This window comes from Ruditapes philippinarum, unplaced genomic scaffold, assembly GCF_026571515.1.
Source record: "Ruditapes philippinarum isolate M1 unplaced genomic scaffold, ASM2657151v2 ctg283_1_1_1_1, whole genome shotgun sequence".
Taxonomy (NCBI): domain Eukaryota; kingdom Metazoa; phylum Mollusca; class Bivalvia; order Venerida; family Veneridae; genus Ruditapes; species Ruditapes philippinarum.
The window spans coordinates 1-72,089 of NW_026855710.1; the positions used below are offsets into that span (position 1 = coordinate 1).

The 72,089-nt window shown below is 33.5% G+C and overlaps 2 protein-coding genes across 3 annotated transcripts; one reads left to right on the plus strand and one right to left on the minus strand.

Moving 5' to 3' along the window:
* Positions 1–1,735: 1,735 nt before the first annotated feature.
* Positions 1,736–50,244, plus strand: LOC132744155 (uncharacterized; the record flags this gene model as incomplete). The annotated part of the gene is given in 10 exon segments (XM_060732774.1): positions 1,736–1,894; positions 5,581–5,742; positions 10,308–10,460; positions 14,751–14,921; positions 25,100–25,252; positions 32,234–32,383; positions 42,024–42,155; positions 43,176–43,322; positions 44,014–44,160; positions 47,071–50,244. Coding segments are annotated over 10 exon segments (1,505 nt in total), but the record flags the coding sequence as incomplete, so codon positions are not given.
* On the minus strand, positions 18,395–23,977 carry LOC132744156 (uncharacterized). Of its 2 annotated transcripts, XR_009627660.1 has the most exons (5): positions 23,339–23,977; positions 22,119–22,357; positions 21,347–21,555; positions 20,467–20,627; positions 18,395–19,975 (listed from the first exon to the last, which is right to left on the minus strand). XR_009627660.1 is itself a non-coding variant. In XM_060732775.1 (4 exons), coding segments are annotated over exons 1-4 (708 nt in total). In that variant the 5' UTR covers positions 22,456–22,926; the 3' UTR covers positions 18,395–19,974. The 2 variants fall into 2 exon arrangements, 1 of the variants encoding a protein (XP_060588758.1); XM_060732775.1 differs by lacking the exon at positions 23,339–23,977 and having other exon boundaries at positions 22,119–22,926.
* Positions 50,245–72,089: the final 21,845 nt, after the last annotated feature.

Consider the following 72,089-nt stretch of genomic DNA (forward strand, 5'->3'; position numbering starts at 1 on the left):
TAACTTAAATAGAAACTGCATAAAATAAACTGAATTAGACCAATTGTTACTTTATTTATGAAAATAGAATGTGTACAGTGTATACGCTCATTTCATCATTATATACCTAGTTTGTTTCTTCATTATTTTGATTGTGTGTTGAAATATAAAAGATTTATAGAATTATTTGTCTAATAAGAATATGTTATGTGATATAAATTGTAAATTGTCACCTGTGTCACAGTACATTGTCACGCCACAAACTTCTGAGATTTGCCGTAAAATGAAGATAAATTTTGCATGCTCAAAATATGTTAGTATTATACTATAATTGAAAATATTTTCATGTCGCAAAATTAACTTCTTGTGAAGCAATTATATAAAGAATGTACATGTATATTATGCCACTGGAAGCATTTAAGCCTGATTTCAGAGAAAAGCATTGCAACGCTTTTCAATTTTGGATTATTTTTCGATATAAGAATATTCTGGAAAAAAAATAGAGTGAGCTAATGATCTGTAATTTTGCACAGAAGATAATGGTCTAGGTCTACATCAAATGTAACATAAATCTCAAAAAATTATTTCTAGTCCTGTCATGTCAAAAAACCTCAGTGGAGTCCCTTTAAAGCTGGATTATATGAAGATTATTCCAATTTTAAAGATTCTATATTATTAAGGATTCTAGTTTGACAGGATTTAAAAGAAAATATATGTTATTTTACAAGAATATTACCTTGAAGAATTTTCCAGAAAACTGTGTTTTGAAATGTTGTTATGACAATTTTGAGAATGTAACTTGAATGTTCAAAGAATCTTGGTGACTTTTTTCTTCGTTTATAATTGTTTTTACTTTTAATTTATGTGAGCATTGATATTTTGCTGTATCAAATTATTTTGCTAATGAAAGTTGTCAGGTATAAGATTTAATAGAAAAAAGTAAATCCCTTTAAAGTGCAATAATTATATTGCAGTCTGCAGTACATTAAGTTGAGAAATTAAATATAAGAGATTAGATTCTCTAATCAATCTACTGCATGTAATTTGATAAAACAGAGAAAATTTTGTTCCTTAGATTTGATTTATATATCATTTATGGTTACCAATAGAGAAAGTACATCATGCTCAAATCTAATTATATATAGGTGTATCTTTAGATTTCTTGGAAAACAAAACAGGATTTTATTTCTAAGTTTCAGTTTTATGAATACTAAAATGTTAGTGCATGTAACAAGATGTTTTTTCTTCTTATTTTGGAGTGTGGTAAGAGAATGAGAGTTTTGTACAGAGCCCCTAAGGTGACATTTTCCACACTTTTTCCTGGTTTTTATGAAATAATAATTCGTAATAACGAAATGTTAATTCGTAATTATGAAATATTAATTCATTTTTACAAAATATTATAATTATTTTTTTACGAAATATTAATTCGTAATTACAAAATATTAATTCATTTTTACGAAATATTATTTTGTTATTACGAAATATTATTTCGTAATTACGAAATATTAATTCGTAAAAACGAAATGTTATTTCATAATTACAAAATAATAATTTGTAAATACGAAATATTTCGTAAAAACAAATTAAATTTTTTCTAGGGTTTCAAAGAGTTTTGGTAATATTTATAAAGAAGGCCTTGAAACTAAGTTCCTGACTACATATAAGGCATGTAAATGCAATATAAATAGTGTTTTTTTCACCTTAAGGGCTCCGTAGTTTGTATTTATAAATTTTTTTTTTTTGTGTTTTTTAGGTACAGAGTGTAAATATAGTCGTGGAGGAAGCTGGAGCGACTGTGACCCTGCAACAAATGTTAAAACACGAGAACAAAAACTTAAAAGAGGAGATCCTAGTATATGTGAACCAGTTAAAACTGTAGAAAAATTGTGCAGACGGAAAAGACAAAGCACTGGTAACAGCCATTTATAGATACTTTCACATAGCAATTATTATCTCCCCAGGCCGCCATTTTTAGGTCATTCCTGATATATCGTTTACTCAAGATAAGATCGATAAAAAAATCTATCATAATTCTATCATCTTTATAAAATATGATAAAATTCTTTTACATATTGGTCCTATAATAATATTTTGCTGCATATATATAAAAGAATCTGACAAATCACATATTTTTAATCAGCTGTTTATATTGATATATCTATATTTTGTCATTTTTGTTGTCTAGAATATTGACTCCCAAAATGGCTGCCTTTTGGCAAGGGAGATAAATATTGTAAAAATTGATCACTATAGTGACATAGTGGCTATTATCCATGTACAATGTACAAGGCTCTGGCTCCTTTGTAATGTATCAGTTATCAGTGACACTTTTAAACAAATTTTTCAACTTAATACTGCACTGGTTTCATTTCTCTAGAGGGTCTTGGATCTCCTTATTTCAGAACGGATTTTGTTTGTGTTGGTCCGACAGATTGTGTGTTTATTAACCAGGTTTTCAACGAAAACCGGGTTATTGTAATGCCGAAGTCGGCGGGCGGGCGGGCGGGCGGGCGGGCGGGCAGGCGTCAACTTTTGGTTTCCGCTCAATAACTTGAGTTTGCTTTGACCTATTGACACCAAACTTGGTGTGTAGGTAGCTTATATCAAGAGGCAGCTTGGGATTGCTATCCAGGTGTCTGTGATCAAAGGTCAAGGTCACTGTTACTAAAAATAGAAATTCAGTTTCCGCTCAATAACTTGAGTTTGCTTTGGCCTATTGACACCAAACTTGGTGTATGGATAGCTTATATCAAGAGGCAGCTTGGGATTGCTACCCAGGTGTCTGTGATCAAGGTCAAGGTCACTGTTACTAAAAATAGAAATTCAGTTTCCGCTCAATAACTTGAGTTTGTCTTTGACCTATTGACACCAAACTTGGTGTGTAGGTAGCTTATATCAAGAGGCAGCTTGGGATCGCTATCCAGGTGTCTGTGATCAAGGTCAAGGTCACTGTTACTAAAAATAGAAATTCAGTTTCCGCTCAATAACTTGAGTTTGCTTTGGCCTATTGACACCAAACTTGGTGTATGGATAGCTTATATCAAGAGGCAGCTTGGGATTGCTTACCCAGGTGTCTGTGATCAAGGTCAAGGTCACTGTTACTAAAAAATAGAAATTCAGGTTCCGCTCAATAACTTGAGTTTGCTTTGACCTATTGACACCAAACTTGGTGTATGGATAGCCTATATCAAGACGCAGCTTGGAATTGCTACCCAGATGTCTGTGATCAAGGTCAAGGTCACTGTTACTAAAAATAGAAATTCAGTTTCCGCTCCATAACTTGAGTTTGCTTTGGCCTATTGACACCAAACTTGATGTATGGATAGCTTATATCAAGAGGCAGCTTGGGATTGCTACCCAGGTGTCTGTGACCAAGGTCAAGGTCACTGTTACTAAAAATAGAAATTCAGTTTCCGCTCCATAACTTGAGTTTGCTTTGACCTATTGACACCAAACTTGGTGTATGGATACCTTATATCAAGAGGCAGCTTGGGATTGCTACCCAGGTGTCTGTGACCAAGGTCAAGGTCACTGTTACTAAAAATAGAAATTCAGTTTCCGCTCAATAACTTGAGTTTGCTTTGGCCTATTGACACCAAACTTTATGAATGGGTAGCTCATATCAAGAGGCAGCTTGGGATTGCTACCCAGGTGTCTGTGATCAAGGTCAAGGTCACTGTTACTAAAAATAGAAATTCAATATCCGCTCAATAACTTGAGTTTGCTTTGGCCTATTGACACCAAACTTTATGAATGGGTAGCTTATATCAAGAGGCAGCTTGGGATTGCTACCCAGGTGTCTGTGATCAAGGTTAATGTATTTAGTTTTCATGTTATAACTTGAGTTTGCTTTGACCTTTTGACACCAAAATTGCTGAGTGGCAGCTTTGGATTGCCACTTAGATATCTGGGAGCAAGTTCAAGGTCATTTGCTTACAATAGAATTTTCAGCTTCTACTCAATAACTTCAGTGCACTTTGACCTATTGATTTCTGTCACATCAAAACTTGGTCGTTGAAAACCTGGTTTTCGTCGCATTGCGGCGCTTCTTGTATACATTTGTATTTTAATGAGTTTTAAATTTTAAAGTAAAATTATATAAAAATGTAAAATTTCTTGCCTCAAAGTTGATTATTTTAGATTTTTTTTTTACCGGGACATAAATCATCTCCGGGACAGACACCTTATTTCCGGGACTGTCCCGGACATCGGGGACGTTATGGCATGTATGTTTAAAAGAAAGAAATAAGTTCTTAATCGAAAACATGGTAGAGAATGTGCCAAACAATTTCAAAGAAGAACTTCAAGCAAAGAATATCCACAAAAATGTTATAGGGGTTGCAACAATCATCACTCTTACATATTTTTATTTGAGAGAGAGAATGAGCGCTGCTTTAAAATTTTATTTTCTCTCATTTTATCTGTTGTACATAATTCATAATACAAGTTTCCATTATTTTAAGTGTACAATAGTTTATTATATACACTGTAAAGCAAAATTTATAAGATAAAAGACATAGCTTTTCTTAAATAATTATTTTTAAAAATAAGAAGAAAAAGGTTCAAGCTACCTTTAGTTTCAATTAATTCTGATGTTTTTATGTAAATATTATGATTATTATAACATTATAATTGGTAATAACTCAGGATAAAAAGACTTGGAGAAATTAGAATAACAAATGATCTAATTAACAGTAAAAATACACTATATTACATTTCATAATTGGCTAAGATGAAAACCAAATTGATCATTTTTTTACAATTTTCATTATTTCTTGGAGAAATTATTATAAAAGAGAGGGGACATCAAAGTAACGAGGCGTTGTAAGAGATAATCAGCTCCGTCTCTCACTACAACTACCCTCCAGGACAATGTACTTTTATATCTTTTGTGGAAAACAGATTGATGAAGAATTATGTCATAATTGTGGATACCCTTCCCTCAGATTGGAAAACAATATCATTAATTATAAGATTATATGGCTTTAAAAGCAATTTTTGAATTTTTATTATCTTGTCAAAGGGCTTCTTTAAAGAAGAATATTAATAATGCCTTTGTACATAAGCTACAGGATAAGAAAAGTAGTGAGTAATATGATAAAAGCCCACATTTTATGATTTATTATTTCAGAGGGAAGATGTACTTCTAAATTTTGTAAATCTTTAAGAACTCTTCATATTGGTGATGCCACAATGTTAACTTAAGTTCGCTATCACTTTCTCTAGTTGTTATAGGGTTTGTAAGCGAACAGCATGGATCCTGATCAGACTGCACGGATGCGCAGGCTGGTCTGGATTCATGCTGGTCGTAAACGCACCATGTTGGTTTTGTCATGACGCGGCTCATATCAATCTATTTCATTTGATGATAAAAAATGTTCAATTTAAATTCCATGTAACAATACAGATGTAAACATCTTCAGTTAGGAGGAGACATGGCAGGTAATTATATGTGCAGTGATATAAACTGTTAGAAAAGCTTTTGCAGGAAATTGAATTTACGTTGTAGGGAAACTTTAATTTAAACATTTCCGTTTTAAACTTTTAAAATGATTGATTATAAAATAAAACTTTTTTAAAACCTTTTTGTGTTTGTAGGTACAGAGTGTAAATATAGTCGTGGAGGAAGCTGGAGTGACTGCGACCCTGTAACAAATGTTAAAACACGAGAACAAAAACTTAAACGGGGAGATCCTAGTATATGTGAACCAGTTAAAACTGTAGAAAAATTGTGCAAAAGGAAAAATCAGAGACCAAATGGTAATAATTTTTTTCCTTGATAATACATTTTTATGCCCCCACAAAGTGGGAGCATATAGCGTCCGTCCGTCTGTCCGTCCGTACGTCTGTCCGTACGTCCCGAAATCTTGTGAACGCAACTCCTCTTAAACCGGATGGCAGATTTTGCTGAAACTTACAGGGAAGAACAACCTTAATGTGTAGATGGTAGTAAAGGAAGGAATTTTTGCTGCGACCAAATTTAACAGAATTATGGCCCTTTGTTGATTTTTTCACTATAAACTATTTAGAAATTTTTTGAACGCAGCTCCTCTTAAACCGGATGGCAGATTTTGCTTAAACTTCCAGGGATGAACAACCTTAATGTGTAGATGGTAGTAAAGGAAGGAATTTTTGCTGCAACCAAATTTAACAGAATTATGGCCCTTTGTTGATTTTTAGTTTTCAACTTGTAGCACATGTAGTCCAAAAAATATTTGACCTAGAGTCATAAGATTGACAGAACAGTGGCTTGTGGGGGCATCCGTGTCCTATGGACACATTTCTAGTTTACATAATTCTCTGTAACAGGAAGAATATATTTGAATGAAAAGAAAATGTTACTTCATGCCAGATTTTCATATTGTTATGCCCCCACAAAGTGGGAGCATATAGCATTGCACTTGTCCGTACGTCTGTCTGTCCGTACGTCCCGAAATCTTGTGAACGCAACTCCTCTTAAACCGGATGGCAGATTTTGCTTAAACTTCCAGGGATGAACAACCCTAATGTGTAGATGGTAGTAAAGGAAGAAATTTTCGCTGCGACCAAATTTAAGAGAAATATGGCCCTTTGTTGATTTTTTCACTATATACTATGTAGAAATTTTGTGAACGCAACTCCTCTTAAACCGGTAGGCAGATTTTGCTTAAACTTCCAGGGATGAACAACCTTAATGTGTAGATGGTAGTAAAGGAAGGAATTTTTGCTGCGACCAAATTAAGCAGAATTATGGCCCTTTGTTGATTTTTTCACTATATACTATGTAGAAATTTTGTGAACACAACTCCTCTTAAACCAGATGGCAGATTTTGCTTAAACTTCCAGGGATGAACAACCTTAATGTGTAGATGGAAAAGTGAAGGAAGGAATTTTCGCTGCAACCAAATTTAACAGAATTATGGCCCTTTGTTGATTTTTTCACTATATACCATATATATGTTGTCAGTGGGGGCATCCGTGTCCTTTGAACACAGATTTAGTTTAATCTGGAGTTCCTATCTTATTCATAATGGCATAATGATTTTTTTTTTTTGATTAACTGCAAACAATTACATCCCCTCTTTGTGTCTAGAATAATGCATTAAAGGGAACCCGATGTCTTCCTTTTTACCAGTAAAGCTGGAAAGTTGCCATATGACCTACACTGTGTTGGTAATGTACCCCCCCCCCCCCCCCCCCCCCCCCATAGAATTTAATTAGAAAAAAAAATGAAAAAAAAAAATTCCAAGCTATAATTCACTTGTCCTGGCTTGAATTCGGAACTGCTACTGTAAGTTTAAGGTTAAGCAGCAAGCAGTATAGAACCTAGTCAGATTGTACGGATAGCAAGACTGGCTGGACTCAATCCTGGAATCGTGGACATGTCATAATTGCTACTTGGTCTCTCCTGATGTGCACTACAAAACAATTTCATTTGTTTAGTTGTCTGTAAGTTCAAGTTAATGTAAGAATTGTTATCTGTTGATGATTTTGGAATAATCAATGATGTTGGCACTCTCTTGGCACTAACATAGAACAACAGTGAATTATATTTACACATAAATGGAACATTTTCTATGGCCCTGTCATAATTCTGGTATATATCTTGATATACTAAACCTGGGTTAATGGCAACTTTCGCATGATCAGCTGGTATAAATATGGTAATTTGTGTATGATGTACTGTCTGAAATATGTTAATAAGATTCTTATATTATCTCTCATAGAATATTGTATTGTCTGCATACTTTTATTACTCTAGTGGGCAGGGAGATAACTCTTAATGTTTATAAATGTTTTCAGAACAGAAAATTGACATTATGATGGTCACTTGTGTCTATTGCTTGGGAATATTCAGCTGTTTTACTAAAATATCCTAATAATAGTTGGATAATTCCCAGTTTACCTTTGCAATAGTAATGCTATTCATGGTATTTGGAAAGAACTTTTTGTATTAGTTCTTCAAGTTTTAGTTTGCCAATAAATATCAACTCAATGTGTTGTGTATTGTGTTTCTATAACAAACATAAATTATGTAAAAAAAATTAAGACAACATATTCTACTGATTTGGAATTTAAATGGGTATTTCCGCAGAATGTTGTAATCTCAATTACAGACTTGAAATAAAGAAAATCTATACAAATCACATTATTGACTTTGTTTTAATGTTAGCGGAAACATATTTAGATAGATACATGATGCTGTCCGCGCATAATTGTAATCCAAATTTTCATTTAACAAATACAAATCGGGCACGGACAAATAATTTTGTCATTACCAAGACGTAATTTGATTGTTTTGTTATATATGTCTCAAATCAGAAATGAAGATAACAAACACTGAAACATAAATACTGTGTTAACATATCATGGTGCATTTTCTGATTTCTTAAATGTATTCAGTAGAGACTGCCGAGCATTTACTGTTTCACTGAAACAAATATATTCAAAAGTTTTTTAGCTCGACTTTTCTATGAAAAGGGGAGCTATCCTACTCGCCCCGGCGTCGGCGTCGGCGTCACACCTTGGTTAAGTTTTTCGTACCACCCCACTTTATTTCAGAAGTATTACAAGTATGGCTTTGAAACTTACCATACTTGTTCACCATCATAACCTCCATCTACAGACAAGAGTACATAACTCTGTCAAGGTTTTTGACAGAATTATGGCCCTTTTTTGACTTAGAAAGTGTATTGAGCTTGGTTAAGTTTTTTGTACCACCTCACTTTATTTTCAAAACCATTGGAGGTATTGCTTTGAAAACTGACCATACTTGTTTACCATCACGACCTTCATCAACAGACAAGAGACATAACTCTGTCAAGGTTTTTGACAGAATTATGCCCTTTTTTGACTTAGAAAATACATTGAATATGGGTAAAATCCACTTATTGCCTTAACCCTTTGAGATATTGCTTTTGAAACTTTTAATGCTATTTCACATCATTACCCCCATCTGTACGCAAGAGAAGGTAACTCTGTCAAGGATTTGTTTTAAAAAAATTAAGGCCTTTTATCGACTTAGAATCTTGGTTAAGTTTTTCGTACCACCCCACTTTATTTCAGAAGTATTACAAGTATGGCTTTGAAACTTACCATACTTGTTCACCATCATAACCTCCATCTACAGACAAGAGTACATAACTCTGTCAAGGTTTTTGACAGAATTATGGCCCTTTTTTGACTTAGAAAGTGTATTGAGCTTGGTTAAGTTTTTTGTACCACCTCACTTTATTTCAAAACCATTGGAGGTATTGCTTTGAAACTGACCATACTTGTTTACCATCACGACCTTCATCAACAGACAAGAGGACATAACTCTGTCAAGGTTTTTGACAGAATTATGCCCCTTTTTGACTTAGAAAATACATTGAATATGGGTAAAATCCACTTATTGCCTTAACCCTTTGAGATATTGCTTTGAAACTTTTAATGCTATTTCACATCATTTACCCCATCTGTACGCAGAGAAGGTAACTCTGTCAAGGATTTGTTTTAAAAATTAAGGCCTTTTATCGACTTAGAATCTTGGTTAAGTTTTTTAGTACCAGTCCACTTTTTGACTGAACTGTTTGAGATATTAATTTGAAAGTTGGAATACTTGTTTACAATCATGATTCCCAAACATGTCCAGGAGAAGGTAATTCTGTCAAAGATTTTATTTGAATTATGGCCCTTAACTGTCAATGTTTTGTATTATAGGCAAGCACTAAAAAACTTAAAAAATCTAAAAAAAATTCATTCCTATCCACTGAACCTGCAGTGTTCAAGGGTATCACACAATTCAGTAAAATAATTCTTCACTAAATATCTTAATGCTCATGGCCATTGTTCACTTTAAAAATACAGAGATTCTTGTATTGCCTTTTACTGCAAAAACTTTTTTTATTGGCAAGCAATAAAAAAGTCGAGCGCGCTGTCTTACGGACAGCTCTTGTGTTAGCTATTTTGTAATAATTAACAATTCATTTGGCCATCTGCAGAACAGTTGAATTTTTCTTAAGAGTTTTGTAGTATAGTAGTCATTTGGATATATATTCAGACTTTGATTATCTAACTTTAACACAGAAGTGTAACTATATGCACATCAAAATATGAAACAGACAGATGTGTTTATATAAGATTGTTGTTTTGATTTTACTGTAATTAAAGGGACAGAAAAATCTTTTACAGTCACATACAGAATGTGATTGTAAGTGATCAACATCATTTTCCTTGATAGAGAGAAGTTTATCTCCTTGTAATGTGGGAGGTTAAATATTTTGTGCAATAAACAGTTCATAAGAATTTGTTTTCAGGGTGTTTTTTTTTATAAATATGATACCTTTTTCGTGCTAACTTTTCAGGTTGTAAATATAAAAGGGGCCAATGGAGTGAATGTGATGGAACTACAAATATTAAAACTATGGTGAAAACTTTAAAACGAGGTGACAAAAATACCTGCCCACCTACACAAGTATTAGAAAAAATTTGTAAGAGGCAACATAAAGGTTTAAAAAGTAAGTTAAATGTTTGACAGCTAGTATTGATAACTGCTTGACTCTGTGACTGGTTTAAGACCAGAATATCCGGCATATTGTGTAGTCTAACCAGAATATATTATCATAATCTTGCGAGTTTGTATAGAAATAGAATTGATAAAACTAGTAAATTGAGAAATGGAATTGATAAACTCAACAAATAGAGGAATGGAATTGATAAACTCAACAAATAGAGGAATGGAATTGATAAACTCAGAAAGAAGGAGAATAGAATTGATTAACCCAGTAAGTAGAGGAATAGAATTGATAGACTGAGCAAGGAGAGGAATAGAATTGATAAATCCAGCAAGGAGAGGAATAGAATTGATAAACCCAGCAAGGATAGGAATAGAATCGATAAACTGAGCAAGGAGAGGAATAGTATCGATAAACTGAGCAAGGAGAGGAATAGTATCGATAAACTGAGCAAGGAGAGGAATGGAATCGATAAACCCAGCAAGGAGAGGAATAGAATTGATAAACTGAGCAAGGAGAGGAATAGAATCGATAAACCCAGCAAGGAGAGGAATAGAATCGATAAACCCAGCAGGAGAGAAATAGAATTGATAAACTGAGCAAGGAGAGGAATAGAATCGATAAACCCAGCAAGAAGGAGATTAGAATCGATAAACCCAGCAAGGAGAGGAATAGAATTGATAAACTGAGCCAGGAGAAGAATAGAATTGATGAACTGAGCAATGAGAGGAATAGAATCAATAAATCCAGCAAGGAGAGGAATAGAATTGATAAACTGAGCAAGGAGAGGAATAGAATTGATAAACTGAGCAGGGAGAGGAATAGAATTGATAAATCCAGCAAGGAGAGGAATAGAATTGATAAACCCAGTAAAGAGAGGAATAGAATTAAAAGACCCAGGAAGGAGAGGAATACCGTATGGTGACTTTATTTCTGTGTATTCTGCGGTCAGTTTAAGCACCGCAGAAATTAAAACAGAATATTTCACAATGTTTTGGTTTTTAACCTGTTGCAATATGTGTCCTATGTTATGACCTCTGTTATGTAAATTAATAATAACGACTAACGGATTATAAAGTTGCGGGTCATCGAGTTTATAAAATTACTGTTGGCTAAGTATATAATCTATATTTGTAAGGATGTACTTATTGTAATTGTGTCAATTTATGATTAAACATACTTAAACATCATATAATTATAGTGTTTGCCAGTACGCATAAAGGTTTGTTTCCCACCAAATCATTCAAACCATTTTAACCCTTGTACTGCTAGATAATCGTCGTATACTTTAATTGTCGTATGCTTTACTTTAAATATCTATCAATTTTGTAGAGTTAAAGATACTACTAGGGTATATTTTTCACACTTTAATTCACGGTGATTAAAAGATGCATACTTTTCTATTGATGCACATTATATTTTGATTTCATGCGAGTATTAATTACTGGACATTTTTGCAGTGATGAAAAATAAACACATGCAAATGTTATAAGTAGTGTAATGTGACTTAGACCTTTTTTAGATCAGTCGAAGAATTTAAATCACATTTTGTCCAAAGAATGTGCCGCAGAAATAAAGTGCGCAGAAATAAAGACATGCCAAAATTTGGAAAAAAATCGCAGAATTTGGAGCCCACAGAAAAAACCAATTATAAGGTATAATAGATAAAACCCAGGAAGGAGTGGAATAGAATTGATAAACCCAGCAAGACCATAGGCACAGGACCGCATATTGCGGCGCATAAATCCGAATCTGTACCAGCTTTACATATTGTTTGTCCGACCTTTGAATATCTTTTATATTATACGAGAGGATGGTCTTTAATTATCTTATCTCAATTTAGTATAATCTGCTAATTAAAAAATCAGTCAAATTTACGGTATATTGAAAAAAGAAAAGGAGTGACATCCGCCATTTGCCGCAACGTTCGGCGTAAGTTATCCCCCTTGATATGCTTGATTTTTGTTTTAATTTTTCTAGTACTCTCTTTATGTCACTCAACACATGGGAAACTTTCACATTTCCTAATAAGGAATACCAGATGAGTGCCTTGAATATTTATCTATGGATCATGTTTTAATATTCCTTTTTTTCAGTTACGCAAAATCTATTAGACCATATTACTAAAGTGTCTGTTTTCTCCATGTAAACAAATCATAACACGAGTACGCCCGTTATAATGCCGACTATACATGTCAAACACTAGTGCATGTCAACACGTGTAAACAATAAACCGTTACGATACCTGATAGTTGACAACGATAAGGGGAACAAAATTCTGAAAAAATAGTAATCAAGTGTAGCCAAAGGGGGAAAACTCATACCTAACGTTGCGGCAAATGGCGGATGTCACTCCTTGTCTTTTTTTATAATACTGTAAAATTTGACCAGTTTTAAAAGTAACAGATTGGGTTCAAGTGATAATATATTGTTTGAGGCCATATGCTCGGATAATACTTAAAGATATTTAGATGTAGCAGAAACGTTTTTAAAAACCGTTACACGATCGAAAATATGCGCCGCAATCTGCGGTCCCGTTCTCGAGTTCCTATGAGCAAGACCTCAGATCTTTGAGTTTGAGACTTTAGCAACGTGCATGTTTATCATAACAATGTGTTTGATTATAGTTTCTCTAATGCCGTTTGCCCTTGGCAGTTGTTTCTGGTGGTTTAAGTGGAGAGGTTTGAAGTAACTGGCAGAAAAATAACAGTCCAGTACTGGTACAGGCTATAGGAACACTAGCTAGACTGGTACAGGCTATAGGAACACTAGCTAGACTGGTACAGGCTATAGGAACACTAGCTAGACTGGTACATGCTATAGGAACACTAAGCTAGACTGGTACAGGCTATAGGAACACTAGCTAGACTGGTACAGGCTATAGGAACACTAGCTAGACTGGTACAGGCTATAGGAACACTAGCTAGACTGGTACAGGCTATAGGAACACTAGCTAGACTGGTTCAGGGCTATAGGAACATTAGCTAGACTGGTACAGGCTATAGGAACATTAGCTAGACTGGTACAGGCTATAGGAACACTAGCTAGACTGGTACAGGCTATAGGATCACTAGCTAGACTGGTACAGGCTATAGGAAACACTAGCTAGACTGGTACAGGCTATAGGAACACTGGCTAGTCTGGTACAGGCTATAGGAACATAAGCTAGACTGGTGCAGGCTATAGGAACACTAGCTAGACTGGAACAGGCTATAGGAACACTGGCTAGACTGGTACAGGCTATAGGAACACTAGCTAGACTGGTACAGGCTATAGGAACACTAGCTAGACTGGTACAGGCTATAGGAACATTAGGCTAGACTGGTACAGGCTAAAGGAACACTAGCTAGACTGGTACAGGCTATAGGAACACTAGCTAGTCTGGTACAGGCTATAGGAACACTAGCTAGACTGGTACAGGCTATAGGAACACTAGCTAGACTGGTACAGGCTATAGGAACACTAGCTAGGTATAACTGTCAGCATTGCTGCCTGAATGAAGTATTGTAAAAAAGCTTTGCATTTGATTTAATGCAAGAAAATTGAACTGCAGTTCCAAATTTAAAGTAGAACAGATCTGTAATATTAATTCAGTGAGGAGAGGGTAAAACATTCAGTCAGTAATAATGTCATCCTTTATCATCCTTTATCATCACATTATTTGCCTTTATTTGCATTTGTGAATAAGTTAAAGGCAGGAAGATGAGAATGTGAATCTTACATTGAAATTTAAAGTATGATACTTCATAAGCAGATAGGCTGTTTAAAATAAGTACCAATATAATCTAAATGATTTTAACTGCATAAAATCAATACAAAATGTATTTAAATTGTCAAAATGAAACAAGAGTTGCAAGATTGAGACACATTTGTAATGTTTATATGTTTATGCTTTATTGTCAGTCAAATATTTTTTCCTTTTGTCTGTGTGTTAGAGTTATATTTACATGTATATCAAATGCTGGAAGTTATTGTTGTTAACTTGAAACCACTTGCCCATCACAGCTGTGGGTTCCACTTTAGAGTCTTTCTTATGAGGAAGCTCTCAAGCCAGCTTACATAATGTTGGTTGCTCTACTCAGGTGCCAGCTTTGCCTGAAATAATGCACAGAGGGTCACCTGAAGTCTTCCTTCACAGTAAAGCTAAAATGTCACCATATGATCATTAAAGTTGTTGTATGACTTAAAATCTGGCAACAACAACAACAACATTTCAGCAAATATCATTTACCTTGTAACTTATTTAGTATATATGCAAAATGCATCTCTACAGTTTTGATTTGCTTTTTGCAGCTAACTGTAAATATAAGAAGGTTGGAAAGTGGAGTGACTGTGACCTTACAACAGGGGTCAGGTCAAGGGAGGTAACCTTGAAGAAAGGTGATCCTGAAATATGTCCTTTAAAGAAAACAGCAACAAAATCTTGTGTAAAGAAGACAAACAAAAAGAAAGGGAAAGGAAAAGGTAAGTTTAATACATAGTTGATATATAATTTGATTGTAATTAAAATATTCTGATACATATTGATTTTTGGTTTTATCACATAAATTATAAAATCAAGATTGTTTTCTATAATGCATTAAAACATTCATTTTTGGCCTCATGCCAAGTCCTCTTGACAACCATATATGATACATCCAGATACATTAAGTCAAATGATGTATATAATGTTTTTTTGTGTTATTTGCAATACTGCCTTACTTTCAATACAATGTTGTTGTTTTTGCATCACTTGCAATACAATGCCTTTGTCTTATTTGCTGTTTAAGGATTACGTTTTTATTTAAAATACAATGTTGTGATCAAATTCTACCTTTAACTTGCTGAATTTCTAAAATGGACTTTTCCAGCTTTCTTTTTGGAACTGTCCATTACCATTTTTGGTGATATCCATATTAAATTAAATTAGTGTACAATTTAATACTCTGTAGAGTTTTCTGGAAACATTACACTGTACAACTAGTGATGCTATTGTTTCTAGAGCTATACTGTGTAGATGTTGTGCTGTAGTTGTTTTTTCTACTGAAAGTCAATAAATGTGGATATAGAAATTTTATTGTTGCCAAACAATTGTTTTTGCAAGCAATACCAAGCTTAAGTAGCATTTGGTGCAAATCCTGCCATATGGTTAATCTTTAATTGAAAAATGGTAAAGATAACATAAAATTCAGTGAAAATGTTTGATTATTTCACTTACAAATGTTTGCTTCTAGTATATCTTTTAAGTATTTCTAAGAATGGAAAAGCAAGTAGATGTCTGAAAAAACACAGATTAATAATATCTTGGAGGTTTTTTCTTAGGAGAAAATCCTCTTATAGTCTTTCTATATGAGATTTATGTTATCAGTGGGAGACTAAGTACATGTACACACTTAGTGATGGAAGGGAACAGTGATTCAATTATAATCCCTCTGTGAAAGGAGAGCAAAACAAGTTTTTAACAGACATAGTTAACACCATGAGACATTTTAGATGTTCTTTTAAAGGGGTTGACTGTTTGAGATAATAAATTGTGATCTTTTAAGGGGTTGAATTTATATAAAAAATCATACATTTATAAAATTTTAAATATTTCCATCTCATACTTTTACAAAATAAAGAAGATCTATCATTAAGGAAGCTGACATTTTGATTTGATGACCATTTGTCAATCATAGTGTTACTACACTATTATCCTAAAGATTTCAACAATATTTTACATTATGAAAATTCTGGATTGGACAGCTGGAAGATATTTAAAGAAAATTGACAATGGATCTACTTTTTTTTTTCTATTTTTTTTAACTTTTGTTTGTCAAGTTGATTGTCACATTCCATACATGCCTGGACATCGGGACTGTCCCGGAAATAGGATGACTGTCATGAAGATGTCCCGGAGATTTATGTCCCGGATAAAATAGAAATCAGAAATAATTTCCTTTTGCAGCAAGGGTTCATTCATAAAACTATATTATCTGAATTGATACATAAGATACTACCCAGATAGCATTCTATATGGGACCCATGTGGGGCCCATATGGGCACCTATATGGGTCCCATTTGGGCTGCCCATATGGGCCCCATATAGGAAGTGCAACCGGGTTCCAAATGGGTCCCATCTGGGCAGCCCTTATACTCAATATGGGATTCACATGGGCCCCATCTGGGCAGCCCATGTACACAATATGGGCCCCACATGGGCCCCATATGGGCAGCCCTTGTACTAAATATGGGTTTCAAATGGGCAGCCCAGATACTTCCATTATGGGTAGATTTTGAATTCCGGGGTAGATCTATTTTCAATTACTTCAATTATAAGTTTTGCTGAGCGTTTAGATAGCAACCGCTTGCTACAGAGCATGATTCTTGTACTTGCGTTAAATATTCAAGTGATGTTTTAACTCATTCTGTTTCCTGGAACAGACAGATTATGGCACAAAGCCTTTATGATCATGCAAGAAAACAATACACAATGTATATGCTTTAACAATGTAACTTTATTTAGTAATCTCACTTATGGTAAGTGTATATCATATATATACAGATTCTCAATACATTCTGTGGACGCCTGATGTCAACAAAGAAACCTTTACTTATGTAAATAAACTTAGAAAAGTGTACAATATAAAAATCCAAGTAAACTGTACATATTTGTGAATCCACAGAATTTCATTTTGACTACATAGTTTTAAATTCAAAAATACAGAAATATTAATTATTATTCAAAAAGTCCCAGGTAGTAAATATTACTTTGGTACACTAAATAAGCAACATGTAATGGAAAACTGTTTATAATGTACGAACAAAATAATTAAAAATGCAGTTTTATAACATTAGATACCTTACAGATCACTATAAGGAAAAATGAAACTTATGCTAGACACTGGTAAAACTTTACAGAAGGTCTTTGGAACTCCAAGAAATATATGTGTATAATGTTTAAATTTCAGTAAATCAACAGTAAGACCCTAAATGTCTTTTTAACTTTCTACATAATTCATAGAAAAAGTATTATACATTTACTGTAATTCATTACAAATTTCTATCTACCAATTACTTTCATTTTCAAATGATACAGATCTACATCAATTAATATAAAAAGTTGTTCATAACAACCATGTATTACACTTTGGTATGATAGTGCTGAAGAAAAAAATGTTATGCAGCTCGTGAAAAGTAACAAATATAATAAAACAAAACCTTGGCACAGTTGTAATACTGTTCATAGATGTGTAAACAAAATATTATGCAGCTGATGAAAAAAAATTAATATAATTAACAAAACCTTGGCACGGTTGTAATACTGTTCATAGATGTGTAAACAAAATATTATGCAGCTGATGAAAAAAAAAATTAATATAATTAACAAAACCTTGGCACGGTTGTAATACTGTTTATAGACGTGTGGCCAAAATATGCAGCTAATGAAAAGTAACAAATATAATACACAAAAGGTTGGCACTGTTGTAATTGTCAACAAAATATGCAGCTAATGAAAAGTAACAAAAAGTAATACAAAAAAGGTTGGCACGGTTGTAATACTGTTTATATAGACGTGTTAACAAAATATGCAGCTAAAGTAACAAATATGATACACAAAAGGTTGGCACGGTTGTTACAAATTCTGTAATAGACGTGTAAACAAAATATGCAGCTAATGAAAAGTAACAAATATAATACACAAAATCTTGGCACATTGAAATACTGTTTATAGACATGTAAACAAAATATGCAGCTGATGAAAAATAAAAAATAGTTTGTACAAGTTTGTAAAAATCAATAATAATTAAAATGTGATATTACACAAAGATCAAATTTGTTGTGAAAAAATTCATTAAAAAAATTGTCAGTAAAAATAGTTGGTTTCAGTAATTTCTCCGATATTATCAAAGTTTCAACAATAACAACAATAAAGATTACAAGAATCATCATTGTAAAGTATTCCAACTTTATTTTAAAGGTTAATACCATATATCAATACATGTGTTCCCTGTTAGTGTCAAGTTTTGACAAGATGTTATAATTGTATTGATCAGTATCAAAAACATTCCCCAAGCATTTAATGTCTTGATTTAAATAGTAACAATGTTTTTTGTTTGTTTGTTTCATTTTACGCCTTTTACGTCATATAGGCGGGTAGTTTCCTAACCATCGTTTCTGGAGAGTTACACCAGTACTAGACTACCTTCCTCCGTGCAGTAACAATGTTTAATGGAAAAAAAACAACAGCATATAGACAACAGAAAAACAGCATATAATGTCAACAACAAACATAAAATAGCAGCAGAATATACTGACTAGAAGGCAAAATTTGACTAGACAAGAATTTTGCATTTACAAGAAAGACATGCTATGCTGATGACCTCAAACATTAAAATTAGCAACAAAAAGTATAACAAGATAAACAAATGAGCCGCTTACTGTAGTTCTGACCCTTATCACATTTTAAAAATACCTTGATACATATTGACTTTCAATCAGTGGAATAACTTATATGCAGATGAAGTAAAGGTTTGAAAATGTAAAATAAAAGTCATTTATTTTATGCTTTTGAGTGTATTACTGATGTATCCGTGAAAAATATATTTGATAATTTCACAGTAAAATGATTAAAATTTCAAACTTTTCTATGACGAGACTACTTTTTAAAGATTTTATCATCATTCAAATTTTTTGAATTCAATAAATAATATCATGGCTATTCAACGTTGATTGTCAAACATATGAGATAAACAAATGAGCCGCTTACTGTAGTTCTGACCCTTATCCCATTTTAAAAATACCTTGATACATATTGACTTTCAATCAGTGGAATAACTTATATGCAGATGAAGTAAAGGTTTGAAAATGTAAAATAAAAGTCATTTATTTTATGCTTTTGAGTGTATTACTGATGTATCCGTGAAAAATATATTTGATAATTTCACAGTAAAATGATTAAAATTTCAAACTTTTCTATGACGAGACTACTTTTTAAAGATTTTATCATCTATCAAATTTTTTGAATTCAATAAATAATATCATGGCTATTCAACGTTGATTGTCAAACTTATTTTTCAACCCAAGACTTCCTGTATTTATGAGAAATGGGACTTAAATTTAACTAAAATTGATGTTAACAGTGGGGAAAACAGATTTAATATTAACGTTAATATTGAGGAAATTTCATTAGCATAAAATAAAAAGACACTTTATTGTTTGTTGTGTAAGATGTAATTTTATATCATTGAAGGAACTTTAAAAAACAGTGTTCTCACAAGCGCATAGCCACTCATGAGAATACTGTTTTTAAAGCTCTCTTGATGATATAAAATTTCATCTTACACACAAACAAACAAATATCCTCTATAAATTTGCATTTTTAGATTAAAAACATGTCTAGTCACTTCCTTCATTTTCTTCAGGTAAGGTCTCTGACACTTTGTTTCTTGCTTTTCTTCCCCCATCGCGGTCCCGCGCGCCAGCCAGCCACTTTGAAACCTCTATTTCAACATCCTTCCTCGTTGCAGCCTTTGTCGGCAAGTTCCTTTGGACACATTCTACAAAACAAGCATTCTTATCCTTAAAGAATGAAATGAAGTGAAATGAAGGTATTGAAACCATTCAAAGGTCATAAGCCACCTTGTAGCATTTTGAGCAGTATAAATTGGAATATAAACTAATTCTGGTATGTTTTACCAAATATAGATGTTTGTTTCCTGGTTTTACATAGCTTTTAACAATATTTTTGTGATATCGCTGCAGTCAGTTGTAAGCTGAGATCATCTTATCGGTGTATCAGTAAAGAATGTTAAGGTAAGCAAATAACTTGCTTTACAGGAAGGTGATTTCTGTTTATATTATGCATCACAACACAATGCATGGGATCAAAACCACACAGCATGTAAAATATTCTCTCTTATTAATTTCCATAAAAGCTAGTCAAGCATTTTCCTTCATTAAAGCAATACCCGAAGACACAATAACAAGATCTTGGATAATATATCTATTTTGAAGACACCACTTTGCAAATTTGTAAAATATCACTTACTATACAATACATTCAGTATCTAGAGGCCCACAAACTTTTCCTTCCCCTTCAGCCCACTTCATATTGTACATTCTTGCCAGTTCATTTGACATGGTTTCTTTCATCAAGCGGTCAACAGTTTCCCGTACATCTGCCATACCAAACATTGAGAGGAACCGCACCTTAAATAAAGCAGAACATAAACTTTTTTTAACGTTAATTTTAACACTACTAAGTGATGGGCTGCAAGTCACCAAATGACAAATAATTGTCAACTGGACCTCAAAAACATAATCTGCCGAGAAAACTGTTTGGATTGACAAATTAAAAGATCTTCCCTCATATATTTACAGCCTAGGACAACACCTTAGTGACTTGTGCCTTTATGTTTGTCCCCTCCACCGAGTAATATGGGGCACATTATCATTGTTTTTTTTATACAAGAGTTTATTCAATATCAACAGAATAATTGTTGATAATAAAATAACAGCTCAATTCCTGGATTTTGTGGGTACTAGTCATTTTCCTGGTATTTTGAAAGCTGCCAGCATTTTTGATTAATGAATTGACTGTCTTGTCCTAATTAATAATTAATGTTGAAAACGAGGCCAACTGCCCATGTCTTGTGCTCATGGCTATTATAGCATATATAAATAACAAAACTGTGTCAATATGAATCAAAAAATTAAAACATGCCAGTTTTTTAATTCTGAAATTAATGCAGCAAAGTGTTTGTCCACTGTGCAATATTTTCCAACATAAATATAGCAGAATGATTAGACATTATCATCAAGTGCTCACCACAGACCATTATGTTATTTCGCTTTTTAGGCCAGTGGATATGGGGTATACTTTTTCCAGTTACTAATGGAGCAACATACATGACTAACACTATGCTTACCACAGATGAGAGTATTGTCTGATCTCCCAGAAGCTTATCAAATGCTTCCATCTGCTCAGGATAACGAATAGGGAATGAGATATCTTTCGGAAGTTGCAGCGGTTGGTCATCTGCTGCTGACCTTAACAGCATTCGCTGCACCATCCTCTTAATTTCATGATTCTTCTCTCGCATTGTCTCAAAGACTCGGAGAATCTGTGTAACAGCAGCTGAAAAAAAGGATTCATAATTCTAGGCCATATACTTTTAGAGCTATGTGTGGTCTGGATCCATGCTGGTCGCAAACCCATTATGTTGGTTTTGTCATGACCCGGCTCAAATGAAAAAAATCCAGTATTTTAAATTTTTCCTTGGCTTTAACAGTAATTAACGCTAAAATCTCAAAAGGATTGTTGAGTGTGCAAGGTCACAAAATGTGAAAATGATATGAAATCATGAATTAAACTTAACATATTTTTGAGCCTAGGCATGTCATTTGGTGAAAATAAACATTCTTGACTCTTCCAGGGACCGTAACTTTGGATAACAGTAGTGGGGTCAGGCAAGAATATGCGCACAAATTCACATCATGATAAAGACTAACACAAGTAATCATCAATTTCTTTTGAATATTTTTTGAACTAGGGGCGTCACAAGGTGAAACTTTCCATTTTTGGCTGTGTCACTCAATCCCGCTTGTTATTACATTTGTTGACTTGTTTTGAGAATATAACATTTAATAAGTATGTACTGTAATAATAAATATATTTATAGCTCCGAAGTTTATACTTACTGGGCCCAATAATCTGCCCACGGAAGGGTGTATCAGAAGCACCTTGTATTGGAGAAGCACTTTGCACATCACTGCTGGCCTCTCGCAATGCCTGTGCAGATAAGCGAGGCGGAGATGAAAGTAGGCTTTGTGACTCTTTGAGCGTTGTTGCTTGGTCAATAACTTGTGGTGGCCTACTCTCTGTGTCTGTCTCATTCTCATCAGTGCCACTATCCGATTCATACAGCCTTTTTGATGGCCTATTTACAATAAAATGAAAATACATTAATAAGTAATTATAAAATACATATACATTAAGTGAGTTATTGCGCCAAGTGACAATATGATTATGACCCATAATCAGCTGGCAAACATGTACTAGTCTATGTTTACGTACCGAATTGTTGTGCCGCAATTTTGTCTACCAAGGATTTTTAGCATGAATGCGTTTGTTTCCCCGATAGATATTTCATGAACGGGAAGGGCTAAAGACTTGGTCCCATTTGGAAGCTTAATACAAACGTGAAAGTGATAAAAGATTTTTTTAATTGTCTGGACAATTGTTTTCACAACAGCCCCGGAAGTGAATCACTTGCTTGCAGGCTCGAATCTGGAGTTTCTAGCCTTCTCTTAACTTAAAGTATGTTTTTAAAGGGGGGTATAATTTACAATTTTTTTCGGTTTTTGACCTTTTAAAGATGAACACAGGTTTAATTATCTTTCGAGTCATATTTTTGTCATATCATATTTGTCCGATACTCGTGCCTGTGCAACATATGGCTTGGTTGGTACTTGGAAAAAATACTTGAATACACCCATAAACACTTTTCATATGAACTACGTAAATAACCGAGGTATATCGAGTGAAAAAATACGAGTTGTTTCCCTTATCTTCGAGTGAAATCGATATCTCTTACGCTAAAACAATACAAATTAAGCCATTTTTAAACCGCTAAGGGACTTCTAAGGCTAGGAGGGGTCACTGGATTTCAAATGATGGTGTCCCTTAAAAAAGGATCTCTTAAAATTTAGTCTAGATAGAAACAATATTATTAAAATGTTAGTGTCGACTCCGTCACAGTTAATTTATTCAACAATAACAACTATACACATTCATAGGTCAGTTAAAGTGTCTAAATTGGGCGTAAATTCTAGAAAATGTCGCAAATTAAACTGACAAAAACTATCGCGAAATTACATGGCAAAGGCAAAAACAAAAAATAAATGACGTTTACACTTACCTACACACACAATAAATCTGTAAGGATATAATATGAAAGGTCGTTATACGAAATCGTCGTTAAATGTTCCGAATTGAAATGAAATATTGTTTTCGTGTACAATTTTACAATTTAACGTTTCAATACACAATTTGATTTTAAGCGGCAGCGGAAATCACGTCTGCGCATGCTCGAAATAAATTTTTCATCAAATGCTGATTTTTATAAATTATTTCTGAATTAATAGTCTAAAAAACACATTTTTATATTTAGATTATAAAAATTAAAACCAATATAAAAACTAAACAAATTAATTTCTCGCACCTGCTCAGGCATGCTAATATTTATTGGGTTGCCCGAATGGGACCCATATGGGTCCCTCATGGCTTGTATATATGTTAATGCTACGATTTTTATAAAAGATAATAGCAATTTATGCCAAGGTGGTCACACTATAGCTCAAAGTAAACAAGTTCTAAAGACATAAATAAACGAAAAATCGTTTTTTCTTATAGTGCTGTAATATGGGACCCATATGGGTCCAATATGGGCGTACCCAAATGGACTTGCCCATATTGGTCCCATATAGGTCCAATATGGGCATACCCATATGGGCTTGCCTAGATATAGCCCATATGGGTCCCATATATGCATGTTTGCTGGGTATAAGTGTGTAGTAACAGCAGTAAAATAGTCTCTATATTCCCATAATACACTTTTCATGATGTCATAAACTACATCATGTTTCCTACAGTGGGGCTCATTTTATGGGGAAAAAATAGCACAAAATGAGATTTTGTGGTAATAAAATAATTTTGATTGTACGGTAAAGATTTGTTAAGAGCACATAATTCACTGTTAGCATGCAATGAATAATAACATATTGTGGTATTTGTCGTAGCCGAAATGTGTTTATGATGTACCAGTAATGTTCTGTGAATTATGACTTGCATTATTCCTTTTTATTCTTAAGAAATGTTGTGAATCTGCATTTTATGAATATGCAGTATTGATAGAGGATATGTATGAATTGTTAATACATACAGACTAATAGAAAACAAGTGGTACCTGGAAAGTAATACAAAGTGAGTCTGAGGCAATGTATCATTGTCATACTTTAAATTAACCTTACTAGACTGTTTGTTCAATTTTACATATAATATATCTGAAACAAGATTAATATTAGTGTATATATGAAATAACAATGATTGTAAGATTCGTTTTCTCACATCTTAGTATGCCATTTAAAGCCAGAAACAAGTCACACAGATTTTGATGTACCATTATAGCTGCAGTTTTTGGAAGAATTGGTTTACATTTTTCCTCAAGTTTTTTTTTGTAAATGGGCATTAACTTCAATACTAACAAAGCTATAACATTGAAACTTAAAATAAGGGGATTTGTCCAGATAAGTTCTGCCTGGCAAGCCTTTTTATTGTATTGATCCAAAGGTCAAGGTCAATCAGAAATTCAAATATGTTTTAATTTAGAACATTTGTAGATTTCTATCTAGCCTTGAGAAGTGTGCTGCATCTTGGACAGCTCTTGTGAAAATTAAAGTCATCTATTGATACCCATTACACAGCATCAATGATGTCCAATGTTGTGTATAAAATATGTGTTGTGTTAAGGAATATATAAACTAAATAGCTATAATTAATTGAAAATGGGTAATTTCATGAGACAAAAAGAAAAGCAAAATGGTGACTTATTATTGAAAATAAGTAATATTAGGTTATAGATAATTGTATATATTAACAATAAGATAACTATATATTACAGCATGTCAGTATGAGAAACAACCATGGAGCCCTTGTGATGCTGCCACCAATACTGTAAGTCGAACATTAACACTAAAAGAAGGGGACTCAACTAAATGTAATTCTACAAAGGTACAGGTGAAGAAATGTAAAAATAAACATCTCAGACCACATGGTATGTATCATAATTATCTATGTTTAAAAAAAAACTGCAGTACAGATAGTGTACAATATAGAAAATATACTTAAACAAGATATGTTTGTAAAACATGTATGCCCCCTATCAGCAGCCAATTAGTCATGTGATAAGGTTATTATGCATGACTTCTGACCCAGTGATCAAACAATTAATAAGGGTTATCAAGTATCTACTGGTCATGACCTTAACCTTTGACCCCTTGACCCAAAACTCAATAGGGGTCATCTGCTGGTCACAACCAATCATCATACAAAGTTTGAAGGTCCTAGGCCTAAGCGTTTTTAGTTAATTGATTGGAAACCGTTTTTACCTACAAGGTCAATGTGACCTTGACCTTTGACCCCTTGACCCCAAAATCAATAGGTCATCTGCTGGTCATGACCAATCACCATACCAAGTTTGAAGTTCCTAGGCCTAAGGGTTCTTTAGTTATTGGTCGGAAACCGTTTTAACATACAAGGTCAATGTGACCTTGACCTTTGACCCCAAAATCAATAGGGGTCATCTGCTGGTCATGACCAATCACCATGCCAAGTTTGAAGTTCCTAGGCCGAAGCGTTCTTATTGATGAGAAACCGTTTTTACTTACAATGTCAATGTGACCTTGACCTTTGACCCCTTGATCCCAAAATCAATAGGGGTAATCTGCTGGTCATGACAAATCACCATACCAAGTTTGAAGTTCCTAGGCCTAAGCGTTCTTAAGTTAGTGATCAGAAACCGTTTTTACTTACAAGGTCAATATGACCTTTGACCCCTTGACCCAAAACTCAATAGGGGTCATCTGCTGGTCACGACCAATCATCATACAAAGTTTGAAGTTCCTAGGCCTAAGCGTTTTTAGTTAATTGATCGGAAACCGTTTTTACCTACAAGGTCAATGTGACCTTGACCTTTGACCCCTTGACCCCAAAATCAATAGGTCATCTGCTGGTCATGACCAATTACCATACCAAGTTTGAAGTTCCTAGGCCAAAGGGTTCTTAAGTTATTGATTGGAAAGCATTTTTACCTACAAGGTCAATGTGACCTTGCCCTTTGACCCCTTAACCCCAATATAAATAGGGGTCATCTGCTGGTCATGACCAATCACCATACCAAGTTTGAAGTTCCTAGGCCTAAGGGTTCTTTAGTTATTGATCGGAAACCGTTTTTACCTAAGAGGTCAATGTGACCTTGACCTTTGACCCCAAAATCAATAGGGGTCATCTGCTGGTCATGACCAATCACCATGCCAAGTTTGAAGTTCCTAGGCCGAAGCGTTCTTTAGTTATTGATGAGAAACCGTTTTTACTTACAATGTCAATGTGACCTTGACCTTTGACCCCTTGATCCCAAAATCAATAGGGGTAATCTGCTGGTCATGACAAATCACCATACCAAGTTTGAAGTTCCTAGGCCTAAGCGTTCTTAAGTTAGTGATCAGAAACCGTTTTTACTTACAAGGTCAATATGACCTTTGACCCCTTGACCCAAAACTCAATAGGGGTCATCTGCTGGTCACGACCAATCATCATACAAAGTTTGAAGTTCATAGGCCTAAGCGTTTTTAGTTAATTGATCGGAAACCGTTTTTACCTACAAGGTCAATGTGACCTTGACCTTTGACCCCTTGACCCCAAAATCAATAGGTCATCTGCTGGTCATGACCAATCACCATACCAAGTTTGAAGTTCATAGGCCTAAGGGTTCTTAAGTTATTGATTGGAAAGCATTTTTACCTACAAGGTCAATGTGACCTTGCCCTTTGACCCCTTAACCCCAATATCAATAGGGGTCATCTGCTGGTCATGACCAATCACCATACCAAGTTTGAAGTTCCTAGGCCTAAGGGTTCTTTAGTTATTGATCGGAAACCGTTTTTACCTAAGAGGTCAATGTGACCTTGACCTTTGACCCCTTGACCCCAAAATCAATAGGGGTCATCTACTGATCATGACCAATCACCATTTCAAGTTTGAAGTCCCTAGGCCTAAGGGTTCTTTCGTTATTGATCGGAAACCGTTTTTACCTACAAGGTCAATGTGACCTTGACCTTTGACCCCTTAACCCAAAAATCAATAGGGGTCATCTGCTGGTCATGACCAATCTCCATACCAAGTTTGAAGTTCCTAGGCCTAAGGGTTCTTTTGTTATTGATCAGAAACCGTTTTTACCCAAGAGGTCAATGTGACCTTGACCTTTGACCCCTTGACCCCAAAATCAATAGGGGTCATCTACTGGTCATGACCAATCACCATACCAAGTTTGAAGTTCCTAGGCCTAAGGGTTCTTTAGTTATCACTCGGAAACCATTTGGTCTACGGACCGACAAGTGCAAAGCAATATACCCCCTTTTCGAAATGGGGGCATAATAAAAATAAATAAGTAAAAAGTAAATTATTAGAAAATGGAAATATTACAAGAATATTACATGAATGCTGCTCAGAAAGCCTCAGTTGTTTAAAGCAGCTTTTTCCCCCCATGTAAAACATTTTTATGCCCCTTCTTATTTGGGTTATGAGTTGGGGTCATGTAGATCTACCATCGACGATTCATGCTTACATTTGGATTTTATGTGGCAATAAGTAATACTGTAGCAGCAACTTTGTTTTGATGCCATCATACAATAAAAGTTTTATGTGGATAATATGGTTTTATGTGGCTTAAAAGAACAATGGAATAGCTACTTAAAACTATCATGTTAGAATTTCATCCATCCATCCTGCCAGTCCTCTGTAGACTGGTTTGTGTCCATTGTGTCCTTATAAATGCCTCTTCACAATTTGAAGAAAGCCCGTTCATAATTCCAAAATGGCAACTTCACAACCATATGAAATGCCATTATCACAATAAAATATTTCTTTGATTGCTGCCTCAAAAAAGTATTATAACAAAATTTCATTATGTATGTAGCAATGTCAGATTTAAATACCTTGAGAATTTCAAGATATTTACAATTTGATGAATTGAGAGCTTTTTAAATGTTTTAAGTTGAAATATTCCAAGTGATGTTTTTCTTTTATAAATTGTGTATTGTAAATTTATTTTTACAAAATGTGTAAATACGGGGTTTCGTCTTCACAATTTTAGGGAAATAACACTAAAACTTTACAATTTCAAGTAAAATTGCACTTTGACTTTCACTGATCGAAAAGGCCCAGATACACAAAAGCTTGTCCGGACTACTCCTCATAAACTACTGGTGCAATTTTATCCAAACTTTACAGGAATGATCAGTACCAAGTCTAGTGGTGCACTGTCCGTCTGTCTATCCGTCTGTCACAAAACTTGTCCCAACATGAAATTGGCCATCATGAGGCGACACATGTGATCACTGATCGCTCTTGTATTGATCCAAAGGTCAATCAGAAATTCAAAGTATGTTTTAATTTAGAACATTTGTAGAATTCTATCTAGCCTTGAGAAAAGTGTGCTCCCAACGCAGCATTAATGATGTCCAATGTTGTATATAAAATTCCAAGTGATGTTTTTCTTTTATAAATTGTATATTGTCAATTTATTTTTACAAAAATGTGTAAATATGGGGTTTCGTCTTCACAATTTTAGGGAAATAACACTAAAACTTTACAATTTCAAGTAAAATTGCACTTTGTCTTTCATTGATCGAAAAGGCCCAGACACTTTTAAATTATTTTTAAATATATATATTTGGTCACTTGTAACTCCAAAAGTATAATTTTTAGTGTCATAAAACTTGAAGAATAGTTGTCAGCATGTGAATATTTGTCATATTGTGGTAATTTGTCGCAAATTTGTTGGAGAGTTAATGTTTAAAATTTGCCTTTGATTTAGCGAAAATTAGCATACTTAGAGTAATGTCACTTGTCACAAAAGTCATGAAATTTTATGAGACTGTTTGATTTACACATCTCAATAATTTGGCTCAAATTCATTGGAAATTAGCAGAATAATTTATTCGCCCCTGATGAAGCAACAATGGGCATAATTTGACTGAATATTTGTCATTTGTAACTCCAAGGGTATAACTGCTAAGTACAAGATTTTTTTTGGTAACAATACAGCAAAATGTGGAGGCATTAATGATGTCTGGACACATATTTTTATTCACATTAGTAGTTCAACTTGATGACATATGTGCAGATCATTTTTTACAGGCCTATCAATTATTTATTGTTTTAGAAATGACCTTTGATTTTAGTTTTAAAAGCAGAAAAACATCAACATATTATAGCAAGTTTGGAAATTTTTTATGAAGTAGCAAACCTAATTTCTTTTGTCTATAAAATGTCTGTAATTTTAAGTGCTTAGAATGAGAAATGATGTTTTAAACTACATTTCTAGCACTGTCATAAATAACATTTGTCTGAACTGTCACATTCAGTAGCAAACATTAGAATATGTACATAGTTTGTTAATGCATTTAGACACCAAAGTTGGCTAATCATATTCATATTAATATTTTCATATTTAATTAACCCTAAATATAATAAATGGGTGGCAGCAACTGAGTCTACCCATGTGACAAATACAAATCAAGATCAACCAACACATCTGTGCAACTGAAATACATGTACCTTTAAACACTAACATAGCATAATAAACATTGTATAGTTAAATATAAAGTATGATGAACATATCTATGCTGCCTTTGTGACTCAGTAAAAATGGTACTACACAGTATATATTTTGATGTGCGACATTTGTGTTATACAAACATAGCGTTAAGACGCGCTAAATGTAAGCGATACTTATAGGCGTGTCAACGAAAAAAAATATTCTTTTTCACTTGAAACAGTCTTTATTTTGGGTATGTCATAAATAGAATATTTTATTTGTGTTGGGTCAATACTAAATTTATTGAGCTTGTTGAATAAAATAATATCACCAGAGGCTCGCATAATATAATTTTATTATACCCCCAAAAACGAAGTTGGGGGGGTATATAGGAGTCACCCTGTGGTCGGTCGGTCGGTCGGTCGGTTGGTCGGTCGGGCGGTCGGTCGGTCGGTCCAGACGTCCGTTGCATTTTCCTTGTCCGGAGCATAACTTGAAAACTTATGGTTGGAATTAAATATAACTACATACAATGGTCAAGCACATTGAGAGGAAGTGCAGTGCACAAGAACCATAACTCTATCTTGACTAATTACAGAGTTATTGCCCTTTGTTACTTTTCCTTGTCCGGGGCATAACTTGAAAACTACTGGTTGGAATTCAAAACAACTTCATACAATTGTCAAACACAATAAGGGGAAGTGCAGTGCACAAGAACCATAACTCTATCTAAAGTAATTACAGAGTTATTGCCCTTTGTTGCTTTTTCATTGCTTTTTTTTTTGTCCGTTGCATTTTCCTTGTCTGGAGCATAACTTGAAGACTAATGGTTGGAATTCAATATAACTACATACAATGGTCAAGCACATTGAGAGGAAGTGCAGTGCATAAGAAACATAACTCTATCTTGACTAATTACAGAGTTATTGCCCTTTGTTACTTTTCCTTGTCCGTGGCATAACTTGAAAACTACTGGTTGGAATTCAAAACAACTTCATACAATTGTCAAACACAATAAGGGGAAGTGCATTGCACAAGAACCATAACTCTATCTAAAGTAATTACAGAGTTATTGCCCTTTGTTGCTTTTCCATTGCCTTCTTTTTTTGTCTGGACCATAACTTGAAGACTAATGGTTGGAATTCAATATAACTACATACAATGGTCAAGCACATTGAGAGGAAGTGCAGTGCATAAGAACCATAACTCTATCTAAAGTAATTACAGAGTTATTGCCCTTTATTACTTTTCCATTGCTTTCTTTTGTCCGGACCATAACTGAAGACTAATTGTTGCAATTCATTATAACTTCATACAATGGTCCAGCACATTGAGAGGAAGTGCAGTGCACAAGAACCATAACTCCATTTTGACTTATTACAGAGTTACTGCCCTTTGTTTCTTTTCCTTGTCCAGAGCATGACTTTAAAACTACTGGTTGGAATTCAAAACAACTTCATACAATGGCCAAGCACAATAAAGGGAAGTGCAGTGCACAAGAACCATAACTCCATCTTGACTAATTACAGAGTTATTGCCCTTTGTTACTTTTCCATTGCTTTCTTTTGTCCGGACCATAACTTGAAGAGTTATTGTTGGAATTCATTATAACTTCATACAATGGTCAAGCACATTGAGAGGAAGTGCAGTGCATAAGAACCATAACTCCATCTTGACTAATTACAGAGTTACTGCCCTTTGTTACTTTTCCTTGTCCAGAGCATGACTTGAAAACTACTGGTTGGAATTCAAAACAACTTCATACAATGGTCAAGCACAATAAGGGGAAGTGCAGTGCACAAGAATCATAACTCCATTTTGACTAATTACAGAGTTATTGCCCTTTGTTACTTTTCCTTGTCCAGAGCATAACTTGAAAACTACTGTTTGGAATTCAGTACAACTTCATACAGTTGTCGAGGACATTAAAAGGAAGTGCAGTGCACAAGAGTCATAACTCAATTTTGACAAAATACAGAGTTACTGCCCTTTGATACTTTTCCTTGTCCGGAGCATAACTTAAAACGTACTGGTTGGAATTCAAAACAACTTCATACAATGGTCAAGCACAATAAGAGGAAGTGCAGTGCACAATAACTATAACTCTATCTTCAGTATTTATAGAGTTATTGCCCTTTGTTCTTTTTCTTTGTCTTTCTGGACTTATTACAGAGTAATTCAATTAAACTTCATCAATGGCCAACCATTGAAAGGAAATGCAACATACATGAACCACAATTATCTTTAATTGCCCACAACCATAACTCTATGTTTCAATTCTATTACAAGGTATTCTGTTACTAGTAACATCCTCATTTCCGAAGCAGACTTGTGGGGGTATTAATCACATTTAGTGATAGTTCTAGTTCAACTTGTTTAATAAATTTAGTATTGAATCTACACTCATTTAATATCCTTTATTGTTTAAAATTATTTCAGTATGTAAGTATAGACGTACAAGTTGGGAGGAATGTGACGCCACATCAAACATGCGTGTAATGATAAAAACTTTAAAACGTGGAGATCCTGCGCAATGTGAACCTACACAGACTGTCGAGAGAAAATGTAAAGGGAAAAAGAAAACTAATGGTAAAATTTTAAAATGACTATTTGAGACCTTCCTTGCTTTGAAGGAAGTAAAAAAAAACTTTCATAGTACTCATACCATGTTTTTATGTCTGTTTTCATTAGGAGCTTAGAAAACAAACACTGACTTATATCTTGAAATCTGTATATTTCGTTATCAAACTTAAAAAAAGCAATTACAGCACTGGGATAGTGTTTCTTAAATGAAAATGAAGAATTTTAGGTGAAAACAATACAACTGTATCAACTTCTGGCAAATATTAACATTGTATAGTCATCCTGTCTACAATAATTGATTGAATTGGACTGTTTACTAATATTAGTTATGTACATATATATATGTATATTTTGAACAGATGATAGTGCACAATGTAAACAACTGTAATCATATATATCCCAAGGTGCTACATGTAGGTGGAGGTTATATGGTAAACCATTTACCATATTGTTACACAACCACGGAACCTGTCAAAAAGTCTTTGTAATGAACTTATTATACTGCAAAGTTGCTTTCTTTGATTTAATAAATAATTTGATAATTTCTGTATAAACAGAAAAAAAAATAGATTAATTTGTGGCAGCAGTGTATATGAATAATTTTAACATCATGATCATCCAATAAAATTGTTGTTACAAATATGAAGTATTACAATACTTTGTATGTATTACTAAATAAGATGAGAAGGTCACATATACAATGCTTTTTGTTTTTGGAATATCCGATAATACCCTAAATATCTACTTGCCAATCTTCTGTAGTTTAGAAGTTAACAACGTTCATTCAGAATAAAAATGAAAAATATCCTAACAAAACAAACAGTTGAATGATACAATCACATTAGGCTGCAGTATTATATTGCAGGAATGAGTTGATGGTGAACAATTCTATTCACAGTTATTTGATATTTTTATGTAATAAATGGTTTGTTTGATCATGTAATTTGTCAAACTGTCGCTTGTTTTATCATGTAATTTGTCAGCCTGTTACTTGTTTAATCATGTGATTTGTCAGTCTGTTACTTGTTTGATCATGTGATTTGTCAGTCTGTTACTTGTTTAATCATGTGATTTGTCAGTCTGTTACTTGTTTAATCATGTGATTGGCAGTTTGTTTAATACTTGTTTGTCAGCCTGCTACTTGTTTAATACTTGTTTGTCAGCCTGTTACTTGTTTGATCATGTAATTTGTCGGTCTGTTACTTGTTTAATCAGTCTGTTACTTGTTTATAATCATGCAGTGTTTGTTCACCTTCATCATAGGAACCCATAGGAACTGATCCCCCTTACTATATTATGTTTATACATAGCAAGTACCCCTGGCTTACTGAGGAGTGTAGCACTTACAACTTATCATGGATATTACCAATATGGTACTAAAGCAACTTATAATTCTATACAATAATGTATCCTGGTATATTTTGTTAGTCTCTTAAATGGACTCATCGTCGGATACCCACGATTGATAAACATGTCACATAACATGCAATCAAAATGATGAATGTTAATGGTTCGGCCATGGGTATCCGATGATGAAATGGACTCCACTGAGGTATTTTGACATAGCGTTAATAGAAATAGTTTTTCTATTTGATGTAGGTCTAGAGTAATAACTTGTGTGCGAAATTTCAGATCATTTGCTCAATACAATGTGTTTTTCCAGAATAATTATTCTAATGGTAAAAAGTAAAACAAAGTTAAAAAACATTGCAGCACTTTTCAACCAAATCAGACTATACAGGCTGGTCTGGCAAAGGTCAATTACTTGTGGTGTTAGCATTGTAGGTTTTAATTATTGATCATAAAAATTGTACAACTAATTGACTACTTTCTCCACATTTAAAAGCGTTGGCCCGAATTTAAAATGCTGTGATTGTTTACTTTGTTGTTAAGAATTATAAATAGTCAAACTTTAATCTATTCCCTTTTAGAACTGAAGCAGGATAGAGAAAACAGAAAAAAAGAACATTTTTTTTATTCATTGCTCAGTCATAATAATGTTTCCTGAAAATTATGAGAAAATGATTGTTATTTGTTGACACATGAAGAGTTCTCGTGATATTGAAAGTGGCAAATTACAACTGTTGAAACCTTTAAATCTCTCAGTAATTCTCCAGAAAGAGAGGATATTCCAGATCATTGTGATATAGAAATTCAGATTTTATAAACATTTTGGTATAATAGGAGATCCCTTGAGAGGAATGAAAACAAGAATAAAACAGGTAAAAATTGCTGAGTGAGATTGATTTAGTCTATGCATGCAAGATAATAAAAAGTACAATCTCTCATAATATTATAGCACAAAGTCTAAACTGTGTGCAGCTAAGAAAAAAGATTCACATTGAAATGTTTACTTACAATAATCTCAGCCGATTTAAACAATGACCTGCTAAACATGATTAGTTTATAAATAATTTACAAAGTATTTTAGTTTGATTTGTGAAGGAAGTTATAAAATTATAAACATACTCATGAAACTGTTCCTGGAATCAACTAGTGCTGTGCAATGAGTGTAAAGTTTCTTGCTCAAGGATACAGCTGCTTGCTCCTTACGGGGTTTAAACCCATACTGCTAGAGATACTGAGATAATACTAGTGTGATGTGCTCACCAATCAACCATGTTGCCTCAGTGTAGAGCTAGGACAATTTATTTGTCATCCATTCACTCTGACCAGGCTATACTGTTTTTCTCAATTCATGTATTTTATATTGATATCCCTTAAACTTTAAAATTAATAGACTGCTCCAAAATCAAATAAGGGCAAATCCATTATACAAATTCAGCAAGGTGAGAGTTAAACATGTCTGATTTGATGGCTGCTCAATTTTAGTAAAACTTTTTAAATAACCACAGGATAGGAAAAGCAGGGGACATCTGTTACACTAAGTCAGCAAAGTAAAGGTTAATACTCAATTGTAGACTTTATCCCTTAATTATAATCTGCCCACATTAAACTGAAATAGAAAGAAAAGAAAATCATTCATTCTGTATTGATCAGTTAAAAATTCAAAAGCAATAGATTTTTTTTCAATAAAAGTGGAAGGTTAAATACAAGTCTAAATGGCATGCAATAATACTTCAAAATGGAGTTTCTAAATCTTAGTGACACAGGAATTGAGATTTATAGAAATGTTTTAGAAGCCTTCTATTTATGAACAATTGTTGTTTCAGACATGAATAGAAACATTGAAAATTAGAACACAGTGACTCAATAAAATGCCCTTGATACTTAGTATGTCAATAATACACTTTTGTTAAGTGGTTTAAGAGCTGACAAAGTACAATCATATATAGCATTCTGGTGTAGACAAGACAAATCTGGATTTGTTACATGTGTATAAATCTCTGTATATTACCAACACTAAAGTAAGGTCTATACCACCAGTATAAAGTCTGGCAAACCAACACACACATGCAGTCTATAGGTCATCTGGTTAGCTCAATAGATAGAGCGTCGGACTGTGAATCAGGGGACCCGGGTTCGATCCTGGACAGTACAGGTCATTTTTGTTGTGATTGATCAAGAAATCCTTTCTACAGTCATTTGCACTGTAACTCTGCTCTGGCATGTACAGAGGTTATCAGTTCCTTGTGAAAATAAAGGCAACTAGTACTGGTAAACTGCTTGACAGTCTGCCAAGGAAGGATGCGGTGGCTGAACTGTGCTCTGATAAATTCAGTGTGGCTTACTGCTATGATCCGGAGTGAAAACTACCAACGACACCACACCACATCACACATGCAGTTTGACCTAAACCATCTATAGAGTCAGACCAACCATAAATATAATATCAATTATACAATGCAATAACAATACCTGAAATAACAACAATATGGTTGGTTGGTGAAAGTATCATACATATGATGTGATGCTGACACTGGGGCCGTTTTGTAAAAAATTGTTCATGTGTTGACCAAAATTTGGTAAAAGTGGCGTTCCCTCTGTAATCTTTACAGAAGTTTTTACATTAAATGGCAAAGAATTGTGCTGTGTATGTGTATGGAGGTGAAAGAGTATGTATATGGGCTTCAGTCTCACTTTGTGATTCCATTAAAACAAAAAGTAAAACTTGATATCAAAGTTATCTATTACCATGAAAGATGAACTAGAAGTATATTTATCCACTGCTTCTGCAACAAATGCTTCATGGACCCAGCAATGGACCTATTGCTTCTATGGAAGCTCTGTCCAGTATAATAACACTTAAAATTTCAATGATATGATATTGAAATCCCTTAAAATATCAAAGGACATCTAAGCAAGTTCAATAAACAAATTTAGCATAGAACCACAGGAACACTAACATCAGCTGAATATATTAATGTCATGATTGAGAAATTTTACATTTGATATCTGTCGGACAGAGTTCAGCAATTCACATAAAGTTGCCATATTGTCCCTTCACAATCATTGTTTAAGATAAATTACTCTACAAGGTAATGTTTATAGATTGAAATGTCAATTCAGTTCAAGTTTATGTGTCTCTTACATCTTAGGTTATGTCTGTTGGTCTTTACTCATTTGTATTCACTTTTTAGAGATTATTATTTGAAAATATTTGACGTTATTGGAGGTTTCTATAAGGTATTGAGTTCTGCTATTCTGATTGCCCTACTGTGTTAATATATTACTATTACTATTATTGGTTAACACATGAAGAGTGTCATTGCTGATGTAAAGAGGTGAAACCAATCTGACTAAAGTTTAGATCTACTTATTTCTTCACTGTAGATTTGATGATGATCGTATATGTTTCTCCTTCTTTATTATTCTGACTACCCGAGAAAGCTATTTAGCCATACAATCAAACCGCATTTTCCAGAAAGGCATAAGAAGAAGTATCAAAATACTGTTATCTGTGTAAGTTTAACAAATTGTTGATCTTTGTTAGAAGTATTTTTTAACAAATTAACTTAATATATTAATGAAGTCAATTTTTAATGGGCAAGATTGTTTTGCCAGTTTACCTATATGGACAACATCATGCTTGCTCTAGAAAGTAAAACTTGGATCTGCAGAATTTATTGATGTCTTGATTGTTTGAGAAACTCAACATATATGTCTGTCACATGCAGGGATCATTCTAGGGGGGCGATTTCCGCGATTTCTCGCAAAAAATCACCAAAATCTCAGAGAAATTTGTGAAATGAGAGAAAATCTCGCACGGCAATTTGAGCCGGAAAATGTCTATACACAATCTAAGGAATGCTGAAATTACACAAAAAATATGATGAAAAATCACGATTCCCATCAAGAATTTAATTTAAAATTGTTTATTAATGAAATCGGTGTAAAAAACTCCAAAAAGTAGTCCAACACTTTGAATTATTTAACCTAAAATAATTGCCGATCGGAGAATCGCTAATTCACCGTACAGAAATACGGTATGATGGCTAACCTTTATCTATCTTTAAGTCGAGAATTTACACAAAACACTTTTAATTGATTTTAATAAAAATTGTTAGACACAGACTAACATAAAAATGGACATGTCAAAAATAAATCTACCAGTAAAATTTGTCTTCTAATGTCACATCAACCACGGGTAATTTTGCCTTAAAGAACAAATTTAAAAATTTTGTTTTACGATTCCTGATGAAATAGCCGATAATAAATGTTCTTTTATTGAACAAAATATTTAATTTTATATAATTTGCAATCAGCAACAGCTAGAATTGTGAATGTTTCAGCGGAAAACAGACAAATATTCATTTGTCACATATTTTCGCGATGTCGTGATTAAAAAAAATTCTAAAAGGAAGCCGAGTGTTATTCAAAGGTGATTTATAACACTATAAATGATGTTTATGAATAAAAATTACTTTAGTTATTGTTTATATTTTTGGATATGGAGATATTTGTCATTATGTGTTCAGGTCACATATTCAATGGATATTTTTTAATGGAGGGAGGTGTGTGAAGAGAATCATAAAGAAAAAAAAATGAAAGGTTATATAAATATTCTTCAAATCTCAACAATCACTTATGTACAGTACAGTGTTGTCCATTAGGAACATTGGCTGCAAATAATAGTTGTAGTAGATATCCATGTATAATTCTTTTATATTTCAGAATAAAGGTGTTATATTTATTTTCACAATTAGAATTTTATTATGTTTAAAAAATCACAAAAGAAAAGGCATAGGATGTGTTAAAAAAGTGAAAACAAAAATCACTGTAATAAACAGAGCTACATCTTCTTATATCCTCATTAGATAAACAATGTTTATATGTACAGTGATTTTTAAAAAGTTAGAAATTTCAATATTTTTAACCTCGCCCATCATGAAAATTAAATCTCTCAAGAAAATCTAATTTCTCTCATTAAAATTTCTCAAATGAGAGAAAATCTCTCACTAAAAATCCTGACCAGAATAATCCCTGCACATGATATAAAGAGTTCAGCAATTTACATAATGGGGCCCTACTATCCCATTACAATGTCATGGTTCTATTATATTTCTCTAAAGTCTGACATTAATGGATTTAACATCAATACAGTTGAGGATAAAGTGTGTCTTACATTTTAGGTCTCATTGTATTTGTATACTCTCTAGAACAGGAGCTCTGTATTGAATTTAACTTTATTTAGTTGAAATGGAGTGTCTGAAATACATTGTGCCTAGCTGACTGAAATACATTGTACATAATGAATTGTGCAAGCGTTTGAAATACTGGTACATTGTTTATAGGTGTCTGAAGTATATATTTTACAGTAAATAGGTGTCTGAAAAACATTTTGCATTGGTACATGTAGGTATCAGGAATACATTGTACTTAGACATACATGGTGCAAAGATGTCGGAAATAAGTTATGCATTCATGTCTAAAATCTCTTTTACAAGAAATATATAGCTATATTACAACATATATTTGTGGTGATTTACAATAATGTAACTTACTTAAATTGATAAAGTTTTGAAACATTTTGTTAATATCATTTCGGTACAATAGAAGGTATGCATAAAAACATGTTTGATGTGTCATATGTCATATTTTATAGATACAGAAAATTATACATAGATTGTCAATCAATCTATTGTGAATGACAAGGATGTAGAATAATACAGCATAAAATATCTAGATTGAACATTTGCATCTAATTTTACCCATGAGACAATGTAGAAATTGACTTTTATATCAACATTTTATGATATGTTTCAAGGGAACTGCTGACATTAATACCTCATGACTACAAGTGCCTAATAACAATAATTGGTTGCATCTAATCAGAAATATTAATTTTATCAAATCTATGTATGTCTTGTTTGGCATATATTGTATATATAGATTCTACTGTTCATATTAGGATGAAACTTCTGGACAAATTCATGATATTAAACACAACATCATAACTTTTTTGTGCAGCTTGTTTAGAATTAAGGATGAAATGATTATATAATTGCTAGTATACTGTCCTCTTTGCATTACATCATATCAGATATACCATCAATAATGCATTATATCAGATATATTGTCCACTTAACATTATATCTAATAGTAGAAATATTCTTTATTTTGCATTATATCATAATTCAGTTCACTTTGCATGAGTGCATTTTATCAGATCAAAGGCAGTACATGTAAAGTACATTTTAAGGGTTATTTTAACAAAGCAGTTGCATAAAATTGTACATCTTGGGATTTTAGAGTAGTCTTTTTAGTTAAGTTCCAAGTCTTTAGATCTAAATAAATCAAAGGATTTGTATTCAATGATTCCTTTATTTTATTTACATGTACTCTATTTCAGTATATAAGTACAAGTATGAACCATGGTCAGCCAGTTATATCTAGTTATGTGTACTCTATTTCAGTATGTAAGTACAAGTATGAACTATGGTCAGTCACTTATATCTAGTTATGTGTACTCTATTTCAGTATGTAAGTACAAGTATGAACCATGGTCAGCCAGTTATATCTAGTTATGTGTACTCTATTTCAGTATGTAAGTACAAGTATGAACTATGGTCAGCCAGTTATATCTACATCTAGTTATGTGTACTCTATTTCAGTATGTAAGTACAAGTATGAACTATGGTCAGCCAGTTATATCTAGTTATGTGTTCTCTATTTCAGTTTGTAAGTACAAGTATGAACTATGGTCAGCCAGTTATATCTAGTTATGTGTACTCTATTTCAGTATGTAAGTACAAGTATGAACTATGGTCAGCCAGTTATATCTAGTTATGTGTACTCTATTTCAGTATATAAGTACAAGTATGAACTATGGTCAGCCAGTTATATCTAGTTATGTGTACTCTATTTCAGTATGTAAGTACAAGTATGAACTATGGTCAGTCAGTTATATCTAGTTATGTGTACTCTATTTCAGTTTGAAAGTACAAGTATGAACTATGGTCAGCCAGTTATATCTAGTTATGTGTACTCTATTTCAGTATGTAAGTACAAGTATGAACTATGGTCAGCCAGTTATATCTAGTTATGTGTACTCTTTTTCAGTATGTAAGTACAAGTATGAACTATGGTCAGTCACTTATATCTAGTTATGTGTACTCTATTTCAGTATGTAAGTACAAGTATGAACTATGGTCAGCCAGTTATATCTACATCTAGTTATGTGTACTCTATTTCAGTATGTAAGTACAAGTATGAACTATGGTCAGCCAGTTATATCTACATCTAGTTATGTGTACTCTATTTCAGTATGTAAGTACAAGTATGAACTATGGTCAGCCAGTTATATCTACATCTAGTTATGTGTACTCTATTTCAGTATGTAAGTACAAGTATGAACCATGGTGAGCCAGTTATATCTAGTTATGTGTACTCTATTTCAGTATGTAAGTACAAGTATGAACCATGGTGAGCCAGTTTATCTAGTTATGTGTACTCTATTTCAGTATGTAAGTACAAGTATGAACCATGGTCAGCCAGTTATATCTAGTTATGTGTACTCTATTTCAGTATGTAAGTACAAGTATGAACCATGGTCAGCCAGTTATATCTAGTTATGTGTACTCTATTTCAGTATGTAAGTACAAGTATGAACTATGGTCAGCCAGTTATATCTAGTTATGTGTACTCTTTTTCAGTATGTAAGTACAAGTATGAACTATGGTCAGCCAGTTATATCTAGTTATGTGTACTCTATTTCAGTATGTAAGTACAAGTATGAACCATGGTCAGCCAGTTATATCTAGTTATGTGTACTCTATTTCAGTATTTCAGTATGTAAGTACAAGTATGAACCATGGTGAGTCAGTTATATCTAGTTATGTGTACTCTATTTCAGTTTGTAAGTACAAGTATGAACCATGGTCAGCCAGTTATATCTAGTTATGTGTACTCTATTTCAGTTTGAAAGTACAAGTATGAACTATGGTCAGCCAGTTATATCTAGTTATGTGTACTCTATTTCAGTTTGTAAGTACAAGTATGAACTATGGTCAGCCAGTTATATCTAGTTATGTGCACTCTATTTCAGTTTGTAAGTACAAGTATGAACCATGGTCAGCCAGTTATATCTACATCTAGTTATGTGTACTCTATTTCAGTATGTAAGTACAAGTATGAACCATGGTCAGCCAGTTATATCTAGTTATGTGTACTCTATTTCAGTTTGTAAGTACAAGTATGAACCATGGTCAGCCAGTTATATCTAGTTATGTGTACTCTATTTCAGTATGTAAGTACAAGTATGAACCGTGGTCAGAATGTAATATTACAACTAATACGATGACTAGACAACAAGTTCTAAAGAGTGGACCAGCATCTTGTCAACAGGTTAAAGAATACTCAAAAAAATGTAAAAAACGTAAGTGTCTTCATGATTTGATTTGTTTAAATGAATACATGAATAATAGAATCTATCATTGGATTAGATAGAGGATAGAGAAATCCCAACCCGAAGGTGATAAGTTCCATTGGGAAACAAAAACTTAATATGTCACAATATTTAATGGTATTCCCTTTAATTGATGGGATTTTGATAGTCACATTTTATGTTTGTCATAACCCAGCACAAACATCTATTGACTTTGTTAAAATGTGAGTTTCTGCATGTTTCAAATTTTAGAACTTGTAAAAAAAACTTCCATTTGTTAATAAGAACAATTTCTTTGCAAAAACATGATTAAAGACTTATTATTTTGTTGTTATCCTTTTGAATAAAGAATTCCTGATTTTGTATGATAATTATGGGACAAATAAGATATAATATCAGGTAGACTGGATTGAGATATTTAAATGAATACATGCTGCAATTTTATTCACAAGTTTTTTAAATCAGAAACGTCTCAATGAAGAGCTCAATCTACTGTAAATACAGTGTAATTCAAGGTCAGATCAAATAAATTGCCTGTGCGCAGTTTTCTGTTCATATCTGTAGCACAGCTAGGAACTTTACGATTCTCAATTTTATTACCAATGTAGAAAGTTGTTGTCAATAAAAACTGATTGACCAATTTTACTTCAATGATTTGCGTGTGCAAATTGTGAATTCGCTCAAGCATAAAACAGCCAGTGGGTACTCGGCCTTGTAATTAGTAAATGCATTTTGTTGTTAAAAATGAAATTAATTACTTTGTATAATATGTAACATTTTCTAAAATTTTCATTTGTATTGAGTCATTATTGGAGAAGAATTATTGAAGTTATTAAAGAAGTGAGTTACAAGTTTTGTCAAGTATAATTACTTAGTACAAAATTTACATATATTTTCATATTCCAAAATCATTTTCAAACATGGGTAACAATTGTTTTTCTTATTGTTGTACAATTTTTGGAGTATGATTCAGGGTTTTACAAATTCTTACAGTGACCTTTGTATTTTCAGCATGTAAATTTGAGACAGGTGATTGGTCAGAATGTAATACAGAGACCAATCAGATGACCAGAATAGATACATTGAAGAAAGCGGCACAGTCTTCTTGTCCACAAACTAGGGTGCTGACAAAAAAATGTGGAAATGGAAAAGATAAAAGTATTTAATTTGCTAAATATATAAATATAAACTGATGATCGTAGTATTACCTTAGAAAGCAAAATCAAAGGAACACATTCTTGAGTTCTTTTTTTAAAAACATATTTTTCAGTTTAAGTTTTGAATATCTAAATTGCTTAATATCTTAAATGGTTTCATCCATCTTTCAATATGGACAATCAATTTATCATTTTTTAGGGAAAAATTTCAAGATATGTACTGACTAAAAAGCGAACATTGCATATAATGGTCAGATGATATACATATTACAAAGCTTGGTCTGAACTGTTTACATTGGTAACATCAGTTGCTGCGTTTTATTCTTAATTGACTAAAATTTGTTCCGATTTGTTTTAATACTCAAATAATGTGTTAATATTCATGTTGAGTTAATATTTATAGAATCATTACACACTGTTTATATACCTGACATTCATGAATGTTCTATGTATAAGCTATAACATTTATTTTTGGTATATAATTATCATTTATCAATAATAGAAGTGAATAAATATAAATGATAATTAATTTTTTTATTGTTTAAGTATTGACATATCTACGATACTTCAACAATCAATAATTTACAAAAAAAGATTTTATTAAAAGTTCATGATAAATAATACATGATGCTCAGTGTTTAATAATTTATATTCTATGATATAATGTTATATTGTAAACTTGGTATTTTCAGAGTGTGTATATGACCGAGGTGAATGGACACAATGTGATACATCTGATAATCCCACACGTACACGGACACAAAAACTTATCTCTGGTGGACCAACTTGTGAACAAGAAAAAGTTACAACAAAATCTTGTACTAAAAAGAATGGCGAAGGTGATTATAATAGAGAGTTGATAAATTATTACCTTTAACCCTTAATCTATTGATTTGCCAGATTTTGATTTAGATTAATTTTATTGCAAGTTGAAGGGATTTCAATATCTAACAAGTAGTTTTCAAGTTATGCTCTGGACAAAAAAAAACAATGGAAAAGTAACAAAGGGCAATAACTCTATAATTACTCTGGGCAGAGTTACGGTTCTTGTGCACTGCACTTCCTCTTATTGTGCTTGACCATATTATGAAGGTGTTTTGAATTTCAACCAGTACTTTTCAAGTTATGCTCCGGACAAGGAAAAGGGTCAAAGGGCAATAACTCTGTAATTTGTCAAAATGGAGTTATGATTCGTTTGCACTGCACTTCCTCTCATAGTGCTTGACCATTGTATGAAGTTATATTGAATTCCAACCATTAGCCTTCAAGTTATGGTCCGGACAAAAAAAGCAATGGAAAGTAACAATGGGCAATAACTCTGTAATTACTTTAGATAGAGTTATAGTTCTTGTTCACTGCACTTCTTCTTATTGTGCCTGACCATTGTATGAAATTGTTTTGAATTCCAACCAGTAGTTTTCAAGTTATGCTCCGGACAAGGAAAAGTAGCAAATGGCAATTACTCTGTAATTAGTGAAGATGGAGTTATGGTTCTTGTGCACTGCACTTCCTCTCAATATGCTTGACCATTGTATCAAGTTATATTGAATTCCAACCATTAGTCTTCAAGTTATGGTCCGGACAAAAAAAGCAATGGAAAAGTAACAAAGGGCAATAACTCTGTAATTACTTTAGATAGAGTTATGGTTCTTGTGCACTGCATTTCCCCTTGTTGTGCTTGACCATTGACTGACATTGTTTTGAATTCCAACCAGTACTTTTCAAGTTATGCTTCGAACGAGGAAAAGTAACAAATGGCAATAACTCTGTTATTAGTGAAGATGGAGTTATGATTCTTGTGCACTGCACTTCCTCTCAATGCGCTTGACCATTGTATGAAGTTGTATTGTATTCCAATCATTAGTATTCAAGTTATGCTCTGGACAAGGAAAATGCAACGGAACACTGGACCGACCATCGGGTGACTCCTTTACCGACTGACCATCAGGTGACTCCTTTATACCCCTCCAAACTTCGTTTCGGGGGTATACATATAAAACACCTGATTTACAAACAGTAAGCTTAATATACTAGGTGCCTAGTTATACTGCCTGAAGTGCAGGCTGGCCTGGCTCATTATAATTGGGTCAAAAGATTATCACTTTCAGTCCTTAGATGGTAATGGGTTAATATACTATATCAAGTCCAGTAGTATGACAGTTTCCTCTTGTTACAAGAGCAATGATTGTCAATGTAGTATTCAATTTTATCTTATGACTACCCTTGTTTTCCATGTATTGTAAACATTACGTGTTTCTGTATATAATTATATTACACCTGTGTTATATAACATTGGAGCTCATAAAACATTTCATTAATTTCAATGTGTTTAGTCATAAGATAAAAAGAATCTTACATTTGTTGTAACCGGTATATAATATAGAATTTAAGTAAACGTGTCCAAGGAAATGTTGTGGGTATACTTTACAACAATGTCTTGAACTTGTTTAATTAAACTTCATATCATACGGCAACTCAATCATGTAACATCCAGTACTATCTGGTTTTGTATGTAATTATACAAGATTCTCTGTATTCAAACGACATGTGTTCCTATTTATGTGAAGGCTTACATATTTTATTGTATAAAATTTAGAAAATATTTCCTCTGAATTTGTCATTCATCATTGATATTTCAGAAGCGTAAATGAAATGAAATCAATGAAACCAAAGAAGTGTGATATGCTTGTGTGTATAGAAATGATATTGTAATTTGTTTGTTTAGAATGGCAAGCTCTTTCAGAAGTGACATTTCAAGGTTGTAGTTCTAATAAATGATTTTGTTTACAAAGTTTAAAATAATACTGTTACTTGTACTGGAGAATATGTTTTGTAGTGTAATGTTCTTTGTCTTTTAAGATAATTAAAGCCCTAGAGACTGAAGGAACATTGTCAGACAAGAATACAGTCTTGTTTATTCAGACTTACCTCTTAAAATAAAGTAAAGGGAGTAAATGAAACAAAACAAACAACAACATAACAATAAATCAATTAAAGTTACATCCCCTGCACAGCAAATACTGGAGTCAACATTAATGTTTTATTGTCAGGGGCTTAACCTGGAACTTTATTGTCTGGGGCAAAACTTGAAACTTAATTGTAAGAGGCATTACTTGAAATTTCATTGTCAGGGGCATAACTTGAAACATTTACGTCAGGGGCAAAACTAGAAACATTATTGTCTGGGGGCTTAACTTGAAACTTTATTGTCAGGGGCATAACTTGAAACTTTATTGTCAGGGGCATTACTTGAAACTTTATTGTCAGGGGCATAACTTGAAACTTTATTGTCAGGAGCAAAACTTGAAACTTTATTGTCAGGGGCTTAACTTGAAACTTTATTGTCAGGGGCAAAACTTGAAACTTTATTGTCAGGGGTATAACTTGAAAACTATAGGAGGTACATGTATCAACATAGAAAGATTTATAGCTGGAAAGATCTCATTGTGTTGTAGTATAGTGTTCCATAATCTTAACTTTCTTTTGTATAATTTTAGAGCTTTTGCACTTAAAAAACATTCATACAGAAAGCTTTTCTGACTATAAATTTTGTGAGCTACAATATATATCTTAGAATTCTCATATGCAAATGCATGGTTTTTCTTGTGATACTTTTCCATCTTGATTTTAAATATTCATGAATTAGTTTCCTTGGAGGTTTCTTTACATTTTGATTGAAATACAGGTGGTAGTCTGCAATTGTAACTGCTTGTAGTCAAACGTTTTAACAGGTATGTTATATTTTACAGTACGATGCTTTTTTGGACCATGGTCAGAGTATGACTCCTGTATGAATGGTGTACAGAAGAAACGTAGACAAGTAATACAAGGTGGACAGGAGTGTGAGCGAAAGAGCATTAAAATGAAGGCTTGCTCGTAACTATGGTTACGGTTTTATACTGAAATACTGAAGGAGAAAGAACTGATGGTCGTGAGAAACAGAAATCCACAAAAATTATGTGATAATGAAAAGTGTTGCTGCCTTTTTATTCAGTATTCAAGTGTAGAATAGGAACTAATTTTGTAATAGTTATTTATGTTTATTTACAATCTGACAAAACCTGTGAGTAATGATGATCTACTGTGTGAAAAAAACGATCTTGTAATAAGTGATTTCTAATACCAGGTGTCTTAATTAAGTTATTAGTAAATTTGAATGAGTAGAGATGTACATAGGAAAATAATTTCCTTAAAAGTGGTCTTTATAAAGAGGCTGGTTAGACTGTTTTTCTGCAATTTTATCAGTCTGACATGTTTTTGATATTGTTAAATATTCAGCCCCAACCTTTTATAAAGACAACCACCACTTTAGAAAACTTGTCACTTTCACAAAACTTTTTTTAAATAATAGTTTTAATGATTGGTGTACAAATTATTTTTTTTAGAATAATAGTGTAGATTTTTTTTCCTATATCACAAGATTGTTTACATACAGGTTTCATTATGTCAGTATACTTTTATCAGATGTCTTTATGAATGGTCAAACATAAATTTGCTTGAATGTTTTGGGTATGTGAGACCTAAGTAAAAGGAAAGTGAAAAAGATGGAAAGAGGGAACAATTAGTTTGTATCTGGGATAGTGGAAATGTTTATATATGTTTTTGTTGTTAGTATAAGATTGTTGTTTACATATATAATCCCACATTGTGTCAATATTTTGATCTCATTTGGCCAAGTGTCTAAATCTTCCATCTTTTAATTTTACTTAGACATTAATTGGCCAGGAAGTTCCTTACAAACAGAACAAAGACAGTTACTTTTTTAGCTGATCGGCATATTGTTTGTTACATGTCTATTATTTTAGGTAAGCACTGATAGCTAGGTATACAATTATAATGCTATAATGTAACCAATTAAAGCAGCTCACCTCCAGATTCATGCTATTTTTCTTGAAAATTTTGAAAATGTAGTAAAAAGTAACATATTGTAAGATGAACAAAGAAAATAATTTACACATACAACCTATGTAAATTACCAAAAAAGAGGTCAACATATGCAAAAATACTTTAATAGCCCTTACTGCAATAGTAACAAAATAATTATATTTGGTGAAAAATACTGCAAAATCCGTCATAAATCACACATAACATGGAAATTAGTACTTTTATCTTGAACTTTTTTAATTTTAAACCTCAGTACTTTTTTCTCAAGTATATTTTATTGAAATATTTTGGTTCATCTGGAGACATGCTACATTAAAGTATTTTTTGTTACTAGTTGTTTACAAATACATGTATACTTGATTTTGATAATTTCCAACAGTTGAGGTCCACAAACCAGTTAATCCTTCAGTTAATATTTTATTTATCTACTTGTGTTTGAAGAGTCAGTCAGTCGCCTGTTCTTTGTATTCTAGTCTGTAATGTTTTATTTGTATGAAGTTAAACAATTCAACATGTTTTCATTTGTTACCATTGTTAGTTATAGAATGTACTTCTAGTATAATATCGCTATGATGCACATTAATTTTAACTTAATCCTTTCCCCCATGAGCATATTGTGAAAAATGGCCATTTTCACTGAAAAGCCTCCTGTTACAAGTTCAAACTGCTATGAAACTATGAAAAATGCTTCAATACTAATCAAACTTGGCACAAATGTTGACTGGACAATTGCCTTTGTAACGACATGCTCAGTGTTAAATTTCCTGTTACCATGGCAACGAGGGGACATCTCAAAATTGCCAAAAATCACTTTTTTTCTCGATTTTTTCCATCAAAATTTATTTCAAAGTGCTGCAACTTCTCAAGGGATTGAGATAGAGTCAAAGGCTTTTCAGCATTGGTTACACGTTACCTTATGATCGACCTGGGGTCATTTTAAGCCTCTCACAAGTCCAAAATTTTATTGGCGAAGAGGGGGACTCTGCCCCCCTTCAAACCCCCCAAACAGAAGGGGGCACATCCCCCTTCTGGCAACCCCCTGATGTAATATTTGGATGGGGGACGGCGCCGAAAAAATGGTCACTTTTTTTAACAACATTTCTCAAACAAAAAACAGTGTTTGGGGCCTAAATAGGGCATTTTTTCACTGTTTGAGGCCTCAAAAAGGGGGGTGCAAAAAGCCGTCGAAACACACTTATATAAGGGAAAAGGTTAATAACTCATAACATATGGCAAGGCATGTATCTATATATGTTTCTATAATTATATGAAAGGGAAACAAATCTGGTTTAATTTTCTTAAAATGCGTTTAAAGTTGTTTTTCTTCTACTGTAACATCAATTCTACAATAAGTACTATTTAGTACTATATTAATTTAAAAGGACAATTTTTGAAATGATGGGACTGGAAATATTTTTTCCAAGATTTCTCAACCATTTGGATGAAGGTTTGAACCAATAACTGCAAATTTACAGATCATTCTAGTTTTTCAAGAATGATAATTTCTTTCATGCAAAAAGATGTAAAATTGAAAAATGTTGCAATTCTTTTCACTCAAATCAGGCTAAAAATTGCAATTATTATCAATTTACAATTATAATGCTGAGTATTACTTCTTTATGATCTTTTGTAGATTTTTCTATTTTATTTGCTTCACTTGATCTATATAAAACTTTCTAATTTTAAGATTTTACGCTTTTTAACGTTAGTGAAGCTGGACTAGACTTCGTCCTGGTTTTAGTTTGGATCTACTGACTGCCACTTTGAGCAATTTGATATTGAAATGATAAGTTTGAAGCAGAAAAAGTATAAAGTCTGAACAAACTGCGCAGTCTAGCAAATTGGACCGATTATGCTGGTGACATTATAAATTTAAACATTTAATGATTGTGTATCTTAAAATGAATGATGCATTAGTAATTTTTTTCTGCAAGTATTTATATATACAACAAGTTAGGGACAGAACAATTAACATTATTGTTTTCATTTTCTATTGATATTTAAATTATCTTAATAAAAAAATAAAAGATAAATAATTTTATTATTATAGTTTATGATCCCAAATATATATAGGTAATTTGCTGACTACAGCCATTGGAATTGAAAGGCCACTACTTTTTCTAGGTAATGAACCAAAGGGGGCTTCAATTCAACAAAGGCATGGTTTTGAACAGCTAGCAAGTGATTTAGCAAAAAAATATACTCAACTAGAAGGGTTTTTTTCCCACAAAAATGTATGTCTCCCAAAACTATGAATGGTCACTCAAGTGGAGTTTCATTGAAATCCCATCAGTAGCTTGACTTTTGAAAGCCATACAAGATTTTTCTATTTATAGCTCTGACCGCTATTTTGTGCAGCAAAGCAAAACATGCTGTGATATGCACAACTAGGGATGCTACTGTTCACTTGTGTGAAGTTTCATAGAAATCTAACCAGCAGTTCTATCTGTGAAAGCCTGACAAGATTTTTCTTTTTATAGCTCTGGTGGCCATTTTTTGCTCCAAAGCGTAATATGCTGGCCAAATGCACAACTGAGGATGGTACAGATCACTCCTGTGAAGTTTGGTTGAAATCACACTTGTAGTTTGACCTGTGAAAGCAGGCCAATATTTTTATATTTTTTTAGCTCTGGCAGCCACTTTGTGCAGTTAAGCAGAATATGCTGGTGATGTGCACAATTAGGGATGGTACTGACCACTCCTGCAAAGTTTGGTTAAAATCCCACCAGGAATTTGACCTGTGAAAGCCAGACAAGATTTTTCTACTTTTAGCTCTGGCAGCCATTTTGTGCAGCGATGTGGAACATGCTGGCGATGTGCATAACTAGGGATTGTACTGATCACTCGGTTGAAATCCAGAAGTAGTTTGACCTGTGAAATCCAGACAAGATTTTTCTTTTTTTTTGCTCTGGCTGCCATTATGTGCAGCGAAGCATAACATGCCGGTGATGTGCATAACTAGGGATGGTACTGATCACTTCTGTTTGTTTGATTTGGGTTTAGCGTCACACCGACACAGTATAGGTCATTTGGCGACGTTCCAGCTTTACTGGTGGAGCAAGACCTCAGGTGCCCCTCCGTGCATATTTTCAGCCATGAACGGGCACCTGAGTAGAACCATCGACGTTCCGTAAGATAGCTGGATAGCTTCCTCACATGAAAGAATCCAAAGTCCCTGTTGGGTTTCGAACCCACAGCGGTGAGGGGCAAGTGGTTTGAAGTCAACAACCTTAACCACTCGGCCATGGACGCCCCATGTAAAGTTTGGTTGAAATCCCACCAGTAGTTTAACCTGTGAAGGCTGGACAAGATTTTTTTAATTTTTAGCTCTGGTGGCCATTTTGTGCAGTGAAACGCACAATGCCCTTGATGTGCACAACTAGGGATGGTACTGATCACTCCTGTAAAGTTTGGTTAAAATCCCACCTATAGTTTTACCTGTGGAGGCCAGACAAGATTTTTAGCTCTGGCGGCCATTTAATGCAGCGAAGGGGAACATGCCAGAAATGTGCACAACTAGAGATGGTACTGATCACTCTTGTAAAGTTTGGTTGAAATCCCACCAGTAGTTTGACCTGTGAAGGCCGATCAAGCATAATGCAGACAGACGTGCAACCGGACTGACGGCGAAGGCAAAAACATAGTCTCCCAAAAATTTTGGGAGACATAATTCAAGGGCCAGTGACTTGTTTAACTATAAAGTCTATGCAAACAAAGTGAAACCTAGGGCCGGTAGAACCATTTTTTTTTAAACTCAGAAACATCATCATCAGATTTATGTAACTGGAAGAGGTCTATAAGGCAATGTTACATTCCAAAAATACAAGGAGTTTTTAAAATATTTGAGTACTTGAGGGCATGGTCAATTTGACTCAAAGACCACAAGATGATGCTACATGCCAATAATATCCAAGCTTTGGCCATGGAAGTTTTGGAAGACATGTTTACTATATAAGTCAATAAGCAAAGCGACCCCTCAGAGCAGAACCATTTTTAGCAGGTTGTCGTTACCATTGCTGTTCAGAAACTTGAATATTGACCATTATTATATTATTTCTGAATAAATTTTCTTCATACTCGGACACAACAAGCCTTCAATTTAACCAGACTACACTTGACCTTCACTAATAATTGACCTTGACCTAAAAGGTCAAATGTTTAATTTTTGCTAGAATTGGCTATAACTTTGTTTTTTAAGGATGAATTATCTTCAAACTTGGACACAACAATCCTTTGGACAAGATCTTCAATTCGACCAAATTGATTATGATCTTGACTCATCAATGGCCAATGCACCTGTAAAGTTTTAAGGTTAAGGGCTACTGAGTTATTTGTCGGAAACTGCTTCTATATACAAGTTCAATGTGGCCTTGACCTCAAAATCAAAAGGTCTCATCTACTGGCCAAAACCAATGCACCTATTAAGTTTGAGGAAAAAGAGCCCATGGGTGGTCAAGTTATTGGTTAAAAATTGTTTTGATATAAAAGGTCAATGTTACCTTGACCTTTAACTCCTTGACACCTAAATCAATAGGGAGTCATCTACTTACCAAGACCAATGTACATGTGAGGTTGCAAAGTTGTTGCGTCTGAAACTGTTTGGATTTACACATTCAATGCAATGTTGACCCCTTGACTCAAAAACCAATAGGAGTCATTTACTGGCAAAAACCAATGCAACTGTGAGGTTTGAGGGCCAAGGGCCCTTGGGTTCAGAAGTTATTCATTGGAAACAATCTACTTATCAAGACAAGAGCCAGTTGAACGGGGTGATGCTCCCCGAATAGGTTTTTCACACAGGAATGTATACCTCTTGTAGTGTCAGAGTTATGTCACAGACAAAGTTCAAAGTGTAAAAACAACCCAAATGTTGAGCACGACACATTGTATCAATATGGTGATCATTTCTGTGAAATAATTGTAAAATCTGACTTCAAATAACGAAATTATGGACCGGACATGATTTTGCTGCAAGGTCATGCTGTGACCTTGACCTTTGACCCCAAAATCAATAGGGGTCATCTGCTGGTCATGACCAATCACCATACCAAGTTTGAAGTTCCTAAGCCTAAGCATTCTTTAGTTATTGATCGGAAACCCGACACGAATTTGGGACAAACGTACAGACAACCCGACGACTATATGCTCTCCTGAAATTTTTCGGAGAGCATAATAAGGCACCTGTGAAGTTTTAGAGCTATCTGCTATAGGTGTCCAACTGATTGGTTGGAAATTGTTTTGATATTAAAAGCCAATGCGACCTTAACCTTTGACCCTTTGGCCCAAAAATTTTAGCGGTCATCTACTGGCCAAGACAATTGCACCTTGACTTTGACCCCAAAATTGTTAACTGGCTAAGACCAATGTACATGTGACAGGTTTGAGTGCTAACGGCCAATGGTTGGTCGAGTTATTGGTTGGAAACTGTTTTGATAAAAAAGTTCAATGTGACCTTGACCTTTAAACCCTTGACCCAAAATCAATAGGGGTCATTACTGGCCAAAATCAATGCACCTGTGAAGTTTGAGAGCAAAGGGCTCATGGGTGGTCAAGTTTTTGTCAGAAATTGTTTTAATAAAACAAGGTATATGTGACCTCAACTTTTGACCCCTAAATCAATAGGGGAAGAACTTGAGATAAATCCAAATTGTAGTTTTAGGTTAAACTGGTATGGACAGATGGTTCAATTACTGTATGCCCGTGGGCATAAAAATGATATTCCTGGTGTGCATTTAAATGATTGTGTATGAACTGGGTTTAAATATCCATTTAATTTTATAACTTTGCAACACAAACTTCACAGGAAGAGTTGGAAGTTGGCATTAAATCTATCAAACCTCTTGTTTCCATTCAAAGGATTATAAATTACAAATGTTTAATAAATGCTGACATGAACTGACAGAAAACAAAGAATGAGATTAGTTTCTTGATTTATTTTTTATCATGGTAATTAACAATACTTATACAAAGTGAAAATATGTAAACTCACAAAAAAAAAACAGTTTAAAAGCATTTTGCTTTCGTGCAGAATACAAAAAATTACAATATTTTAAACACATCACCCTTAGCCTGCTGAATTTCTGACATGGACTTGTCAAATTTTTAATTTTGGAATGGTCCATGATTAATATAGAGGATATAAAGATGAAATTAGTTAGCCACCAGTGTGAAGCCTGGATGTGCAGCCTCAGGTCTGGCTGTATACCAGTGACAAAGGCTAATAACTTTACGTTAAGCAGGTTAAGTGCTAATCAGGATAATCTGTTATTCTACAAATATAATTCTAAAATAGAACTAACAAAATTACATGTATCTAACATCATTACAAATCAATGTTGAAATAAACAAAACTTTCACATTATGCCAATATTATCAAAATAGAACATTTTATACCACTTTCATGTCCTGTCATCTGCTTTAATGAAACTATACCTTTTATCTGCAAATCACAATCATAAATACTGTACATATACATGTGAACATACAAACAAACAAACATACAAATCAAAATTTTTTATGTTAATGAAGCAGATTCAGTGTCTCTGACTTTATTGTTCAATAAAGGAATATTTTTATTTTGCATTTAAACATTCACTATCTATATCCTAAAATAATGATATTAAATAATCTGGACAGTGACATAATGAGACTTCAAGAAATATCATTCTCTCAGGGATGCTTTTACTGTCTCAGATATCTTTAATTATCAACGCTTTAAGATGTGATATATAATCTAATGGTGGAGGTAATATTTTGTAAGTTAAGTCTACATTGCCATGTGTGCTACCATCAGACAAAATAACTTGACAAAATGGCAGGATATGAAACTTGATAAGAAATAAAAGCCATTTACAGGCCATGTACTTCATCATTTACTTCATGGAATGATAAAAATGTAGAAATACTTGACAAAATATTAGATAATCTATTGTAATTAATTAGCTATTTTTTTTTGTTGAGATTTTAATAATAATTTTGGAGCCCCAATTTATTCAACAAGGAATAATGTCATCAAAAAATGTATCTGTATAAAATCATCTCTATTTTGTTGAAGGGTTAAACATTTTTTTGAGCCTGAAAAGTAATGTAAAAAAGAAATACAATAAGAAACAATAGCACCGCCTAGCAGGGGCCTTGCTTGACTTTTTAGCTCACCTTGCACAAAGTGCAGGTGAGCTTTTAGGATGGCCAACCAAATGGCGTCTGTTGTCTGTCGTCCGTCCACATTTTACATTTTATTCTAAGGACATCTATGATACCGCAAGGCCAATGTTAATGAAACTTGGCAGGAATACTCTTTGTATGAAGCTCTATCAAGATTGTTCAAAGAATTCCATTTCATGCTAAACTCTGGTTGCTATGGCAACTGAAAGGAAATACTTAAAAATGCTTATACTTGAAAACGGAAAGGGCTAGAGCTTAGATATTTCTCACAAGGCATTGGCTTAAAGGTTTCTACAAAGCATATTGAAATTTTGGTCCAGAGTTGAAAATTAGTCTCAGTTTTGGTGGTGAAAAGGTTTTTTTAATTGCAGAGATATAAAGACTTTTTTTGTAGGGATAAAATGAGATATTGTATCATTTAATTTTTGTTTCATCTGTCATTGTTATGATGATTTTTCTGCTAAACTGTGAGAAAGATGAAAAGGTCGTTGAATGTAAAATAAAATCAAAACAGAATCAATCAGTAAATCACAAATTTGAGAGCGAAAATCTAGTTGAATTACCCATTCCATAATGGATTATTCCATTAATTTCGTAAGAACATCCGTAAGGAGTATGTGTCATTTCCGAAGTAAAAAATAAAATATTTTTGGTCTTTATCACGATTGAAAATACAAAAATTAAGTATGAAAATTAACAAAGGGCAATAACTCAAAAAATAAGAAATGCAGAGTACCTGTTCTTGTGCACTGCACTTCTTCTTAATGAGACCTATCATCCTATGAAGTTTCAAGTCCATGGCTTTTATACATTAGGAGAAATGGCCCGGACAAAGATAAAGTATGAAAATTAACAAAGGGCAATAAGTCAAAAATTAGGAAGTGCAGAGTACTGGTTCTTGTGAACTGCACGTCTTCTTAATGAGATCTATCATCCTATGAAGTTTCAAGTCCATAGCTTTTTTAGTTGAAGAGAAATGGCCCGGACAAAATTAAAGTATGAAAATTAACAAAGGGCAATAACTCAAAAAATAAGAACTGCAGAGTACCGGTCCTTGTGCACTGCACTTCGGGTTATTGAAAGAAGCATGCATACCAAGTTTGAAGTCAATCAGACTTATAGTGACCGAGTTATGCTCCGGACAAGCTTTAGGGGACGCCGACAACGACACAGACGCCGCCGAAAAAAGTAACCCCGATATGTCACCTTTTCAAGGCGACACAACAACACTGACCTAATGGGAAAAAAAAGCAATTTTTTTTTCAAACTAATGCTAAAAAAATCCATGAAAAGCAGTAAATTTGAACGAAAGGATGTTTCTATTTGTTAAAATCTGCATCTATGTTCTATATTTATGGATGGATTATCATAATATTTGAATGTCATATTTCTTCGACCATGACAAACCAAAGTTGACCTTGACCTTGAACTGACCTTGACTGTCATGGTCAAATTTTGTTTAAAATATTGCAGCTTTGTTATCCATTGGTTGAATTGATTAATACTACTTAGACAGACACAAATCAGCTGAAAGTCAAAAACACCTTGTGCTGTGCGATTAATATCACAATGGCAGTGTACAGTGTTGCATTTAGAATTCCAAAATTATGGGGGATTGTTTCCCACTCAATTGAAAAATTGAAGAAAAAATGTGGGGAGATGCATTTACCTTATGATATACTGAAAAGAGTTCATTTATTTTACTTTGAGGCAGTTTTGACGGCTATTGTCCACTCAATAATGGAAATAGAAATAATAATATATTGATGAATTCTACAATACACACATGAGATGAGTCAGTCGGTTGCTTCACGCAATTTACTTGATATTTTTGTCATTAGTGGGTGAAACCAAACATGGCTGAAGTGTTGGGAGATACGATGAAGGTAAACTGAATTAAGTCACAAAGATTGTCAGATGCATGACTTGACAGGCATTGACATCATTAAAATGAGGGAACTGCAAAAAATATGGGCTAATTGAGCAACCTAGATGCAGCACTGACTGTATCTAACTGATAAAATTTAATTGATTTATATATTACAGTATTTTTATATATTTGAAGTATCAATATTTATGCCCCTGCCATATAATGACTTGGGCATATAGTATTACCACGTTCTGTCATTCTGACATCTGTTATGATCAGATTTTGTTCATTATCATAGTAACAGTTGTAACCATTCAACTCAAATTTGACATATGGGTATGTCATGAGAAAATACAGGTCAAGTTTGAATTTGGTCATGGTTCTATGTTTTTTTGCCAAAGCACTACCTAATTATTTCTTAATTTATTTTCAGATCAATGCTAGATGTAAAGTTCTAGAAATGGGTAAACCTGATAAAATACCGAAATCATCCCTCACAAAAGTTGTGGCTGAAGTTGCAGACAATACTGCTTGTCTGCAACTTGCAGTTTGGAATGACCAAATAGATGCGTTACAGATTGGTAAATCTTACTTACTTAAGGAAGTGTCTGTCAGACATTTTGATGGTGATGTAACAATCACCACTACACCACAATCATCTATTTCATTACTGCTACATAAAACAAGCAATTATCATAGTAAAGCAAGCAATCCATAAGTCCCCTACTCAGGTTAGAAACCCATCAACATTCTGAAGGGCCATTGGCCATTCACTAATGTTTCAATTTTTTCTCTATTTTAAGTAAATTTGTTGGAAAAGTTTTTTAAAAGTGATCACAGGAAACAGTTTTTATGAACAGACAGACAGACAGACAGACAGACTGAAGGACACTCTAAAGTTAATATTTGAAACATCCCTGTTACCAAAATATAACATTTTAAAAGCAAAATTCTTAAAGAGGAGATAACTCTTGAATTAAAGATGCAATTTCATAAAAGTTTTCAGCTCTTTTTGACTAATCACAAATATTGATATATTTGCCATGTTTTAAGCCTATTTGTTGCCAAGGCAACAGATATTTTTTCAAAATAGGAAGAACAGATAAGACATGCATAATCTCAAGACTGCTATCTACCCATATGTCAAGTTTCATAAACATATTTCCAGTACTTTTTGCGTTATCACTGGATCCAGTTTATGTGTAAAATTTGCCATATTTTCAGCCTATTTGTTGCCATAGCAACCAGAATTTTCAACATAGAAAGAAAAAGAAAAAGACGTGCATAATCTCAAGACTGTCATCTACCCATATGTCAAGTTTCATAAAAATATTTCCAGTACTTTTTGCGTTATCACTGGATCCAGTTTATGTGTAAAATTTGCCACATTTTCAGCCTATTTGTTGCCATAGCAACAAGAATTTAGCAACCAGAATTTCCAACATAGGAAGAAAAGAAAAAGACGTGCATAATCTCAAGACTGCCATCTACCCATGATATGTCAAGTTTCATAAAAATATTTCCAGTACTTTTTGCGTTATCACTGGATCCAGTTTATGTGTAAAATTTGCCATATTTTCAGCCTATTTGTTGCCATAGCAACCAGAATTTTGCCATATTTTCAACCTATTTGTTGCCATAGCAACCAGAATTTTCAACATAGAAAGAAAATAAAAAGACGTGCATAATCTCCTAACTGCCATCTATCCATATACCAAGTTTGTGGATGGACGGAAGGACAGACCGCCGGACAGACGGACGGACGGAGGGTTAACCTAAAGTCCCCTCCGGTAAACCGGTAGGGGACTAATAATTTTTTTTACATACTTTTTTTATAAAGTAGGGTATGCATTGTGTGCTCCGCTTTCAGTACATATTTTTAAGTAAATTAACAAAGAAAAAAAGAAACAACGATTGACTTGACAACAAAGTTATCATGCACAGATGCTAACTACAGCATCATATATCACTACATTGTATAATTATGTATTATATGTTACCTTAAAATAATGATATCTTAAAAATATCAATAAAAGATGTCCACCTTAATATATTGTTTGTCTTCTTTTCAATAGTTGAACAATCAGAACTGCTTAAGCTAGTTTTACTGTAATGCCTTTATGCCAAACTGTAACATTCCACAACTGACTTATTTTTTACATAAACATATCTTTATATGCCTTTGGTGTATACAAAAATGTCAAAGTTCCGTTAAAACGACTGATTCTGAGGTAATTTCATATTTGTATTTTTTACACAACAACAAGAAGTCTTATTCAGTGGTGAGTACACACAAATCAATGTTGTTACAGACACTATTCTTGGAAATGATTGGTGTAAATCTCCATCTTTAATTAGTCGTTTTATGAGAGGAATATTTAACATAAAACCAGTATTGCCTAAATACAAGTTTACATGGGACGTAGGGACTGTGTTGAAGCTTTTAGTTTCTTGGTTCCCTCTTGAATCTTTGTGTTTGAAAACATTGACTATCAAATGCAGGAGTTAGGTCTCTAAAATTTTGACAATAATAGTTAATACAGTTTTTTTATTAAGGTGAAGAATTAATATAACTGTGAAAAGCTAAATGATTTTAATAAAGGAATTGAATTCAATGGAATAACTGAATAAGTTAACATATTTTTCCTGTTTTTGTGTTTTACATCACGCTGTCTGTAGGTCATATGGCAACATTCCAGCTTAACTGAGAGAGGGAGACCTCTGTCGTCCTTCCGTGCATTATTTCAGACACAAACAGGCAAAGAATCACAAATGTTAACTGTCCTCAAAGAACCACCAATGTTAACTTTCCTCAAAGAAACAACTTTAAACAAAAAGCTTGTTACCTAATAATGATTTAATTTTATTTTTCTACTTAAAATGCTGTGTTCAATGTTTTAAATGTGTCTTTAGGATTTCTCACTCAACAGCAAGAGTCAAGAACAGAAGCCATCAATGAATTGGAGGATGTTGAACCTGTTAAAGCAACAAACAACAAGCAAAACAAGACTGACAGCAGTAAAGTATCAGGTTAGTTTAAAGACAAGTTTCACAAAAATTCTCGTCAATTCTAGACTGGTTTTATATTTTCATAAAAACAAAAGGAAATTGTAATCATGCTTGAGGAAATGGAGAAATATCATTATTAGCAAAAGTGATTATTCAAAGTTATCCTGTAAGCCAATGTAAAAACATTATCAGGTTTATTCATCAGAAAAAACATAAGTGAAATATTATTGCTTAAATTTTACTTTCAGTAAGGTATTTGAAATGCGCTAGGCCTTATAGAGCAGAAATTAGGGAATTTTACAATTGAACATCATTTCTGTGCGGTGAAAACAAAGCTTGTGTTAAAATCAGAAATCATTACTTTTCAGATTCGAATAAGCGACAAAATCAACAAGCAGAGATTATGTCAACAAATGATGACCAACCTAGCTCCACATCATATGATGGCGAAAGAAAGTTTAATAGTACTTAGTGAGTTGTCTGTAACAGGTTAGTTGTGAAATTAAGGTATCATAAAGTCCATGTTGATACATTTTGTAAAAATGATGAGCAACCTTTGACTTTCTGCACTATGCTTATTGGTTGCTTTCCTGGACAATGGCAACTTAGTGAAACTTGCAAAATTTACAATGATGAATGCAGCTATTTTGGCTTTTTGATGCTATGGCATACATTGCATTCATAGTATTTGCATTTGCCTATGACAGTCACATTGTATAAAGAAGCTTTTGATTTAAGGGAGAGGAACTTTCTTTCTTTCTAATCCCTTTCAATCTTATGTAACAATTATATTCATATAAAATGAACTGCTGAAAAATGTTTAGATTAAGACTGCTGTTAATTGTGGCAGTCAAGTGGAGTTTCCATACTATAGCAGTGACTTTGCAAGGTTTAATGTGTGTGCATACTGTGGAGATAGTGATGCATCTGTTGATACAGAACTGAAAAAACGTTATAGAACAGTCCTTCCCATTTGTGCCAATTGTAAAAATGGTGGAAAAGTGTCTGTGACAAAGAGACCTTATGGAAAAGAGTAGTGACTGTTTTTTTATTATAAAAATTGAGGGACAGTGGTTGGACAAAAAAAATCATAACATGCACAATTATTAAATGTTTATTCTGGAACAATATAAGTGCAAAAATAAGCATATATATAAGTATGTAATAAATTTTATATTGAAAAGCATTTTTTTTCAACAGCATCCACAGTATCTTGACAGCTAAATACCAAACACTCTAGCATTTTACTGCAGTCTAAACTTCTAAGTGTCATTTATTATATCATTTCTTAACTTACATATTCATGAAGTCAAGTTTCACAAAAATAAAAAAAAATAAAAAAAAATTCTACCTACCGGCCCTATTTTTTTCAGAGCTGGTAGTGGAAACAAGCAATTTTTTTTCTTGGTCTAATAGGGATGGTAAGCTGCTGAAAGTTTTAATGAAAGTGTTTGTGTTTTACACTGTCATTATACATGTACTTTTTTTTATTGCCACTTTTCTACTTTGTTTTAGATGTCCTCTCAAGGAAACTGGAGGTTCCAGTGCAGGAAGTGGAAAATAAAATGCGAAGTGCATTAAGAAGACTGTGTACCATGTATTCAGGAAATGTGGAATAAACAAAATGACAAAATAAGTGCTGTTAAAAGTGTAAATATGTGATATATGACTAAATGCAAATATTCAAGATTTCATTATTTAATTTAAGTGCAGAATAAACTGAAAACCAAGAAAGTGCTGTAAATATGTGCTATTATATTTACTGAATGCAAATGTAGAGTAGATTTTATTTAATTTATATTGTTCTGTTATTCTGTTTAAAAAAAATCTTGTTCAGTTAAAATAAATAAATTTGTTAAGTAAAAATTAATGAAATAGTTTTTGTCCTTAATAACTTGTCTTGTCACATTTTAAAATTCTTTTTGACAAAATTCACTTTAAATGCAGAAAAAACGCAGTGCCAATACTACAAACTTTTAGCACACTTTTTTGTATGGCAGCATACAATACATTGGAATAAGAGACAAGAGGGCCATGATGGCCCTGAGGTCGCTCACCTGTATATAGGCCCCCCAACCCCCCCCCCCCAACGTTGCAGGGCCAATTTTGACCCAAGGGCTTTTATTTGCACAAACTTGGTAGACACCCATAAGAAGATGTTTCATGCTAAACATCTAAGCTCTAGCTCATTGGGCTTTTTTAAAGAAGATTTTTTTAAGTTTTTACTATACACATATAGTTAAAAACAATGACACCCCTGGGGCCGGGCCAGTTTTGACCCCAGGGCTTTTATTTGAACAAACTTGGTAGACACTCACTAGTAGATGTTTCATGCCAAATATCTAAGCTATAGTTTTTATGGTATTTTAAAAAAAAGATATTTAAAGTTTTTTCTTTCGGTTGGGATGGCAACCAGAGTTCTGCATGAAATTAAATTCTTTGAACAATTTTTAAATGTGACCACCAAAGGATCATTCCTGTGAAGTTTGGATGAAATTGGCTTAGTGGTTTATGAGGAGATGTTGTTTAAAAAAAAGTTGACGGACGGACGACGGACGAAAAGCGATCACAAAAGCTCACCCTGTCACTTTGTGACAGGTGAGCTAAAAAAGCAGTCATATCCTTTGAGAAATAACTCAATACCTATTAATTTTGCAGAAACCAAAACATGTATCATTTTGAAACTTAAATTGTATCTGATTGATCATTAAAGCAAGATCAAAAGGAGCAAATTAATTCTTTTAACAAAAGGTGTGCCCTTTTGACATTTTGTGCCCTTTTGAGACATACAAAAAGTTCTGTAAATATCTCAGGCCAGATATTCATAGGTACTTGAAGGGTTGAACCCAATTTAATTGCTTCTTAATATTTAAATACCTCTTTTTTTAAATCACATAGCTCTAGTTCATCTACTGTTTTAACTAGCTAGTTTTAACACTGTGATGTTCTATTGTATGGTATTTTTTGGATGTGCTTAAGCAATGAAAACAAGAGTTGTCACAGGAGAAGCAGCTGTTGTAGCAGTTTTCAAATAACAACAACAAATTATTTAAGAATTTTCTGTATAAAAGAAGGAAAAAAAACTTTTACCTACACCATGATTAAATTTATATACTTGCAAAATGTATATTTCTCTACAACAAAAAAGAGAGTCATCAGACGCATCATATTTTTGATGAAAGTTATTCAAATGACAGTAGGAGAAAACATTCTTATGGCATCAGTTACTTCAAGTCTAAAGTAAGATATATGTCATGTTGTTCATGTATGTTATATTTTGCATACCTTTTCATCTGTATATTTGAATTTATTATATAATTTATAAATAGCTTTGAAATGCCTTTCCCTGATTGGCTAACAAGCAACTTTCTGTAAAAAGTAACAGGTCAATATCAGAGTAATACTTATTCACTGTTTTTTCTTCCTGGAAATCCCCCGTTTGACGCGAGAGGATGATGTGACGTCACGCCAAGTTTCTTTTTATTATTCAGAGAACAACAGCTGTCACAAGAGACAGCGAAGCTTGACTAATAAAATACTGGACGCAGTAAGGAAGACAAAGCTATGAATGAAATCAATAATGTATTAAATTATAGTAAAAAAATAACATTGTTAAAATAAATTCCAAGATCAAGGGGAATAATTTTAGAAATAGTCAAGCTAGAGTTATGAACCTTGTCACAAAACATGTGTGTAATGATAAGAAATATATATTTGAATTTTGAAGTAGATACCTTAAAAAGTAAAGAAGTTATATTTCTTAACCCTTTACCTCATATACGTGAAACAAAGCACTTTCAACCCCCCCCCCCCCCCTTTCAGTCTTAAAATAGTGAAAAAACGTCCTTTTTGGGCCCTAAACACATGTTTTTGTTTGAGAAATGTTGATAAAAAAAGTAACCACTTTTTCAGCAAGGCCCCCAAACCACAAGATATATTAGGGGGTTGCCAGAAGGGGGATTAGGGGTTTGAAGGGGTGGGGATGGTGGCAGTCCCCCTCATTGCCAAGAAAATTTTGGACTTGTGAGAGGCTAAAAATGACCCTAGATCGATCATAAGGTAACGTGTAACCAACGCTGAAAAGCATTTGAGTCTATCTCAATCCATTGAGAAGTTGCAGCACTTTGAAATCAATTTTGATGGAAAAAATCAAGGCAAAATAGTGATTTTTGGCAATTTGAGATGTCCCCTCGTTGCCATGGTAACAGGAAATTTAAGCCTGACCATGTTGTTACAAAGGCAATGGTCCAGTCAACATTTGTGCCTAGTTTGATTAGTATTGAAGCAGTTTTTATAGTTTTATAGCAATTTGAACTGGTAATGGGAAAGTCTGTTCAATGAAAACAGCCATTTTTCACAAAATGCTCATGAAGTAATGGGTTAAAGAAAATCCTAAGTTCAAAGAAAGAGTTATGAACATTGTCATCACATAAAATGTAATTGATGATAAGGAATAAGTATTTAAGGTTTGATGTATATACATGTACCTTTAAAAGGAAAAAATAACATTTTTCTAGTAAAAATATCTCAGTTGATGGCGATATAATTCTCGCAATATTGATGCTAGAGTTATGAACCTTGTCACATAACATGTGGTAAATGATAAGGTACATATAATTGAAGTAAGAAGTTGATCCCTTAAGAAATAAATAAGTAACAGTAAAAAATAATATTTTTAAGGAAAATTCTAAGTTCAAGGGGAGATAAATCTGAAAATATTGGTGCTCGAGTTATGAACCTTGTCACATAAGATGTGGTTGATAAAAAGAAACATATATTTGAAGTTGATACCTTAAGAAATAACAAAGTTATAGTGAAAAATATTTTACTTCACCAAAACTTTAATCTGAAATCTGGACGCAGACACCGATGCCAGGGCTAGTAGGACAGCTCTCCATATACTTCATATAATCGAGCTAAAAATGTTGAGTGACTTGTAAATAAAGAGTCAAATTAGTCTATTTTAGTTAACGTCTTAACATTTTTAAAGAACAATACAAATTAATGTGCAAATGCGCTCACTTAAAAGAAAGGGCCAAATTATGGAAAAACTAGAAATGTGTCCATAGGACACGGATGCCCCCACACGCCACTGTTCTGTCAATCTTATGACTCTAGGTCAAATATTTTTTGACTACATTTGCCACAAGTTGAAAACTAAAAATCAACAAAGGGTCATAATTCTGTTAAATTTGGTCGCAGCAAAAATTCCTTCCTTTACTACCATCTACACATTAAGGTTGTTAATCCCTGGAAGTTAAAGCAAAATCTACCATCCGGTTTAAGAGGAGTTGCGTTCACAAAATTTCTACATTATAATAAGTATATAATGAAAAAATAAAAAAGGGCCATAATTCTGTTAAATTTGGTTGCAGCAAAAATTCCTTTCTTAACTACCATCTACACATTAAGGTTGTTCATCTCTGGAAAGTTTAAGCAAAATCTGCCATCGCGTTTTTTAAGAGGTGTTGCATTCACAAATTTCTACATAGTATATATAGTGAAAAAATCAACAAAGGGCCATAAATCTTGTAAAATTTGGTCGCAGGCGAAATTCTTCCTATACTACCATCTACACCTGAAGGTTGTTCATATCCTGTTAAGTTTACGCAAAATCTAAGCCATCCGGTTAAAGAGGAGTTGCGTTCACAAAATTTCTACATAGTATATAGTGAAAAAATCAACAAAGGGCCATAATTCTCTTTAATTTGGGCGCAGCAAAAATTCCTTCCTTTACTACCATCTACACATTAAGGTTGTTCATCTCTGTAAGTTTAAGCAAAATCTGCCATCTGGTTTAAGAGGAGTTGCATTCACAAAATTTCTAGATAGTATATAGTGAAAAAATCAACAAAGGGCCATAATTCTGTTAAATTTGGTCGCAGCAAAAATTCCTTCCTTTACTACCATCTACACATTAAGGTTGTTCATCCCTGTAAGTTTAAGCAAAATCTGCCAACTGGTTTAAGAGGAGTTGCATTCACAAGATTTCGGGAAGTACGGAAGGACTGACGGACGGACGGACAAGTGCAACGCTATTGTGGGGGCATAAAAATAGACAAGCTGAAATGTAATGATTTCCGTCATATGCAATAGCAAATTTGATAAGCCATATAAAAGCTATTTAAAAATTATATATATGACGTATTGTTTTGATTTATACTTGGACAAAATAAGACTTGCTACCAAACAAACATATTTTCTCAATATAAATTTGTTTGATACCCAACTTCATAATTTAATATACAAAATGAACATTTTGTTTTGTTTGGAGAAAGTAAAAAATACATTTAAAGCATAATATGTTTTGTTTCATTTTGTAATAAAATTTGGGAAAAAATGCATATTATGCTAACTTCTTTTGAAATTAAATAATTTAGTACACAACAAACAGCCTCAATTTCATATGTTCCATCATATTTCTTGTGTAATATTGCTCATAAGATATGGGACACCTGGTTTGACCGTTTTATAACGTCTAATTGTGTGTTAATCTTATTATATTTTTCTTCAGACTGTAGAACAACTGTGTATTCGTAAAAAGTTGCAGAATCATTTTATGTATCAAATGCTGGACCCAAAGTAAGTTTGATATTCACATATTTTGGCATAACACACTTTTTTCATATTTTCATATGATTAAACATTGTATTTCCAGCACATGTTACAAGTTATGTAAATGATTTGATATACAAAGTATATGCATTTATTTTATCATACGAAAAAAGAATAACAAATAGTAAAAAACTAAAGTTTATACTTTTAGTCAATCAAACTTAACATCAAATTGTTCCCAGATAATAAATAAGTTTTGAGGGAAAAAAAACATTTCTAACACTAAATTGGTTAGTATTCGTTAGTAAGCATTTTACGAAACTAAAAAAGTCAAGTGGCTGAATTGCAACACTGACTTTATATGAAAAATTGCTTTATTTTGTAGCGTATTACTTGATTCATGTATTTCTTTATTATGTAGCTCATACTTGTATTATGCATATTTTGTCTTTACTCACAATAAAAATTGTTGATGAAACAAAATCTCATTTTATGTTTTCTATTTTGCAAAAACGGTCTTTTTTTATATATAAATATATAATCAAGATTTAGACAACAACGAGTTATCTATCAAATCACAAACAAATTGTAAACTATTTCTGCGGCACTTCATAGACTAGAGACAGTTTCACAAAAAGTGTGTGATAAACAACAGTTATTATTCCATATATCTGATTCAAGATGATTCTGAACCTCAGAGGGAGAGGAAATAAACAATAACTAGAACTCCATGAGTCGGATGTGTCACCTTGTGAACAATGTAGTTTAGGAGAAATGGCCAGGACAAAAATGAAATATGAAAAATAACAAAGGGCAATAACTAAAAAAATAATAAGTGCAGAGCAGCAGTTTCTGTACACTGCACTTCTTATCAATAAGATCTATCATTCTATGATGTTTCAAGTCCATATCTTTCATACTTGAGGAGAAATGACCAGGACAAAAATAAATTAAGAAAATGGGTCAAAGACAGAAAAGGCCGGGTTGCATTTGTACACCAAATATCATGAGGCTGTGATGTTACGAAAAAAAATTTCCATTGACCCATTAATGTCGAAAATTTAATTCAATAGGGTATACAGGAAGTGGATGAGCTACACACCTAAAATCGTATCCCACAGTATGGGACCATGTGTCAATGCTGTATGCCAAATATCAAGAGGCTGTGATTAGTAGTTTCTGAGAAAAATGTTACGAAAATTTCCTACCAGTGACCATAAATGTGAACAGGAAGTGGATGAGCTGCAGACTTGTAATCAAATCCCACAGTATGGGACCATGTGTCAATGCTGTTACATAATGCCAAATATCAAGAGGCTGTAATAAGTACTTGCTGAGAAAACTGTTACGAAAATTTCCTACCATTGACCATTAATGTCGAAAAATCTAACTAATTTAACTAAGTGGATAAACAGGAAGTGGATGAGCGACAGACCTGAAATCAAATCCCACAGTATGGGACTATGTGTCAATGCTTTATGCCAAATATCAAGAGGCTGTGATAAGTAGTTGCTGAGAAAACTGTTACGAAAATTTCCTACCATTGACCATTATAATGTCGAAAATCTAACTTATTTAACTAAGTGGATGAACAGGAAGTGGATGAGCTACAGACCTGAAATTAAATTCCACGGATGGGACCATGTGTCAATGCTGTATGCTAAATATCAAGAGGCCGTGATAAGTAGTTGCTGAGAAAACTGTTACGAAAATTTCCTACCATTGACCATTAATGTTGAAAAATCTAACTAATTTAACTAAGTGGATAAACAGGAAGTGGATGAGCTACAGACCTGAAATCAAATCCCAGGGTATGGGACCATGTGTCAATGCTGTATGCTAAATATCAAAAGGCTGTGATAAGTAGTTGCTGAGAAAACTGTTACGAAAATTTCCTACCATTAATGTCGAAAAATCTAACTAATTTAACTAAGTGGAATAACAGGAAGTGGATGAGCTACAGACCTGATATTCAATCCCACTGTATGGGACCATGTGTCAATGCTGTATGCTATATATCAAGAGGCTGTGATAAGTAGTTGCTGACAAAACTGTTACGAAAATTTCAAGCTATTGACCATTTATGTTGAAAATTTAACTAGGTCAGCAAACAGGAAGTGGATGAGCGACAGACCTGAATTGAATCCCACAGTATGGGACCATGTGTTGATGCTGTATACCAAATATCAAAAGGCTGTGATACTTAGTTGCTGAGAAAACTGTTACGAAAATTTCCTACTATTGACCATTAATGCTGAAAATTTAAGTAGGTCAGCAAACAGGAAGTAGATGCGCGACAGACCTGAAATCGAATCCCACAGTATGGGACCATGAATTGATGCTGTATACCAAATATCAAAAGGCTGTGATAAGTAATTGCTGAGAAAACTGTTACGAAAGTTTTTTTCCCGCCCGCCCTGACCCGGACGCCCTTTACTTCCTCAGTCCTCTTCATTTTTATTAGCCCGAAGGCAACTTTGAGTGTATTATAATATGGCTCATGTCATCTGTCTGTCCGTTAGTCAAGTCCCTGTCTGCTCAAAACCTTACATCCTATTCAGCATAGGAACACCATAATTGGTGTAGTTGTTGTTCATAATCCATATTGATTTTGGGGTCAGTATGTGAAAGGTCACAGTAACCATGAACACAAAATCATTGTCTGTTCAATTATGGCTTATCCTTCCGGCGTATAATGCTCCAACTAGCAGAGCTCTAGTTACCATCATACTCTATGCATGGTGGTCAGCTTTTTATTAGAGCTAGGATTTCAGCCCTGCTGTCCTTTACATGCGACAGTTTACAGTTTCTTGCCAATTAAGACCTTGCAAACTTCAGGTGATCTAGAGTACAGCTAATTATACTGCAACCTTAACATTGAGGGTCAAGCACTAGAAGCAAAGTTTAATCACTTATAAGCAAAGGTAATATATGAATTATAGTACTATTCTTCGATTCATTTCAGATGTGTTTCAATGAAAGAGTTCAAGGATTTAAAAGACGAGGTCAGGCGTCTCAAGAGGAGAATAAAAACGCTTGAAGATGAACCAGTTGACAAGTCAAGTCGCAAGTCATGGTCATCTGACAAGTCAAGCTACAAGTCACCATCATCTGACAAGTCAAGCTACAAGTCACCATCATCTGACAAGTCAAGCTACAAGTCACCATCATCTGACAAGTCAAGCTACAAGTCACCATCATCTGACAAGTCACCATCATCTGACAAGTCAAGCTACAAGTCACCATCATCTGACAAGTCAAGCTACAAGTCACCATCATATGACAAGTCAAGCTACAAGTCACCATCATCTGACAAGTCACCATCATCTGACAAGTCACCATCATCTGACAAGTCAAGCTACAAGTCACCATCATCTGACAAGTCAAGCTACAAGTCACCATCATCTGACAAGTCACCATCATCTGACAAGTCAAGCTACAAGTCACCATCATCTGACAAGTCAAGCTACAATTCATCATCTGACAAGTTAGGCTGCATGTCATCGTCATCTGAGACTTCCACAGTGGAGCCACCCAGCAACCAATCCCTGGATGCAGACACCTTTTATAATAAACACTTAAAATCTGAACTGTAAGATGCCATTGCCCATACAGATCAAGTTTACTTAGCAGTAAAGACTCTCATGCTCATGTTGTTTTCTGAAGCTAACATTTCATCCCATTCCATTTCTGGAAAAGCGGCAAACACTAAATTAAAGGCAAAACCGCCCTTTGACACCAGACTTTACAATATCATGATCAGTCTTGTAAAGGAAAAGTACCCTGCTGTGGCAACAAAAGAAATAACTGAAAAAGTGCATTCAGTCCAAAAATAGTGTCAGAAACACAATTAAAGTAAAACATGTGGACTATGAAACAAATTGTTAGAACTTTTTTAACTTTAGTTCAGTATACTTAGTACCCAAGGATATGGGGAAAATGTCATTAGTCGTTATTAATTTGCATTTTTAGCTAGACCATTTAAAGAATAGTCTGAGCTTATGTACTCACCCAGGCATTCAGTCCCACTACTTAACATTAATTGTTTGCCTACAAGTACTTATCTTTAAAAGTACTTAAGCTATTAACCTGGCTAACATCTCCAGGGTTTCATAAAACCATATCCCGTAACTTGCATTTTGACAGAATTATGTGCTTTTCTGGACAAGAAAATCAACATTAAATAAATTTAAAACTTCATACACATGTTCTTGGTGAAAATGAATGCTAAAATGACTCGAGTTTCATTATTCTTTTTTGAATTGTGACAGATTTATAGACCTTTCCTGGTTTTCAAAAACTGTTATATAACTTTTATTGAAAGCAGGGCAAAACCCCAATCACTCTTCTTTGAATAGATGAGCTTTGTTTTACTGACAATTATTCTTTTCATAATTATTGTGTATTTTTTACAAGCTAGTCAAATTGTACATGCTCATTCTAGACCATTTTGTTTGTTCATGTAAGGTGCCAAAACAGGTTGTACCACTGAAGACTTGTATAATGTTTTCAATAAATATTTCATATGTAATTGTGCCACTTTTAATTAGATTTTTTTAATGCACATGGACTACCATGATATTTCATGCCCATTCAAGTTTCAACCATGAACTACCTTGGTAGACCATGTTTTGATAAAAAAAAAACGGCACCACAATTTTTCATGTATGACCATGGTGAACATGTTAGTAACCATGTTCAACAATGGTAGACCATGGTGTATATTGACCATGGTTTGTTGGACATGAAAAGCAATGGTGCCATTTAACAAAACATGGTCTACCATGGTAGTTAGTGGTTATATGGGCATGAACTACCATGGTAGTTCATGGTAGTTCATGGAAAAACGACCAACATTTTCGCCTGGGATACTCCAATCAAAATGATGACCATGCAAGTTATCTTCCTACCAAATATAAAATATATTTGTCACTTAATAAATGCTGTATGAGCAAATGTGTAAAGATCTATTTTTAGAACTGGTGACCTTGACCAAACTGACCACTAAGTCCATCAAAGTTTATGTTTCTATCAATTATAAATAACATATGTCTATAGAATTAAGGTAAATACACCTGTAAAATTGTAAAAATCAAATTTAACATTGGTGACCTTGACATTGGTAACATTGACCTTGACCAAAATGACCCCTTACTACACCCAAAGAAGGAGGACCTCCCATGTTTGTATTAAACTAAAACATCATCTTAAATATAAAGGCTGTATGAGCAAAAATGTTAATATTTATTTTTTAAACCAGTGACCTTGACCTTGACCCTAGAGACC

Bases quoted from the DNA above. Each gene is read 5' to 3' on its own strand.
- LOC132744156 (XM_060732775.1), bottom strand. From the start codon at position 22,455: ATGGGTCATAATCATATTGTCACTTGGCGCAATAACTCACTTAATGTA. The intron at 21,556-22,118 runs GTAAGTATAAAC...CCTTTTTTTCAG, and splicing joins TGGGCAGATTATTGGGCCCA to CTGCTGTTACACAGATTCTC. The intron at 20,628-21,346 runs GTAAGCATAGTG...GCTTTATTTAAG, and splicing joins AGACAATACTCTCATCTGTG to GTGCGGTTCCTCTCAATGTT.